Genomic DNA, 72089 nt, shown 5'->3' with positions numbered 1-72089 from the left:
ACAAAAAAGAAATTAGCCTTGGGCAGTGAGTAAGGAACACACGGTCACTGTTAAAATATGGCCACACACATTCCTAAAATTTCTTCGCATCCATAGAGTAGAAATATTCCTTGGAAACATTTCCTCTCTGCATGCAAAGTTCCAATGAATGAACACGTCAGTGAAATTAAATTTCTCCAACTGGAATATCACAAGGTGAGCAATCTAGTAACCACCCATCTGTATACTAGGACTTAAGGAGAATACAATTTTCTTCTCAGAAATAGAGTGTGAAGGAAAGTCTTAAATTTCCTGGAATTGAATTTTCTCCTTGAAACATTGAATCCTGTGTTACTGCTTTATCACGTTAATTTATTTTGACTTAGGTTACATCTTCTCTTACCCAATGCATTAAAATCTTCTCGTATGCTTCGTAGGCATGTCCTTCCTCTTTCAAATATATGCTTAATATAAAATACTATACATGTACAGAATGATGTAATAAATTCTTAATCTCTCCCCTCAATGTCTAGTGTTGATCATCATATACAGTTAAACTATTATATGTACATATTTATAAATAATATACAATTTTTGTATGGTTCAAAAACTTTATAGAAATGGTGTCCACTATGAAACTTTTACTTCTGCAGCCCACTTTTTCTCTTCACATTATGCTTAGAGATGTATTATGTTGATCGATGTAGCACTAGTTAATTCATTTTTGATGGTTGCCTGGTATTTCTACATGTGGATGATGAAAATTTAATTTAGTCATTCTTTTGTCGATGAACATTATTTCTCACTTCTCTATTATAAACAATCTATTACAAACAATTCTGCAGTGAACGTCTTGTGCACATGTGTACGAGTTTCCTTAGGGTACCTACTTACAAGTAAAACAACTAGGCTGAACAATTTTCACATCTTCAAATTGACTGGATACTGCTATATTGCTCATAAAAGTGAGTATACCAGTCTACAACCCCACTACTAAAGAATGAGAGTCTTCATTTTTTAAAATCTTTTTAAAATCTCCTATCATCAGGCTTTTAAGTAACATCTAATCTAATTTTAATTTTAATTTCCCTACTGGCTAGAGAAGAGTCAGCCTTAGAAATAAAACTGCCAGTTATTTTAGCAGCAGAAACAGGTTTATTCAAGAATAGTAGAGAATTTCAGTCTGGGACGAGCAAACTATGGCTCAAGTTCACAGAACAAAGGAGACCAACTCTCCTTTATGGAAGAAGGGGAAAAGTTGGGAGGGCTGTTATAAACAAAAAGTCGATTAGAATAGGTCCTGGGAAAATTAGACATCCACATGCAAAAGAATTAAACTAGACCATTCTCTTGCACCATACACAAAGATAAACTCAAAATGGATGAAAGATCTAAATGTGAGACAAGATTCCATCAAAGTCCTAGAGGAGAACACAGGCAACACCCTTTTTGAACTTGGCCACAGCAACTTCTTGCAAGATACATCCATGAAGGCAAGAGAAACAAAAGCAAAAATGAACTATTGGGACTTCATCAAGATAAGAAGCTTTTGCACAGCAAAGGATACAGCCAACAAAACTAAAAGGCAACCTACAGAATGGGAGAAGATATTTGCAAATGACCTATCAGATAAAGGGCTAGTTTCCAAGATCTATAAAGAACTTATTAAACTCAACACCAAAGAAACAAACAATCCAATCATGAAATGGGCAAAAGACATGAACAGAAATCTCACAGAGGAAGACATAGACATGGCCAACATGCACATGAGAAAATGCTCTGCATCACTTGCCATCAGGGAAATACAAATCAAAACCACAATGAGATACCACCTCACACCAGTGAGAATGGGGAAAATTAACAAGGCAGAAAACCACAAATGTTGGAGACGATGCGGAGAAAAGGGAACCCTCTTGCACTGTTGGTGGGAATGTGAACTGGTGCAGCCACTCTGGAAAACTATGTGGAGGTTCCTCAAAGAGTTAAAAATAGACCTGCTCTATGACCCAGCAATTGCACTGCTGGGGATTTACCCCAAAGATACAGATGCAGTGAAACGCCGGGACACCTGCACCCCGATGTTTCTAGCAGCAATGGCCACAATAGCCAAACTGTGGAAGGAGCCTCGGTGTCTATCGAAAGATGAATGGATAAAGAAGCTGTGGTCTATGTATACAATGGAATATTCCTCAGCCATTAGAAACGACAAATACCCACCATTTGCTTCAACGTGGATGGAACTGGAGGGTATGATGCTGAGTGAAATGAGTCAATCGGATAAGGACAAACATTATATGGTCTCATTCATTTGGGGAATATAAAAATTAGTGAAGGGAATAAAGGGGAAAAGAGAAAAAATGAGTGGGAAATATCAGAAAGGGAGACAGAACATGAGAGACTCCTAACTCTGGGAAAAGAACTAGGTAGTAGAAAGGGAGGTGGGTGGGGAGTGGGGGTGACTGGGTGATGGGCACTGAGGGGGGCACTTGATGGGATGAGCACTGGGTGTTATTCTATATGTTGGCAAATTGAACACCAATAAAAAATAAATTTATATATATAAAAAAGTCCATTAGAATAAACTGGGAGTTCAAAGTCTGGTGGCTTCTCACTGGCCGAGTTGTGACAATTTCTCAGTGGCTGGGTGGGAAGAAAGTCTTTCTTCCTCCTGCCGGGGTATTATTATTATTATTATTATTATTAAGATTTTAGTTATTTATTCATGAGAGACACACAGAGAGAGGCAGAGACACAGGCAGAGGGCGAAGCAGGCTCCCTGCGGGGAGCCCTGCTGGGATATATAAGTAGTGTCCTGGGGTATGGTCTATCTCCTCCTGTTGGGTCTGCAATGGACAAGGAGCCGTGGGGTGTGAGAGTCACCCCCCCCCCCCCCCCCGTTGCTGGCTTCCAGGTTCTAAAGAAGGTTTCCTTTCATTAATTTTCACAGAAGAAGGAGCACTTTTTTCATGCATTTCTGGGCCAGTAAGCTTTCCCTCTTCTGCAAAGAACCAGGCAACACAAGACACGTAAGAAGAGTTGTTGGTCTTCAATGACTGTCCTTTTGGCTGCTGGAGGACTTCCTTGTGGTCACGGTTTGTTTTCCATCTCAGCGCTCTCCTGAGATCCAGGGCCTGACCCCTTGAGCCTAGCATGCTTTGCCACCTAGGTCTGTTCTCTTCATTTAGTACCATCATCTACACCCAACATTTCCCAAAGTAGTTCATGGCTACACTGGAGATATGTTGTGAAAAACTGTTCTGTGCTAAGTGAGTTTGGAAACGTGTTTCACTGCCCTTGGGAAGTGTACATGGCACAGTGGAAGTGTTCTTGTCCTGCAGCGATGTGGAGGACGTTCGCTCAGCAGGCTAGCCTCAGTCCTTAGCTTGCTTGGTCCGTTGGACACACCTGATCTCCCTCCTCTTTGGAGCATTTTCTTCACCTGCCTTCTGGGATTTCACACTTTCCTGTTTTCCTCTTACCTCCCTGGTCATTCTTAGTCCTGTTATCTGATTCTCCCTCCCCCGACGGGTTGCATAATATTGGAGTGGCCCCACCCTCAGTACCTCGGTACTGTAGCCCTGGTCTTTCCTATCAACTCACTTCTTTAGGGATCTCCTCCAGTCTCACGGCTTTCAAAACCATACAAACATTCCCAAGTTTATATCATTGGTCTGGGCTTTTCTCCCCAAATTCCATCTCCTATTGCTATGGTCTCAGTGTTTGTGTCTCCCAAAATTCGTATGTTAAGATCCTAGCCCCCCAAAGGTGATAGTTATAGTAGGTGGACCCTCTGGGAGGCAATTAGATCATGAGGATGAAGCCCTCACAAAAAAATGAGATTAGTGCCCTTATAAAAGGGACTCCAGAGAGACCCCTCAGCCCTTCCACCACATGAGGATACAATGAAAACTCTGCAACCTGGAGGGGGGCCCTCCTCTGACCAAGAAGGCACCCTGATTTCCGACCTTTGGCTTCCAGAACTGTCAGAAATACATTTCTGTTGTTTATAAGCCATCTAGTCCATGGTACTGTGTTCCAGCCACCCAAGTGGACTAAGACACAAGCAACTGTCTGCTTGGTATTTCCACCTGGACATCTGATAAACTATTTTAGGTTCAACATGTCCAAAAGTAAGCTTGTGAATATTTCTCTCCTGATTCGCCTACAGCTTTCTCTATCTCCCCTGATAACAATACTGTCCCTTCTTGACACATCTCTCTCATACTCCATGTCTAACCCGCATCCAGGATCCGGGTGTTTCTCACTACCTCCTCAGCTACTTCCCTGGCCTTCAGTCCCCACCTTGCTGGAATTATTGCAGCAGTGCCCTCACTAGTCTTCTTGCTTCTTCCCTTGCCCTGTTGCATTCAATTCACAGCAACCAGGGATTGTTTTATTTTTATTTTTAAGATTTTATTTATTTATTCATGAAAGACACAGGGAGAAGCAGAGACACAGGCAGAGGGAAAAGCAGGCTCCCTGTGGGGAGCTGGATGCGGAACTCGGGGACACGACCTGAGCCAGAGGCAGATGCTCAACCACTGAGCCACCCAGGTGCCCCACAACCAGTGATTCTTTAAAAAAAGAAAAAATCAAGTCAAGTCACTCTTCTCTTCAAAACCCTGCAATGGGGGATCCCTGGGTGGCGCAGCGGTTTGGCGCCTGCCTTTGGCCCAGGGAGCGATCCTGGAGACCCGGGATTGAATCCCACGTCGGGCTCCCGGTGCATGGAGCCTGCTTCTCCCTCTGCCTGTGTCTCTGCCTCTCTCTCTCTCTGTGTGACTATCATAAATAAATAAAAAAATTTTAAAAAAAGATTCAAAACCCTGCAATGGCTTGCTCCTTTTTCTCAGTTTCCAAAGTCTTTAAGCCCTACACCGTCTGCAGCTCCCTTCTCCTCTTTGCCTCTCCGACTTCTACTACTCTTTCCTCCACTCCCACCAGCTGTTCCACAAACACTGGACTCTGTTGTTTCTTGAACATACTGTGCATGTTCCCATCTTGGGAAACTGAGATGGAAACTGCTGTAACCCTTGCCTGACACACTCTTTATCCAGGTATCTATGAGTAATTCCTTGAACCAGCTTAAATCTTTGCTCAAATGTCATTCACCACAAAAAAAAAAAAAAAAAAAAAAAAAAAAAAAAAAAAGGCAGTAAGCTCCCTTTCCTCCTACAGCTTGTGCTAGTCTACCTTAGATGGCACTTAGCATGTTTTATACAATTTACTTACTATGTTTATTGCTCATTTTCTGTCTAATGCTGCTAGAATGTAAGCTGTACAAGAGAGCAATCTTTGTTTGTCTTGTTCTTTGGAGTAGCCCAAACACACAACCATTTTTGGCAGATAGTCCGTGTTTAATAAATATTTGTTGAATGATCATTAACACATCAAAAGCCTTGGTAAAAAAGACCTGTTCAGTTCTGCTGAATTCTACACTTTCCAAACTTAATTGACCTCAGATCTCCTTAAAAAAAAAAAAAACAACAAAAAACTGCACTACTCACTAATATTCCTCTGAAAAAGTCCTCTTCTAGAACACCCACTGGGCAATTGTGATTTGTAGGTAAATCTGTGCTTTTCACATCCTCCTTATCAAAATACTATGTCCTGTCATCTTGAGACTATTTTGATGACATGCTGAACTTTTAAATTCACAATGTAATATTGGTAGCTGATTAAAGAAAACAAACAAACAAGAAATTAAAAGGGGATTTTGAAGCAATATTTTGACCTGAAGGAATGAAGCACTGAAGCAGAAGTTGTCCTCTTTTTAGGCGGCAGGGGAGCTGTTTTGGAATACATGTTTTTTATTTTTATTTTTTTTTTACATTTAAAAAATTTAAATTCAATTTGCCAACATATAGTATAACACCCAGTGCTCATCCCATCAAGTGCCCTCTTCGGTGCCCGTCACCCAGTTTGGAACACGTTTCTTAGACATACCTAGAAGATCATACGCCTTCGACTACCACTTAAATCACGTCAGGGTGCCCCTCTCCACACTGTAGGGATGAATCAATGGTGCAAATCCTTTTGACTGCCTCACTGAATAATCTTTGCTAGCATACCTGTCTGTATCAATATTGACATTAAAGGAGGAATAAAGTAGTTTTTGTTTTGTCAGTTATGAATTTTAAGTGGGAAATGGTTTGCATAAAAATAAAAGCAAGGCACTGGCCTAGGCTACGCAGAACCGGCTCACAGAAGGTCTCAGGGTTTCAGTTCAATTACAATCAAGGCATCTGTCTCTGTTGATGCTGAATCGGCTCCTCAACCTTATCCCTGAAGTACTTTCTGTGCAAGCCCAGTAAGCTTCTTAAGAGAAAAGCAGAAAACCACATCTGTCAAAATTAGAAAGTGGCAACCATAAGGAAACAAAATGAATCACGGGGTCACTGGAGAATTGTGTACTGGTTTAAGTCCCCCTGGAACAAATTGCCTCTTGTTCACTCGTCTTCCAACCCTGATGATGTCAGCCAGTTTCTATCCCGCTGCCAGGGAGCCAAAAAGAAAACTCAGATGGGCTGGCTGTGTCCTCAGTATATTCATCATGGGTCTGATTGCTTGCTCTTCCCTTACAAAGAGAGAAGAAGAAAGTGAACGTCTTCTTTAGACTGGGCCACGAACATCTGACAAAAGCAACAATAAAGTCCAAGCCTCCAGAAATTTCCTGATGTATCTGCGTGATGTCACACAGGCAAAACATCTTGAGATGAAAATCGCAGAGTTGTGGAATGCTGATATGGAAAAAACCTTGGCCATGGTTTAGATCACCGCCCTCCTCTTTTTCATTTGTGAAGAAACTAAGATTGGGGAGATTATACACAATTCATTTGCATTTTTCTTATTCATTTGCTTTGGTCCATTGGGAATATAATACAACCGGCCATGACAAGAGCAGCAGGCTCGCCCTCCAAATCTTTGTTCTCACTCAGAAATGTTTTCTCTCTTCCGTTTCCCACAATTGCCAGAGCTCCAGGAAAGCTTCTTTTCTTTTCCCCACACTTGTATTCTCTTTCCACTTCATTCCCGAGATACAGAATGAGCTGAGATGGGAATGGGCAGTAGAGAACCTTGCTCTGTTTAGAGGAAGTGGGTGCAAAGCAGAGCCAGCTTCATCACCATGCAATAGCACGACATGACCACGAGATGGAAGCAAGACTACACAAACCCGTCCAGACCCCACTATTTTTAAGTGTCCCTCTTCTTCCTGAAAGGAAAATCTCAATGCTTTATTTGCATTTACCAGCACAGGCAAAATCAAAGGAAAAAGATTAATGATATAATGCCATGTGACTCAGGCAAAAACTAAACTAAACTAGACAAATAAAATAAAATAAAATAAAATAAAATAAAATAAAATAAAATAAAATAAGTCCCTGTGATGGAGGAAAATGCAGTTATTAACCTGGAAGGTAGACTGATTAATGATGTGGTGGTTTCTCTGAATATTGAGCATATGTTTAAGGTTTTACTTCTTACCTACAGGTAAGAACAACAGCACGTTGCTTGACCTCTGGGAACGCTGACAGGAGGACAGGAACACTATGGAAACAGAAGCTTTCTATAAAAGTGTGTTTAGCACAACATCTGGTACATTGAAAACACAACAGTCACCACGATTGCATCTTTGCATTTCCAACATCATGATTCAGGTCATGTTACCACCGTTCTCTCAGTCTCCCAAGCCTCAGAAATTTGAAAAAAATCTTCGATTCCTCCCTTTTCAAGAGTTGATTTTTTTTTTTTTAAGCAGCTTTTTGTGTCCAAACTTCTATTGCAGCTCCCTTGTATTCCCATTGCCACCAGATCTCTTTGCCTTTAGCATAAATAGCTAAATCAGCCTCCTTGCCCCAAGTCTTTCTGGTTTACTCTCTCTATGCAGCTGCCAGTACATATTAATGATATTTCTTTCTCTAACACCGTTCTCTCCCAAAAATGCCTTCCCATTACCTATAGGAGAAATTCTATTCTGCTATGTTGGTCTTGTGTTATGATCCCTTTGCTAACACCACACTGTCTTAATCATTGCAGCTTCATAGTAAACAACTCTTAAAATCCTCCAATTGTATTCTTCTTTTTCAAAGCTGTTTTAGTTATTCTAGTTCTTTTGTCCTTGTGTACAAGTTGTAGAGTCAACTTTTCTACCTCTATAAAAAAAATCTGCTCGGAGTGTGATTGGCATTGCATTCAATCTCTAGATCAGGGTGGTGAGAATTGACATCTCACTGTGTTGAATCATCCGATCAGTGAGCATGGTATGCCTCTACTTAGGTCTTTTATGATTTCATTTATCAGTGTTTTACAGTTCCAGCATCTAGATCCAGTACCTACTTTGTTATATTTATACCTAAGTATTTTATGTTGTTGGAATTATTACAAATGGCACTGATGCAAAAGCTTTGGCTTCTGGGGCCCCTGGGTGCCTCAGTGTTGTTAAGCGGCTGCCTTCAGTTCAGGTCATGATCCCGTGTCTGGGATAGACCCCACCTGGGGCTCCCTGCTCAGGGGGAGTCTGCTCCTCCATCTCCAGAATCTGCCACTCCTCCACTCTCACTCTTGCTCACTCTCTCTCAAATAAATAAAATCTTTAAAAACAAAAGGGGGGAAAAGTTTTGGCTTTCAATTATACATTGCTAGTAGATAGAAATATGATTTTTCCTTCAATTTTTAAAATTGTGAAAAACACATAACATAAAGTTTACCATCTTAACCATGTTTGGCATACAGTTCAGAATTATTAAGTACATTGGAATTATTGTGCAACCATCACCACGATTCATCTCCAGATCATTTTTTTAAATTAAGACTTTTTTTTTACATAATTTACAGCACTATTGAGAGGGAGGTACAGAGAATTCCTACATAGCCACTTCCCCTACACATGTATAACCCCCCTATTTTCAGCCAGAAGACAGACATTTGCCATAATGGATACACCTGTGTAGATACAGCATAGTCACCCAAAGTCCATAGTTTACATTATGCTTCACTCTTGATGTTGTGCATTCTCCGGGCTTGGACACACGGATAATGACATGTAGCCATTGTTATCATATCATATGCAGTATGTTCAGTGACCTAAAAATCCTTTGTGCCCCACCATTTACCCCTTCTCCCTCAAACCCTGGTGACCACTGATCTTTCTACTGTCTCAGTAGCTCTGTTTTTTCCCACAATGTTATATATTAGAACCATACAGTATGTAGCATTTTCAGTTGACTTTTTTCACTTTGTAATATGCATTTAAGTTTCCTCCATGTCTTCTCATGACTAGATACCTCATTTATGTTTAGCACTGAATGATAGTTTATTGTCTATAGGTACCACGGTGTCTTTATGCATTCACCAACAATGTAGGACATCTTGGTTGTTCTCTAGTCTTTGCAATATGAGTAAAGCTTTTATGAACATCTGGGTGCATGTTTTTGTGCATGGATATAAGTTTTCAACTTCTTTGGGTAAATGCCAACACCTGCAACTGGTGGATCATATAGTAAGAGTATGTTTAGTTTGGTAAGAGACCACCATACTGTTTTCAAGAATGGCCAGACCATTTTGTGTGCCCACCAGCAATGAATGAAAGTTCATGTTGCTCCACATCCTTGCCAGCATATGGTCTCACTGTTCCAGATTTCGGCCATTCTAATTGATTTGTGGTGGTATCTCATAGTTTTTTAAATTTGTATTTCTCTGGTGATATATGATGTGGAGCACCTTTTTTATTCTTATTTGCCATTTGTATATCTTCTTTGGTGAGGTGTCTGTTAAGGTGTTTGGCCTATTTTTAACTGGCTTGCTTATCTATTTATTTTTTGTTGTTGTTGAGGTTTAAGAGCTCTTTGTACACTTTGGATAACGGTCCCTTTATCAGACATGTCTTTTGTAAATATTTTTTCCAGTCTGTGGCTTGTCTTCTTGTTCTTTTGAACCTACCTTTTGTAGGGCAGAAGTTTTCAATTTTAGTAAAGTATAGCTTATCAATTTTTTTTCATGGATCATGCCTTTGGTGTTGTATCTGAAAACACCATACCTAAGGTCATCTAGGTTTTATCTTATTTTATCTTCTCGGAGATTTATAGTTTTGCATTTTCATTTATGTCTGTAATCCATTTTGAGTTAATTTTGTGAAGGTTGTAAGGCATGTGGATTGATGAATTTTTTTGCATGTGGGTGTCCAATTTGTCTAGTACCATTTGTTGAAGAGACTATCTGTGTTGCTCTGTATTTTGCCTTTGCTCCTTTGTCAGAGACATATTTATGTGAGTATGTTTCTGGCTGTCTGTTCTGTTCATTGATTTATTCATCTACTCTATTTCCAATATCATACCACCTTGATTACTGTCCCTTTTATAGTAAGCAATAGGTACAATAAGTAGCTTACTACGTAGCATCAGTTCTCCAACTTTGTTCTTCTTTAATATTGTATTGATTATGCTGGGTTTTTGCTTTTCCGTATATAAAATTTAGAATCAGTTTGTAGATATCCACAAAATAACTTTCTGGGATATTGATTGGCATTGCATTAAATCTAACGATCAAATTGGGAAAACCTGACATCTTGATAATTTTGAGTTTTTCTGTCCATTAACATGGAATATAATTCCCTTTATTTATTATTCCCTTTATTTGGTTGTTTTTTGATTTCATTCATTAGAGTTTTGTAGATTTTCTCATATATATCTTGTACATATTCTGTTAGATTTATATCTGAGTATTTCATTTTTGTGTGATAATGTAAACAGTATTTTGTTTTCATTTTAAAATTCTACTTATTCTTTGCTGATATATAGAAAAAGAATTAATTCTTGCATATTGACCTCATATTCTGAAATCTTATTATAATCATTTAGTAGTTCCGGGAGGTTTTTTTTTTTTTTTCCAATTCTTTATAATTTTCTACATAAACTATCATGTCTTCTGTGAATAAAGAAATTTTATTTTTTCTTCCCAGTCTGTATTTTTTTTATTTCCTTTCCTTATCTTATTGCATTATCTAGGGCTTCCAATATGATATTAAAAAATAGTGCAGATAGGGAATGCACTTGACTTGTACCTGGTCTTAGTGGGTCTTCAACTTTCTCACCATTGAGTATAATGATAGCTATAGGTATTTTGTTGATATTCTTTGTAAAGTTGACAGAGTTCCCCTCTATTCCTAGTTTCCCAAATTTATATCATCAGTGGGTACTGGTTTTGTTGAGTGTGTTTTCTACATTTATTGATATATTTGTGTTTTTTTTCTTTTTGCCTATTCATGTGATGAATTACATTAGTTGATTTATAAATGTTGAGCCAGGCTTGCACATTGGGATATATCTCACTTGGTCATGGTGTGTAATTCTTCTTATACATTATTGGATTTGATTTGCTAATGATTTTATTTTTGCATCTTTGTTCATGAGAAATATTGGTTTGTAGTTTTCTTTCATTGTAATGTCTTTACCTGGTTTTAGTAATCGGGTAATGCTGGCCTCACAGAATGAATTGGGAAATATTGCCACTGCTCCTATTGTCTGAAGGAAATTGTAGAGAATTTATAAGATTTCTTCCTTAAATGTTTGTTAGAACTCACCAGTGAATCCTTATGGTACTTTCTGTTTTGGAAAGTTATTAATTATTGATTCAATTTCTTTAATAGATAAAGGCCTGTAAAATTGTCTATTTCTTCTTGTGCAGTTTTAGCAAATTGTGTCTTTCAAAGAATTAAATCATTTCACCTAGCTTATTAAATTTATGGGCATGGAGTTGTTCATACTATTCCTTTATTTACCCTTCAGTGTCCAGAGGATCTGGAGTAATGTCCTGTCTTATTCTGATATTAGTAATCTGTGTTGTCTCTCTTTTTCTCTGGATTAGGTGGGCTACAGGATCATCAATTTTATTGATCTTTTTATAGAGCCAGTTTTTGGTTTCATTGTTTTTTTGTTGTTGTTTTGTTTTTTTCAATTTCATTGATTTCTGGTCTAATCTTACTTCTTTTCTTCCACCTACTTTTATTAATTTTCCCTTATTTTTTTAGTTTTCTAAATTGGAAACTTAAGATTATTTCTTAAAAAAATTATTTATTTATTTATTTGAGAGAGAGAAAACATGAGCAGAGGAGAGAGGCAGAAAGAGAGGGACAAGCAGACACCCTACTGAGCAGGGAGCCTGGCATGAGGCTCAATCTCAGGATCCTGAGATTGTGACCTGAGCTGAAGGCAGATGCTTAACTGACTGAGCCACACCAAGATACCACTTAAGGTTATTTCTCATATATGTATTCAGTGCTGTAAGTTTCTCTCTAAGTACTGCTTTTGTCGCACCCCATAGATTTTGACAAATTGTGTTTTCATTTTCTTTTAGTTCAAACTAGTTTTTAAAATTTCTCTTGAGATTTCTTCTTTCATCCACGTGTTATTTTCTAGTGTCTTATTTAATCTCTGTGTATTTTCGGATTTTCCAGTTATCTTTCTGTTATTGATTTCTATTTTAATTCTTTTATGATCTGAGAGCAGAGTTTGTATTCCATCTTAGTAACTATTCTTTTTTTTTTTTTTAGGTTTTATTTATTTATTCATGAGAGACACACAGAGAGAGGCAGAGACACAGGCAGAGGGAGAAGCAGGCTCCTCACAGGGAGCCTGACGTGGGACTTGATCTCATGACCTGGGATCACGCCCTGAGCCAAAGGCAGACACTTAACCACTGAGCCACCCAGGAGCCCCAATATAGCTGCTTTCTTTGAATCAGTGTTAGCATGATTATTTTACTCCATTCATTCACTTTTAATCTAAGTGTTTCTTTATGCTTAAGGTGGTTTTCTTGTAGAGAACATATAGTTGGCTCCTGCTTTTTGATCCATTCTGACAATCTCTGTCTTTTAATTGGTGCACTTACAACACTGGTATTGAAAGTGATTATTGATGTAGTTGGATTAATATCTACTCTGTCAAAGATGCACAAGGCCAAATGTAAATGAAAACACAATAGGGCAGCCAAGGTGGCTCAGCGGTTTAGCGCCACCTTCAGCCCAGAGCGTGATCCTGGATACCCGGGTTTGAGTCCCATGTCAGGCTCCCTGCTTCTGCCTCTGCCTCTGTCTCTCTGTCTCTCTGTCTCTCTCTGTCTCTGTCTCTCTGTGTCTCTCATGAATAAATAAATAACATTTTTTAAAAAAAGAAAACACAATGGTCCAAAAAACTTTGAAATGCAGTAAAAGCTGTTCTAAGAATGAAATTTATAGCAATATAGTTTTACTTCAAGAAGAAAGAAAAAATCTTAAATAACAACCTAACCGTACACCTAAAGGAGCTGGAAAAAGAAAAGCAAATACACCTCAAAACCAGTAGGAGGAAATAAAGAAGATTAGAGCAGAAATAAACCAAATCAAAACTAAAAAAGTAATAAAACAGATCAATGAAACCAGGAGGTAGGTCTTTGAAAAAATCAACAAAATTGATAAAACTTTAGCCAGATTCATCAAAAAAGAGAGACAGAGAGGACTCAAATACAGAACATCAGATATGGGGATCCCTGGGTGGTGTAGCGGTTTGGCGCCTGCCTTTGGCCCAGGGCGCGATCCTGGAGACCCGGGATCGAATCCCACATCGGGCTCCCGGTGCATGGAGCCTGCTTCTCCCTCTGCCTGTGTCTCTGCCTCTCTCTCTCTCTCTCTCTGTCTCTCTCTCTCTCTCTCTGTGACTATCATAAATAAATAAATTGAAAAAAAATTTTAAAAAAAGAACATCAGATATGAGAGAGGAGCAATAACAACCAACACCACAGAAACACAAAAGATTATAAGACAATATTATGAAAAACTACATGCTAACAAAACTGGACAACCTAGAAGAAATGGATAAATTCCTAGAAACATATAACCTCCCCAAGCTGAATCAGGAAGAAATAGAAAATTTGAACAGACCAATTACCAACAATTAAATGGAATCAGTAATAAAAAAAACTCCCAACATTCAAAAGTCCAGGATCAGATGGATCAGATGGCTTTATAGGTGAATTCCACCACACATGTAAAGAAGAGTTAAAACATATTTTTTTCAAAGTATTCAAAAAAATAGAAAAGGAAGGAAAGCATCCAAATTTATTCTACGAAGCTAGCATTACCCCGATACCAAAATCAGAAAAGACAGTATTAAAAAAGAGAACTACAAGTCAATACCTCTGATGAACATAGATGCAAATATTCTCAACAAAATATTAGCAAATGAATCAACAATACATTACAAAATTCATTCACCACGATCAAGTGGGATTTCTTCCCAGGACGTAAGGGTGGTTCAATATTTGCAAATCAATCAATGTGGTACATCAACAAGAAAAAAATAAAGAATTGTATAAACAATTCAACAGATGAAGAAAAAGCATTTGATAAGTACAACATCCATTCATGATAAAAACTCCCCACAAAGTAGGTTTAAAGGGAACACATCTCAACATAACAAAGGCTATATATGAAAAACCTACAGCTAACATCGTATTCAATGGTGAAAAACTAAGAGCTTTTCCCTAAGATCAAGAATTAGACAAGGATGTCCACTCTCACTACTTTCATTCAACATTGTACTAGAAGTCCTAGTCACAGCAATCAGACAAGAAGGAGAAATAAAAGCATCCAAATTCGTAAGGAAGAAGTGAAACTTTCACTATTTGCAGATGACATACCATATATAGAAAACCCTAGAAGCTTCACCAAAAAACTACTAGAATTGGTAAGTGAATTCAGTAAGTTCACAGAATACAAAATCAATATACAGAAATCTGTTCTATTTCTATACACAAATAATGAAGCAGCAAAAAGAGAAATTAAGAAAACAATCCCATTTATAATTGCATCACAAATAATAAAATACCTAGGATAAACTTAACCAAAGAGGTGAAAGACCTACACTCAGAAAACTATAAAACATTGATGAAAGAAATTTAAGATGACATAAACAAATGGAAAGATATTCCATGCTCATAGATAGGAAGAACAAATATTGTTAAAATGTCCATACTACCCAATCCAATCAGCAGCATTTTTTCATAGAACTAGAACAAATAATCCTAAAATTTGTATGGAACCTCAAAAGATCCCAAATAGCTATCTTGACAAAAGAAGTCTTGAAGACCAAAAAGCAGTCTCAGAAAAGAACAAAACTGGAATTATCACAATCCCAGATTCCAAGATGTACCACAAAACTATAGTAGTCAAAACAGCCTGGTATGGGCACAAAAACAGACACAGATCAGGAGAACAGGATAGAGAGCCCAGAAATAAACCCCTGATTATTATGGCCAATTGATCTTCAAGGAAGGAGCCAAGAATATCCAGTGGGAAAAAGACAGTCTCTTCAACAAATCATGTTGAAAAAACTGGACAGCTACTTGCAAAAAAAATGAAACTAGACCACTTTCTTACACCATGCACAAAAAGAAACTTTAAAATGGATTAAAGACTTAAATGTAGGACCTAAAACCATAAAAATCCTAGAAGAGAGCACAGGCAGTAATTTCTCTGACATCAGCTATAGCAACATTTTTCTAGATATCTCCTCAGGCAAGGGAAACAAAAGCAAAAATAAACTATTGGGACTGCAACAAAATAAAAAGCTTCTGCAGAACAAAAGAAAAAACTAAAATACAACCTACTGAATAGGAAGAAGCTACTTGCAAATGACATATCCAATAAAGGGTTAGTATCCAAAATATATAAAGAACCTATACGACTCAACACCAAAAAAAACAAATAATTCAATTAAAAATAGGTGGAAGACATGAACAGCTATTTCTCCAAAGAAGACATACAGATGGCCAATAAACACATAAAAAGATGCTCAACATCGCTTATTGGATAAATTCAAATCAAAACCACAGTGAGATATCACATCATACCTGTCAGAATGACTAAAATAAAAAAGACAAGAAACAACAAGGGCTAGTGAGGATGTGGAGAAAAAGGAACCCTTGTGCACTGTTGGTAGAAATACAAACTGGTATAGCTACTGTGGAAAGCATTATGGAGTTTATTTAAAAAATTTAAAAAAGTATACCATAAGATCCAGTAATTACACTACTGGGAATTTACCCAAAGAACATGAAAACACTAATTTAAAAGGGTACACACACTCTTATGTTTATTGCAGCATTATGTACTATAGCCAAATCATGGGAATCACCCAAGTGTCCATCGATAGATGAATGGATAAAGAAGATGGTATGTGTATATCTTTATCTATATACGGAGAGTGGAATGTTACTCTACCATAAAAAGAGTGAAATCTTGTTATTTGCAGCAACATGGATGAGTCTAGAGGGTATAATGCTAAGTGAAAGTAGTAAATTAGAGAAAGACAAAGACCACATGGTTTCACTTATATGTAGAATTTAGGAAACAAAACAAATGAACAAAGACAAAAACAGACAAACCAAAAAACAGACTCTTAACTATAGAGAGCAAACTAACGGTTACCAGAGGGAAGATGGGTAGGGGGGTGGATGAGTAGATGAAGGGGATTCAGAGTATATTTGTCATGATGAGCACTGAGAAATGTACAGAACCACTGAACCACTATATTGTGCTCCTGGAAGTAATGTAACACTGTATGTTAACTCTCCTGGAATTAAAATTTTAAAAATCTACCATAACATTAACTGTTTTCTATCTGTTACCACTGTTCTTCTCACTTTTGTCATCCATTATTTTTCTGGCTTTTCTGTTTTTTTTTTTAATTTATTTTTTATTGGTGTTCAATTTACCAACATACAGAATAACACCCAGTGCTCATCCCATCAAGTGCCCCCCTCAGTGCCCGTCACCCATTCACCCCCCCCCCCGCCCTCCTCCCCTTCCATCACCCCTAGTTCGTTTCCCAGAGTTAGGAATCTTTATGTTCTGTCTCCATTTCTGATATTTCCCCCACATTTCTTCTCTCTTCCCTTATATTCCCTTTCACTATTATTTATATTCCCCCAATGAATGAGAACATACAATGTTTGTCCTTCTCCGATTGACTTACTTCACTCAGCATAATACCCTCCAGTTCCATCCACGTTGAAGCAAATGGTGGGTATTTGTCATTTCTAATGGCTGAGGAATATTCCATTGTATACATAGACCACAGCTTCTTTATCCATTCATCTTTCGATGGACACCGAGGCTCCTTCCACAGTTTGGCTATTGTGGACATTGCTGCTAGAAACATCGGGGTGCAGGTGTCCCGGCGTTTCATTGCATCTGAATCTTTGGGGTAAATCCCCAGCAGTGCAATTGCTGGGTGGTAGGGCAGGTCTATTTTTAACTCTTTGAGGAACCTCCACACAGTTTTCCAGAGTGGCTGCACCAGTTCACATTCCCACCAACAGTGTAAGAGGGTTCCCTTTTCTCCGCATCCTCTCCAACATTTTGGTTTCCTGCCTTGTTAATGTTCCCCATTCTCACTGGTGTGAGGTGGTATCTCATTGTGGTTTTGATTTGTATTTCCCTGATGGCAAGTGATGCAGAGCATTTTCTCATGTGCGTGTTGGCCATGTCTATGTCTTCGTCTGTGAGATTTCTGTTCATGTCTTTTGCCCATTTCATGATTGGATTGTTTGTTTCTTTGGTGTTGAGTTTAATAAGTTCTTTATAGATCTTGGAAACTAGCCCTTTATCTGATATGTCATTTGCAAATATCTTCTCCCATTCTGTAGGTTGTCTTTGAGTTTTGTTGATTGTATCCTTTGCTCTGCAAAAGCTTCTTATCTTGACGAAGTCCCAATAGTTCAGTTTTGCTTTTGTTTCTTTTGCCTTCGTGGATGTATCTTGCAAGAAGTTACTGTGGCCGAGTTCAAAAAGGGTGTTGCCTGTGTTCTCCTCTAGGATTTTGATGGAATCTTGTCTCACATTTAGATCTTTCATCCATTTTGAGTTTATCTTTGTGTCTGGTGCAAGAGAGTGGTCTAGTTTCATTCTTCTGCATGTGGATGTCCAATTTTCCCAGCACCATTTATTGAAGAGACTGTCTTTCTTCCAATGGATAGTCTTTCCTCCTTTATCGAATATTAGTTGACCATAAAGTTCAGGTCCACTTCTGGGTTCTCTATTCTGTTCCATTGATCTATGTGTCTGTTTTTGTGCCAGGACCACACAGTCTTGATGACCACAGCTTTGTAGTACAACCTGAAATCTGGCATTGTGATGCCCCCAGCTATGGTTTTCTTTTTTAAAATTCCCCTGGCTATTTGGGGTCTTTTCTGATTCCACACAAATCTTAAAATAATTTGTTCTAACTCTCTGAAGAAAGTCCATGGTATTTTGATAGGGATTGCATTAAACGTGTAAATTGCTCTGGGTAACATTGACATTTTCACAATATTAATTCTGCCAATCCATGAGCATGGAATATTTTTCCATCTCTTTGTGTCTTCCTCAATTTCTTTCAGAAGTGTTCTATAGTTTTTAGGGTATAGGTCCTTTACCTCTTTGGTTAGGTTTATTCCTAGGTATCTTATGCTTTTGGGTGCAATTGTAAATGGGATTGACTCCTTAATTTCTCTTTCTTCAGTCTCATTGTTAGTGTATAGAAATGCCACTGACTTCTGGGCATTGATTTTGTATCCTGCCACGCTGCCAAATTGCTGTATGAGTTCTAGCAATCTTGGGGTGGAGGCTTTTGGGTTTTCTATGTAGAGTATCATGTCATTGGCGAAGAGGGAGAGTTTGACTTCTTCTTTGCCAATTTGAATGCCTTTAATGTCTTTTTGTTGTCTGATTGCTGAGGCTAGGACTTCCAGTACTATGTTGAATAGCAGTGGTGAGAGTGGACATCCCTGTCTTGTTCCTGATCTTAGGGGAAAGGCTCCCAGTGCTTCCCCATTGAGAATGATATTTGCTGTGGGCTTTTCGTAGATGGCTTTTAAGATGTCGAGGAATGTTCCGTCTATCCCTACACTCTGAAGAGTTTTGATCAGGAATGGATGCTGTATTTTGTCAAATGCTTTCTCTGCATCTAATGAGAGGATCATATGGTTCTTGGTTTTTCTCTTGCTGATATGATGAATCACATTGATTGTTTTACGAGTGTTGAACCAGCCTTGGGTCCCAGGGATAAATCCTACTTGGTCATGGTGAATAATTTTCTTAATGTACTGTTGGATCCGATTGGCTAGTATCTTGTTGAGAATTTTTGCATCCATGTTCATCAGGGATATTGGTCTGTAATTCTCCTTTTTGGTGGGGTCTTTGTCTGGTTTTGGAATTAAGGTGATGCTGGCCTCATAGAACGAATTTGGAAGTACTCCATCTCCTATCTTTCCAAACCGCTTTAGGAGAATAGGTATGGTTTCTTCTTTAAACGTTTGATAGAGTTCCCCTGGGAACTCTGGACTTTTGTTTCTTGGGAGGTTTTTGATGACTGCTTCAATTTCCTCCCTGGTTATTGGCCTGTTCAGGTTTTCTATTTCTTCCTGTTCCAGTTTTGGTAGTTTGTGGCTTTCCAGGAATGCGTCCATTTCTTCTAGATTGCCTAACTTATTGGCGTATAGCTGTTCATAATATGTTTTTAAAATCGTTTGTATTTCCTTGGTGTTGGTAGTGATCTCTCCTTTCTCATTCATGATTTTATTAATTTGAGTCTTCTCTCTCTTCTTTTTAATAAGGCTGGCTAATGGTTTATCTATCTTATTAATTCTTTCAAAGAACCAACTCCTGGTTTTGTTGATCTGTTCCACAGTTCTTCTAGTGTTGATTTTGTTGAGTTCTGCTCGAATCTTAATTAACTCTCTTCTTCTGCTGGGTGTAGGATTTTTGCTGTTTTTTCTCTAGCTCCTTTCGGTGTAAGGTTAGCTTTTGTATTTGAGTTCTTTCCAGTTTTTGAATGGATGCTTGTATTGTGATGTATTTCCCCCTTAGGACTGCTTTTGCTGCATCCCAAAGATTTTGAACGGTTGTATCTTCATTCTCATTAGTTTCCATGAATCTTTTTAATTCTTCCTTAATTTCCTGGTTGACCCTTTCACCTTTTAGCAGGGTGGTCCTTAACCTCCACGTGTTTGAGGTCCTTCCAAACTTCTTGTTGTGATTTAGTTCTAATTTCAAGGCATTATGGTCTGAGAATATGCAGGGGACGATCCCAATCTTTTGGTATCAGTTCAGACCCGATTTGTGACACAGTATATGGTCTATTCTGGAGAAAGTTCCATGTGCGCTTGAGAAGAATGTGTATTCAGTTGAGTTTGGATGTAAAGTTCTGTAGATATCTGTGAAATCCATCTGGTCCTGTGTATCATTTAAAGCTCTCGTTTCTTTGGAGATGTTGTGCTTAGAAGACCTATCGAGTATAGAAAGAGCTAGATTGAAGTCACCAAGTATAAGTGTATTATTATCTAAGTACTTCTTCACTTTGGTTATTAATTGATTGATATACTTGGCAGCTCCCACATTCGGGGCATATATATTGAGGATTGTTAAGTTCTCTTGTTGGATAGATCCTTTAAGTATGATATAGTGTCCCTCTTCATCTCTCACTACAGTCTTCGGGGTAAATTTTAGTTTATCTAATATAAGGAAGGCTACCCCTGCTTTCTTTTGAGGACCATTCGAATGGCAAATGGTTCTCCAACCTTTTATTTTCAGGCTGTAGGTGTCCTTCTGTCTAAAATGAGTCTCTTGTAGACAGCAAATAGATGGGTCCTGCTTTTTTATCCAGTCTGAAACCCTGCGCCTTTTGATGGGGTCATTAAGCCTGTTCACGTTCAGAGTTACTATTGAAAGATATGAGTTTAGGGTCATCATGATATGTATTCAGTCCTTGTTTTTGTGGATTGTTCCACTGAACTTCTTCTTAAAGGGGAGTTTTAAGGGTCCCCCTTAAAATTTCTTGCAGAGCTGGTTTGGAGGTTACATATTCTTTCAGTTCCTGCCTGTCTTGGAAGCTCTTTATCTCTCCTTCCATTTTGAATGAGAGCCTTGCTGGATAAAGTATTCTTGGTTGCATGTTCTTCTCATTTAGGACCCTGAATATATCCTGCCAGCCCTTTCTGGCCTGCCGGGTCTCTGTGGAGAGGTCTGCTGTTACCCTAATACTCCTCCCCATAAAGGTCAGGGATTTCTTGTCTCTTGCTGCTTTAAGGATCTTCTCTTTATCTTTGGAATTTGCAAGCTTAACTATTAGATGTTGAGGTGTTGAACAGTTTTTATTGATTTTAGGGGGGGATCTCTCTATTTCCTGGATCTGAATGCCTGTTTCCCTTCCCAGATTAGGAAAGTTTTCCGCTAGGATTTGTTCAAATACATATTCTGGCCCTCTGTTTCTTTTGGCGCCCTCGGGAACCCCAATTAAATGTAGGTTTTTCTTCCCCAGGCTGTCGTTTATTTCCTTTAATCTATCCTCATGGTCTTTTAATTGTTTGTCTCTTTTTTCGTAAGTTTCCCTCTTTGCCATCAACTTGTCTTCTATGTCACTCACTCGTTCTTCCACCTCGTTAACCCTCGTGGTTAGGACTTCTAGTTTGGATTGCATCTCATTCAATGGATTTTTAATTTCTGCCTGATTGGATCCAAATTCTGCAGTCATGAAGTCTCTTGAATCCTTTACACTTTTTTCTAGAGCCACCAGTATCCTTATAATAGTGCTTCTGAATTGGCTTTCTGAGATTGAATTGTAATCCAGATTTTGTAACTCTGTGGGAGAGAGGACTGTTTCTGATTCTTTCTTTTGAGGTGAGGTTTTCCTTCTAGTCATTTTGCTCAGTGCAGAGTGGACAAAAGCAAGTTGTATTGGGAAAAGGAGAAAAAGAGAGGAGAGAAAGAAGGAAAGAAAAGAGAAAAAGAAAAAAGAAAAAAGGAAGAAAAAAAGGAAAAAAGAGAAGAAAAAGAGAAAGAAAAAGAAAGAAAGGAAAAAAAGGGTGGGGGAAGCAAACAAATCAAAAAGCAAAAAAAAAAAAGGGGGGGGGATCCCTGGGTGGCACAGCGGTTTAGTGCCTGCCTTTGGCCCAGGGCGGGGTCCTGGAGTCCTGGGATCGAATCCCACATCAGGCTCCCGGCATGGAGCCTGCTTCTCCCTCCTCCTGTGTCTCTGCCTCTCTCTCTCTCTCTCTATCATAAATAAATAAATAACTCTTAAAAAAAACACACAGGGATGTGTCTTCTGATTCTGTGTACTGTAAGTCCCTTGACTTCCCCTGGAACTTGTCCGTCCAGCTGGTCTTCTGGGGGAGGGGCCTGTTGTGCTGATTCTCAGGTGTTAGCACTTGGGGGAGCTGCTCTGCCCCCTGCCTGGTGCAGGGCTCAGTGGGGGTTGTTTACCCCGTGAGGCCCCAGGAGGAACAACCCCAGTGGTGGGGCCAGCTCTGGAGCCCTGGATTCAGCTCCCAGAGTAGCTCCGGAGCTCTCCGTCTGCAGGGCCTGGAGGCTCCAGTGCGGTGCCGCTGATCTCAGCTCGGGGCAGGAGCGTCCTTGCTGTCCTGGGCCCTCCCGGCCTCTGCCTGTCCCGGGTGGAGGCCGGATCCTGGGCTGTGTCCCGGCGCCCTGTGCCCCGGGGCCTGCGCTGGTGGATTCGCGCTCCCGCCCCGCAGCCCCCTCCGCGGAGCCGCCCCCGAGCCCCCCGAGCTGCTCCCGCCCCCAGCCCCCTCCGCGGAGCCTCCCCCGAGCCCCCCGAGCTGCTCTCACCCCGCAGCCCCCTCCACGGAGCCTCCCCCGAGCCCCCCGAGCTGCTCCCGCCCCCGCAGCCCCCTCCGCGGAGCCGCCCCCTCCCCCCCCCATCTGCTCCGGGTCCCCCGTGCGCACTGCAGCCCTTAGGGAGCTCGGCGCACTCCCCGCCCTCCGGGTCCTGCTCCACCTCCCTGGAGCCCCTTTCCCCCGGGAAGGTCGGTGCAGCTCCTGCGTCTCCGGGACGGGGCTCTCCTGTCCTGGGGACCCTCGCCCCGGCCTCAGCCCGGCTCCTCGCGGCCCCTCCCCCTTGGAGGCCTTTTGTGTCTTCATTTCTTTGTCCCCGTCCTCCCACCTGATAGAAGCGCGACCTCTTCTCCCTGTAGCGTTCCAGCTGGTCTCTCTTTAAATCTCAGGCGGAATTCGTATATTTTCAGGATGATTTGAAGGTTATCTAGGCAATCTGGTGGGGACAGGTGACTTGGGGACCCTCCTCTTCCGCCATCTTGCCCCTCCCTCCTCCTTTTGTGGTTTTAATTGAGCATTTTATATGATTTTAACTATTCTTCTTAGTTTATAAGTTATACTTTCTTTTTAAAAATAAAACAACTTTTTTTTGGTGGTTGCTCTAGAGTTTACAATGTACATTTACAACTAATCCAAGTACACATTCGAATAACATTATACCACTTCATGGATGGTGTGAGTACCTTACAATAACAGAATAATCTTTATTCCTGCCTGTCATCCCAGTATAACTGTTGTCATCCACTTCATTTACATATGAAATACATATATGATATATACATAAGCATACCTAATCAAATGCATTGTTGGTAATATTACTTTGAATACACTATTATCTGTTAGATCAATTAAGTATAAGAAAAACATGTTTTCATCTTACCTCCACTTATTCCTTCTTTGATCCTTTTCTTTACTTTATGTAGATGTGAGTTTCTGACCTATATTATTTTCCTTCTCTCTAAAGAACTTCTTTAACATTTCCTATAAGGCAGGTCTACTGGGAACAAATTCTTTCAATTATTGTTTGTCTAGAAATGTCTTTATTTCTCTTTCACACTTGAAGGATAGTTTGCAGAGTACAGATTGGTGGTTTTTCTCTCAACACTTAAAATGTTTCACTCTATACTCATTCCTTGAGTATGGTTTCTGAAGAGAAATTGGATTGTTGTAATTTTGTTAAAGCAACATTTGTAAAGAAGAACCTTGTGTGGAGTGTTGGGTGGTGAGTGTGGCCAAAAAAGACCACAAGAGAAAGTGAGATAGAGATGTTTGTTATTCACAGGTCCTGGAGGAAGTGCACAGCATGTTTTGAGGGGCCTCACAAGGATATCAGGGCAGGGTACAGGCAGAGTGCAAGCAAAGGGACCTGGGGCATATGCCTTTATTAAGGTCTGCTGGTGAAGTGTTCTGGGGTCCCCAACCTAAGGCTGGATTGATCAATTCAAACCAAAAAGATTGGGATTTTGGCAAGCTCTGAGGGAATCTTATCTAAGGAGTACGCAAGGAGAAGTAGCTGTGAAGCAGCAGAGACTGTTTATCACCAGGAGCATTGGGGGAAATCATGTCAGGAACTTACATTTGTGACTGTGTGGGCTATTACCTAGGGCATGCACTCAGGGAAGGGGCTAGAATCAGTTCAAAGCCCCTGAGGCCATTTAGCCACAGAAAACAAATGCCAAAGCATCAATACTATGGAATAGTTTAAACTACACAGATGTGATTCTTCTCGTTGTTCTCTTTTAGTTGAGGTGCTTTTTCCTCTGGCTTCTTTCAGAATTTTATCTTTGATTTTATATGGTTTGAAAATGATACACTTAGGTATAGTTTGATGGCATTAATTTTGCTCGGTGTTTTCTAAGCATCATTGATCTGTGGGTTGGTGTCTGACATTAATTTGGGGAAAACTCTCAGTCAATATCATTTCAATTCCTGAATCTCTTTATGGCCATTTAGCAAGCCTATTACTATTTTTTAGTAACCACTTGCAATTATGAGTTGAATATGCGTGAAGCAAAGCATAGGCTCTGATGTATGGTAAGTGCTGAAATAAATAAATGCCTGATAAAGGAAAGATATGGCCTTAGTTGTCTTAAGTACATTGCTGTAATATTTATATTTCAGCCCATGTAAATATTCTTTTATTGTTTTTGGAGATCTGACACAACTGCCTCTACAGTAGTGAATTGGACCTGGACTTTGCTGTCCAAAAATAAGTGCATTCATGAAAAAATTACAGATGACACAAATTTCTTTCAGTATGCCATCAGATAGTGAGTTTGGGGTGAAAGGCTATGCAAATCCAGAGAGTTCACAAAACCTAACTGGAATTCTTTCCTAAGAAATATTTCTCTTGCCTTCTAAGAGTCTCATATTTCAGTGGGTATCTTATTTATGAGGGACAGTTCTACTTTTTTGTCTTCATTATAGGGTAGTTTAATAGATAAATCCATTGAATATCAGTTGAGCTCTAAAAGCATACGCTAGTTACCTAATTTATACTGTTGGAGTGAAGAGCCTCTATTTTACTGGCCAGTGAAGCAGAAGAGAAGCCAATGATACAGAAATTTTCATTTGAGATTTTCATTCTTAAGTTTCAGTGTGCATGAACCCACAGGTATTAGATTCAGTAGATCATTGCTGGCCTTGAGTTCTGCATTAGTCAAAAGCATTCCAGGTGATTCTGATGCAGTTGGGGTTTTGGTCACATTTTGAGAGACAAAGCACTAAAATTGCTCATTCAGGATGATCACTTTAGATTTTGAATTCTTTTTTTTTCTTAATAAGAAACCCTACCTCATAAATCAAACAAGAAAAAGAAATAAAAAGCATTTAAATTGGGAAAGAAGTAAAACTCTTACTATTTGAAAATAAAAGGATATTATATATAGAAAACCCTACAGATCCCACCAAAAACATTCAGAACTACTAAGTCAATTAAGGTTGCAGGATACAAAATTAATATACAGAAATCTGTTGCATTTCTTCACACTAATAATGAACTATCAGAAAAAGAAATTAAGAAAACAATTCCATTTACAATTGAGTCAAAAAGAATAATTACCTAGGAATAAATTTAACTAAGGAGTTGAAAAACCTGCACTCTGATAACTAGAAGACATTGATAAAAGAAATTGAAAATGACACAAATAAATGAAAAGATAAACCACACTCATGGATTGAAAGGATTAATATTGTTAAAAAGTCCGTAACTACTGAAAGCAATGTGTGGATTCAATGCAATCCGTATCAAAATACTAATGGCATTTTTCACAGAAGTAGAGCAAATAATCTTAACATTTGTATGGAATAAAAAAAGACCCCAAATAGAGCAAGCTTGAGAAAGAATAAAGTTGGAGATATCACACTTGCAAATTTCAAAATATATTATATTTTAATTTTATTTAATTTTATCTTTGAGAGAGAGAATGCATGCACAAGGGGGGAGGTGTTGCAGAGGGAGAGCAAGGAATAGAATCCTAAGCAGGCTCCACACCCAGCCCAGTCTGGAGCCTGACTTGAAGCTTGATCCCACTAATGTGAAATCACGATCTGAGCCGAAATCAAGAATAGGACTTGACTGATCCACCTCGGTGCTCCTCAAAATATATTATAAAGCTACAGTAATCCAAACAGTATGGCACTGGCACAAAACAGACATATAGACCAAAGGAACACAATGGAGATCCCAGAAATATATCCATATTTCTATAGTCAATTAACCTACAAAAAGGAACCAAGAACATACAGTGGGAAAAAGACAATCTTTTCAATAAATGGTGTTGGGGAAGCTGGATAGTTACATGCAAAAGAATGGAATTACATCACTTTCTTATACTAGATACAAAATAGATTAAAAAATTAAATATAAGACCTGAAACCATAAATCTTCTAAAAGAAAAAATGGGCAGTAAAGAGTTGGACATTCATCTTAGTAATAATCTTTTGGGTCTGTCTCCTCAGGCAAGAGCAACTAAAGCAAAAATAAGCATTTGAATCTATGTAAACCTAAAAAGCTTTTACACAACAAAAGAAACCATCAATGAACCAAAAGGCAACCTACCTAATGGGAGAAGATATTTCCTTTTTTCTTTTAGAAGGTATTTTCAAATGATATATTGGATAGGAGGTTAATAGCCAATATATAGAAAGAATTCATACAACTCAGCACCAAAAAACCCTGAACAAATTGATTAAAAAATGGGCAGAGGACCTGAATAGACATTTTCCCAAAGAAGATGGAGAGATGGCCAACAGATACATGAAAAGAGACTCAACAATCCTAAACCTTAGAGAAATGCAAATCAAAATCACAATGAGATATTATCTCACACCTGCCAGAATGGCTAAAATCAACAATACAAGAAATAATAAGGATTGGTGAAGAGGTGGGGAAAAAGGAACCCTCATGCACTGTTGGTAGGAATGCAACAGATGCAGCCACTGTGGAAAACAGTATAGAGGTTCTACAAAAAATTAAAAATAGTAGTACCATATAATCCAGTAATTCCACTTCTGAGTATTTACTTAAAGAACACGAAAACACTAATTCAAAAAGATATATATACCCTTATGTTCAGCATTATTTATAATAGCCAAGATACAAAAGCAATTTAAGTGTCCATCAACAGATGAATGGGTGAAGATGTGATATATATGTGTGGCATACACACACACACACATACACACACACATGCATACACACATACCATAAACTAAATAAGAACAGACTCATAAATACAATGAACAAACATTTGCTAGAGGAAAAGGGTTTGAGGGATTGACAAAATAGGTAGAGATTAGGAGATACAAATCTCTGGTTATAAAATAAATGAATCTTGGAGATGTAAAGTACAGAATAAGGAATATAGTCAATAATATTTTAAGAACTATCTATGATTATACATGTTAATTAGACTTCTATGCTGATCTTTTCTAACTTATATAAATGTCAAATCACTATGCTGTACACCTGAAACTAATATAATATTGTATATCAACTATACTTAAATAAAAAACTAGTTTATGAATAATTAGGTACAGCAGTGCAAAATGTCTGTATGAAATGTTTATATATTATGTAAATATAAACATGCATATTAATTACATATAATAAAGTGTACATAAATATAGTTACATGTATGGGTAAATGATAGGAGAAATATATGCTAAAAAGTCAACTATATTTATCAATGATTAGTGAAATTATAGCAATTTGTTTTCTTTTTGCTTTTTTACATTTTTAGGTTTTTTTCTACCATTAACCTATAATTCTTTTGTTTGCAGAAGAAAGAAATAAGCTATAAAAATAATGGTTACAAAGAATATGGCATAAGTGAGTTGTTGATTAGTATATAATTCCCAGTAGATTGACTTCATTTTACAGGGAATTTTTTTGGTGGCATTAAGGGAGTTTCAATATTCTCTTCACAAACAGATTTGAAGAGGGGAAGAAATAAATATCTTTCCTCCCAAACTGCATTTTTTAAAGAAAAATAACATGAGACAGATATTTATCTTTGACATTTTTGTTCTTGTATCCTAAGAGTTCTTCATGAAAATTTCTATTTTATGGCATCTCTGCATCATTTTATAAGAATTGGGTGAGAATGCAGTGGTTTGTTTTATTGCAATTATTCTTTCCATGAAAAGTGATAGAAAATATCATTTTAGTGCCAAGAGTTTTTCATGAGCTAACAAAATTAGTGAAAAAATATTTCAGATGATTTATCTTTCAAATGGAACATCTTGAATTTTTATTTCCCCTGAAAAATTTTGGATATAAAGCTATATATTTGTAGAATGAAGAATTGAACTCATGCAATTCAGTTATAGCAGTGTGTGCTTCACCACCATGCTGTGCTACCTACTAAACAGCAGAAAGGAGTCATAGTCACACAAGCTGTGAGTGGAAATGTATCTGAGAAAATCCAGTGCTTTAGAGGAGAAGCTCAAAACAAGGGTCATAAAGCTTAATAATCACTTGGCAATTTAGAGGTAGAGTTGATAATCAAAGTCTGAAATTTTGTTAATTTTTATTAGCTTTTTTTTGGCCAGGATAATGGATTATAGAAATAACCTATTTAATATTTTTGTGTCTGAAAATTGAAAATGAAAACTCATTAATTAAACATTTAATTTACATTGGAGCACAAATAGAATAAGAAAGATTTCTGATTGTTAAGAATCATAGAGTTATAGGGCTTTTTAAGGAGGTCTATGACTTCCCTTTCAACCTGGGTCTCCCTTAAGATGCTATTTATCTGGAAATATGAAAAAAAAAGTTACCATAACTACTGAGAGACACAACTCATTGTTTTAAAAGATAATGAGTGACTTGACAGCAGCGTGCTTACTTGATGATTACACCTCTCTGTTGGTGTTTCTTCATGTCCAATATGAATTTCAAACAAATTTCCTCTTTCCCTACTTCTAGTGAAGAATGGAGAACAATTTTACTCAAAATAGTTTCTATTTACAGGGGAAAAAACTCCAGGTGCCTTTTTTATAGAAAATAACCCAATTCTTCTATATATTTTTATTGTTCAAACACTAATCTCATTAGAACTGACTTTTTCACAGAACCGTCTTCCCTCAAATTTCTATATGTTCCCGGTCTCTGAAATACCAAGCAGGCATTTTAGGGAAATGTTTCAAACCAGTACAGACTTGGGGAATGGAGTGTTCACTTCTGTATGGAATTGGTGACTAGGTTATAGAGGGAAACATATGTGCTGGAATGACACCCACTTGGGTGTTCTTGTAAAAGCTGGGAGCTGTGAATCCAAGACCAGTAAATATTCCCCTGAATGGTTATAAATTTAGATCAGCTGTTTGTTAATGGGTAGACCCTGCTTTAGGTACTAAGAGATGGATTTGAAAACACAAAACTTAATGTTCAGACTTGTGCATAATTTGTCATTGATTAAATGCACTGTGATGATGAGATTGGGATTTTTTCTTTTGGGTCTCCACGGGACCTGGCCTTCTCACTTGCTTCCCAGGCGTGTAAAACTCATGGACACATTTTTAGTTTGGGGCTTTCACCTGCCTTGACTGCCTTTATGTTAGTTCATTGCCTATTTCTGTGGCTCATCTTTTCTCATTCGATTTGCCTTTTAAACAGAATTTATAATTTTTACTATTTAAATTGAATCTATCTTCCCAAACACTGGTTATTTTTTCAACTGTGGTTGAAATTTGTAATGTTTCATTCCATCCTGACTTTGCTAGTCCCACTTGCAATCCTGAAAAGAACAGGAAAAGAAAAATCCTTACAATCATTTTAGAATTTGCACCTCTGAACTATTAAAACACGTTTTCAGTTAACTGTATGGCAACTGTGTTATTTGGCCTATAAAATCACAGCCCTTAGATCCTTTCCAAACCTGCAAATAAGATGGTAGTGTCTGTTTCTTTTTTTTTTCATAATAATTAAAAAAATTTTTTTATTGGAGTTCAATTTGCCAACATATAGCATAACACCCAGTGCTCATCCTGCCAAGTGCCCCCCCCAGTGCCCATCACCCAGTCACCCCAACTCCCTGCTCACCTCCCTTTTCACTACTCCTTTTCATTTCCCAGAGTTAGGGGTCTCTCATATTTTGTCACCCTCACTGATATTTTCACTCATTTTCTCTCCTTTCCTCTTTATTGTCTTTCACTAATTTTTATATTCCCCAAATGAATGACCATATAATGTTTGTCCTTCTCAGATTGACTTATTTTACTCAGCGTAATACCCTCCAGGTCCATCCATGTCAAAGCAAATGGTGGATATTTGTCGGTTCTAATGGCTGAGTAATATTCCATTGTATACACAGACCACATCTTCTTTATCCATTCATCTTTCGATGGACACCGAGGTTCCTTCCACAGTGTGGCCATTGTGGACATTGCTGCTAGAAACATCAGGGTGCAGGTGTCTTGGCGTTTCACTGCATCTGTATCTTTGGGGTAAATCCCCAGCAGGGCAATTGCTGGGTCGTAGGGCAGATTTATTTTTAACACTTTGAGGAACCTCCACACAGTTTTCCAGAGTGGCTGCACCAGTTCATATTCAACAGTGCAAGAGGATTCCCTTCTCCACATCCTCTCCAACATTTGTTGTTTCCTGTCTTGTTAATTTTCATCATTCTCATTGGTGTGAGGTGGTATCTTGTGGTTTTGATTTGTATTTCCCTGATGGCCAGTGATGCGAAGAATTTTCTCATATGCTTGTTGGCCATGTCTATGTCTTCCTCTGTGAAATTTCTGTCCATGTCTTTTGTCCATTTCATGATTGGGTTGTTGTTTCTTTGCTGTTGAGTTTAATAGTTTCTTTACTGATCTTGGATACTAGCCCTTAATCTGATAGGTCATTTGCAAATAACTTCTCCCATTCTGTAGGTTGTCTTTTAGTTTTATTGACTGTTTCTTTTTCTGTGCAGAAGCTTTTTATCTCGGTGAAGTCCCAATAATTCATTTTTGCTTTTGTTTCCCTTGCCTTCATAGATGTATCTTGCAAGAGGTTGCTGTGGCCAAGTTCAAAAAGGTTATTGCCTGTGTCCTCTAGGATTTTGATGGAATCTCGTCTCACATTTAGATCTTTCATCCATTTTGAGTTTATCTTTGTGTATGGTGTAAGAGAATGGTCCAGTTTCATTCTTCTGCATGTGGATGTCCAATTTTCCCAGCACCATTTATTTAAGAGACTGTCTTTTTTCCAGTGGATAGTCTTTCCTGTTTTGTCGAATATTAGTTGACCATGAAGTTGAGGGTCCACTTCTGGATTCTCTATTCTGTTCCATTGATCTATGTGTGTTTTTGTGCCAGGACCACAGTCAGAGAGTTAATAAAGATTCAAGCAGAACCCAATGAAATAGAGACCAGAAGAACTATAAAACAGATAAAAAAAAACAGGAGTTGGTTCTTTGAAAGAATTAACAAGATAGATAAACCATTAGCCAGCCTTATTAAAAAGACGAGAGAAAAGACTCAAATTAATAAAGTCATAAATGAAAAAGGAGAGATTACCACAAATACCAAGGAAATACAAATGATTTTAAAAACTTCTTATGAGCAGCTATATGCCAATAAATTAGGCAATCTAAAAGAAATGGATGCATTTCTGGAAAACCACAAATTACCAAAACTGGAACAGGAAGAAATAGGAAACCTGAACAGGCTGATAACTAGGGAGGAAGTTGAAGCAGTCATCAAAAACCTCCAAAAAAAAAAAACAAAAAACAAAAAAAAAACAAAAAACAAAAAACAAACAAACAAACAAACAAAAAACCTCCCAAGACACAACGGTCCAGGGCCAGATGGCTTCCCAGGGGAATTCTATCAAACTTTTATTTTATTTTATTTTTTAATACTTTTTTTTTAATTTATGATAGTCACACAGAGAGAGAGAGGCAGAGACACAGGCAAAGGGAGAAGCAGGCTCCATGCACCCAGAGCCCGACGTGGGATTTGATCCCGGGTCTCCAGGATCGTGCCCTGGGCCAAAGGCAGGCACCAAACCGCTGCGCCACCCAAGGATCCCTCTATCAAACTTTTAAAGAAGAAATAATACCTATTCTACTAAAGCTGTTCTAAAGGATAGAAAGGGATGGAGTACTTCCAAACTCATATTATGAGGCCAGCATCACCTTGATTCCAAAACCAGACAAAGACCCCACCAAAAAGGAGAATTATAGACCGATATCCCTGATGAACACAGATGCAAAAATTCTCAACAAGACACTAGCCAATAGGATCCAACAGTACATTAAGAAGATTATTCACCATGACCAAGTGGGATTTATCCCCAGGATGCAAGGCTGGTTCAACACTCGTAAAGCACTCAATGTGAGTGATCATATCAACACAAGAAAAAACAAGACATATGATCCTCTCAATAGATGCAGAGAAAGCATTTGATAAATACAGGATCCATTCCTGATCAAAACTCTTCAGAGTGTAGGGATAGAGGGAATATTCCTCAGCATCTTAAAAGCCATCTACGAAAATCCCACAGCAAATATCATTCTCAATGGGGAAACACTGGGAGCCTTTCCCCTAAGATCAGGGACACGACAGGGATGTCCACTCTCACCACTGCTATTCAACATAGTACTAGAAGTCCTAGCCTCAGCAATCAGACAACAAAAGGAAATAAAAGGCATTCAAGTTGGCAAAGAAAAGTCAAACTCTCCCTCTTCGCCGATAACATGCTACCATACATAGAAAACCCAAAAGACCCCTCCCCAAGATTGCTAGAACTCATACAGCAATTCAGCAATATGGCAGGATACAAAATCAATGCCCAGAAGTCAGTGGCATTTCTATACACTAACAATGAGACTGAAGAAAGAGAAATTAAGGAGTCAATCCCATTTACAATTGCACCCAAAAGCATAAGATACCTAGGAATAAACCTAACCAAAGAGGTAAAGGATCTATACCCTAAAAACTATAGAACACTTCTGAAAGAAATTGAGGAAGACACAAAGAGATGGAAAAACATTCCATGCTCCTGGATTGGAACAATTAATATTGTGAAAATGTCAATGCTACCCAGGGCAATTTACATGTTCGATGCAATCCCTATCAAAATACCATGGACTTTCTTCAGAGAGTTGGAACAAATCATCTTAAGATTTGGGTTGAATCAGAAAAGACCCCGAATAGCCAGGGAAATATTAAAAAAGAAAACCAGAGCTGGGGACATCACAATGCCAGATTTCAGGTTGTACTACAAAGCTCTGGTAGTGTCTGTTTCTTCATTCCAAGGGTTATGTTATCATCTTGAGTGTAACACCACATAGAGGTTATGTGAGCTGAGAATTACAGTTCTCTAATTTAGGAGGTACTACATAAATATTTGTTGACTGAATGAATGATTATGTTCATATATGAGAGTTTTTTGGGTATACTGAAATATAGTTAATTAGAAATTTGGTCTGGTTTTGAGTGATGTATAATCAAAAGACCTGATTAGGAATTTGGGGTGATTTTGATGAATATATAATCAAATAACAATGATTATGGATAGTAAAATAGTGGTGAGATATTAATTTACTGTCTTATTACTCAACCAATTCATGTCTTAAAAGGACTGAATGATGTATATTGCTGATATCAGAGATAGAGCCCATTTTTCTTTCAATAGAGAAGTTACACTAGATTTTCTGAGAAAGGGTGATAACACTTTTGAAGCTAACCACTGCTACTATTACAGATTTTCATATAAAATGTATTTTTTATTCTTAATTCTAAAAAACATTACACTGATAATATATTCAATTTTAAGTATATATATTCAAAAGCCTTCTCTAAACAATCTTTCTCAAAATTATTTATTACATACTTATACTCTTAAGTGTGTTTCTACAAAAGAGAAATCTGGTACCTTCATATTTGTTGAGAAAGTGCCATCTGAAACAGTGAATAGACGTTGCCATCCAATACCAGTTTTCATGACCTTTTTTTTTTTTTTTTTACCTACCCTCTCACAGCAGTGATCAGCTCAAGTGCATGTAATGAAGGCAAACAAGACGCAGGTGACTGAGTTTGTTCTCACAGGACTTACAGATCGTTCAGGACTGCAGGTCCCCCTGTTCCTGGTGTTCTTGATCATCTACCTCACCACCATGGTGGGCAACCTGGCACTGATTTTTCTCATCTGGAAGGACCCCCATCTTCACACACCCATGTACTTATTCCTTGGCAGTTTGGCCTTTGCAGATGCTTGTTCGTCATCTTCTGTGACTCCCAAGATGCTAAGGAACTTTTTATCTAAGAATCATATGATATCCCACTTTGAGTGCATCACTCAATTTTATTTTTGCTTCCGGTGCCACCATAGAGTGTTTCCTCCTGGTAGTGATGGCCTACAACCACTACCGTAGCCTCATGCAACCCTTTGCGTTTTCCAGTGGTGATGTCCAACAGGCTCTGTGCTTGGTTGATAAGTTTGTCTTATGTAATTGGTTTTCTGCATCCCACAATTCATGTAGGATTATTATTTAGATTAACTTTCTGCAGATCCAATATACTACATCATTTCTACTGTGAAATCTTGCCACTATATACAATTTCTTGCACTAACCCATCTATTAATGCATTGGTGCTTTTTATTTTTGCTGCTTTTATACAGGCTTTTACTTTTATGACCATCATAGTGTCATATACCTGGGTCCTCTTTGCCATCCTGAAAAAGAAGTCTGAAAAGGGCAGGAGCAAAGCCTTCTCCATGTGCAGTGCCCACCTGCTCTCTGTCTCCTTGTTCTATGGCACCCTCTTCTTCATGTATGTGCGTCCTGGGTCTGGCCCAGATCAATATCAGGATAAAATGTATTCACTGTTCTATACGATCATCATCCCCCTGCTAAACCCCTTTATTTATAGCCCAAGAAACAGGGAATTTTTAGGTGCACTGAGAAAAATTACAAAGAAATAAATATTTCTCCGGAAAGCTTTTGTTATTCTTTAGAGTTTACCCTGTTTAAATAAAGCATAATGTGTCCTTGGGTCTTGCACATAGTAGGGCTTTAATATGTACTTGTTAAGTGAATGAATAAAGAATTTAGAGTAGATAGACTTGTCTTCATCTTAAGGTCTGGTGATCATCAAAATAATCAATGAGCATGATAAGGACAGACTCCACTTTGTGTTTTTTTAAATCCATCTTCAAGGATGAAACTGAAGTGAAATCTTTAAATTACTATGACTTTGTAACATGCATGAGCTCTGTGTTTCCAGATACATACACTTTAAAATTCTTATGAACTTACTGTTTTTAAAAGGGAGACTCAATCTGTGTAAACCTTTTGTTTTAAAAAGTTCTCATGGCCTTTTAAATAATTCTCAAGCAAGTAATTTTTCAAATACCTTCTCTTGAGTATTTATAATCATCCAAACAATCTGTACACCAGAGTAATATTGCTAGACTGAATACGACAGTACATAACCTCGTGAGGCATTTAAAAGGAACATTTTTACAAGGTTTAAAAATCATGTTGAAAATTATATTTGCATTGCAATCATTGCAAGGTATAAATATTTAACAGTTATGTATAGAAGAGAAAGTAATTTTCCTGCCATGTAATGAAATGTTCTGAGGTCTTTAAAAACTTCCACTTTTCCTAACAAATGTTTTTCCTTCATTCTTAGAGTCCCATATTTCAAACAGGTATTTTATTTATGTTGGACAGTCTCCATTCTTGTCCATACTGTCATGTAGTATAATCAACTCACTGGATGTCACCTGAGCTATTATGAAGTGCCTACTAGGTACATACTTTATTCAGTTGGAGTGCATAGCCTCTATAGAACATTTACAACTGGTGTAGTTAAGCAGGAGAGGGGCCAATGATGTGGACATTTTTCACTTGAGGTTTTCATTCTTAAAGTTTAATGTGCATGAGCCAATGGATATTGGCTTCAGTAGATCACTGGTAGGTGTGAGATTCTGTACTATTCACAAGTAGCCCAGCTCTAGCAGGCAGGCCTGGACTACATATTGAAAGACAAAGCACTAAAATTGCTCAAACATTCATGATGATCACTTTAGATTCTGAAGTTTGATTTCTTAATAGGAAAGCCTACCCACTCTCATCTGAATATTTCTGTCCCCCCCAAATTCATGTTTTAAAATCCCGATCCCCAAAGATGATGATATGAGAAGGAAGGGCCTGGGAAGTTGTTAAGTCATGTGGTGGAGGCATCATGAATGGGACAATCCCTTATAAAAGAGGCTCCAGAGAGATCCCCAACCTCGTCTTCCATGTGAGGACAAGGGAAAAGACACTGAATACGAATCAGGATGAGGATCTCCACCAGAATGCGACAATGATGATACCTTGACCTTGGACTTACAGCCTCCAGAACTGTGAGAAATAAATTTCTTTTTTCTTTCTTTCTTTCTTTTCTTTTTTTTTTTGTTTTTTTGTTTTTTTTTTTTTTTTTTGAGAAATAAATTTCTATTGTAGAGAAGCCAGCCAGTCTGTGATATGTTATTACAACAGCCTGGATGGACTGAGGCACTACCTCATATTTAAATATTACCTTCAAGACTTTTACAGTGTATTCATCTGATTCATCTGAATCATTTTAGTTGATTCTTTCAGTCACTTTAGAAAAATGGAAGGTAGGTGTCATTTCTTCCCTTTATAAGTGTTGCAGCCATGACTAATGGAAAAAGCACAGTGTGTCAAATCAGAAGATCTGTTCTTTTATTCCTGAGTCTTAGATGAAGCTAAAAGTGATGATAACCTTCAATAAATCTTCTAGGTCATACAGAGAAGAAAACAATGGGTGTTTGATGATATTTAAATGAGCAGTGCCTTAATTTTTTCATTTGGATAAAGCTGATAATGATACACACTTGTGTCCCTGTTCAGCTGATCAGGGGAGACAGTATATGCGAAGGTACATTACAGAGCATGAATCACTATACAATATAGGTCTTGTTTTTATGAGGAAGTTAAGGTCTAACTTTCCTAAAGTTATATTACTAATAAGAGGCTAAGCTTTGACAAGAAACACTGTCACAAACTGCATTGTAACTGGTGGCCAATGGGTCCACACCAGAATTCTTTTCATCATGTAAAGTAATGTGAGAAATGTCAGATGCCCCAATACTATTGAAAAATAGGGATGCCTGGGTGGCTCAGGGGTTGAGCATCTGCCTTTGGCCCAGGTCGTGACCCAGGGGTCCTGGGATTGAATCCCACATGGGGCTGTTTGCAGGGAGCCTGCTTCTCCTTCTGCCTGTGTCTCTGCCCCCCTCTCTCTGTGTCTCTCATGAAAAATAAATAAAATCTTTAAAAAATAAATACTGTTGAGAAATTGAGATAGTTTATATGAATACATTTTTGTTGAAAGTACAAAAATACGTTCTTATGAAGATGATTATTACATTTTTATTAAATATGTACACTAAAAAATTAGTCTTCAGGAGACCTTAAAAAGCAAGTGACTGTAAAATCCCTCTTTGGAAGAAAGGTTTCAAAAAGCAACATTGCCCCTAGTGGATGATTTCTGGCCAAAAATAATTTGATTACTAACGAGAGAGAAAAGTCAATTTCTTACAAAGTGTGAGAAACAGGAATCATTGACTGGACAGAATTTGGAGCAATTTGCGTTTTTATTTGACTCATCTTTGTCTTTTCAAAGAAAACTCCTGACCAATGTCTACTTAAGTATCTGTTTGGCCTGAATTACTAAGCTATTCAAAGTGAGCCTTTTAAAATCACCAATAGAGCATTTTCTCATGTGCGTGTTGGCCATGTCTATGTCTTCTTCTGTGAGATTTCTGTTCATGTCTTTTGCCCATTTCATGATTGGATTGTTTGTTTCTTTGGTGTTGAGTTTAATAAGTGCTTTATAGATCTTGGAAACTAGCCCTTTATCTGATACGTCATTTGCAAATATCTTCTCCCATTCTGTAGGTTGTCTTTGAGTTTTGTTGACTGTATCCTTTGCTGTGCAAAAGCTTCTTATCTTGATGAAGTCCCAATAGTTCATTCTTGCTTTTGTTTCTTTTGCCTTCGTGGATGTATCTTGCAAGAAGTTATTGTGGCCAAGTTCAAAAAGTGTGTTGCCTGTGTTCTTCTCTAGGATTTTGATGGAATCTTGTCTCACATTTAGATCTTTCATCCATTTTGAGGTTATCTTTGTGTCTGCATCACTTGCCATCAGGGAAATACAAATCAAAACCACAATGAGATACCACCTCACACCAGTGAGAATGGGGAACATTAACAAGGCAGGAAACAACAAATGTTGGAGAGGATGCGGAGAAAAGGGGACCCTCTTACACTGTTGGTGGGAATGTGAACTGGTGCAGCCACTCTGGAAGACTGTGTGGAGGTTCCTCAAAGAGTTAAAAATAGACCTGCCCTACGACCCAGCAATTGCACTGCTGGGGATTTACCTCAAAGATGCAGATGCAATGCAACACCGGGACACCTGCACCCCAATGTTTCTAGCAGCAATGTCCACAATAGCCAAACTGTGGAAGGAGCCTCGGTGTCCATCAAAAGATGAATGGATAAAGAAGATGTGGTTTATGTATACAATGGAATATTCCTCAGCCATTGGAAATGGCAAATACCCACCATTTGCTTCAACGTGGATGGAACTGGAGGGTATTATGCTGAGTGAAATGAGTCAATCGGAGAAGGACAAACATATGTTCTCATTCATTTGGGGAATATAAATAATAGTGAAAGGGAATAGAAGGGAAGGGAGAAGAAATGTGTGGGAAATATCAGAAAGGGAGACAGAACATGAGAGACTCCTAACTCTGGGAAACGAACTAGGGGTGGTGGAAAGGGAGGAGGGCGGGGGGTGGGGGTGAATGGGTGAAGGGCATTGAGGGGGGCACTTGACGGGATGAGCACTGGGTGTTATTCTGTATGTTGGCAAATTGAACACCAATAAAAAATAAAATAAAATAACCAACAATTTGCCTCTGAGAAAGAAGGTGGGCTTGTGAAGCTCTGAACAAGGTCAAATAAGACTAAACAAAGGTTGAGATATTTGTTTAAAATATTTTATGATAAATATCAAAGCATTTTGTCCTGTTTTCCTCTTTTTTTTGGGGGGGGGGGGGAAGGGGAGTCGTATTAAAGCATTCCAGCTAAGAAAGAATGGAGAACAAATGACAGATTTAAGAAATTACCACTTAAAAATCCTTAATAATATAATTGGTTTGGGCAAGAATCATCAAGGGATGCTAAAATCCTTAGCTAAAAAATGGACGGAGACCTGGATAGTTGCAAGGGTGCAAAAATATCGTATCAGTAGTTACTTGCCACATGTAAGGGAAAATCCATAATGTTACAACAGAGAGGTCTGATCATTGACACCTTAACCCAAGGATCACACCGAACCCCACCAACAGTGACACAGATAGGCTCCCTGTACTTCCTGATGCTATACAATATGAAATTCGTAGCATCATTTATGAATAATTTTTGCTAAAATGTTTAATCAAGCCTTTAGATATAAATTCTACTGGAAATACAAAAGTACACAGAGTAGGAGAACAAGTCAAACCAGGCAACTAGACAAATCCAGAATGTGGAAGTTCCAAAGGACATGGCCAACTGTCTCCATGTCATACACTAGGGGAAAAAAAAAAACAAGAAAACCATTACAATGAATAACAATGAAAAAGTAAGGAAAGGAGAAAAAAATGACACTGTTTGGGATTAAGAGTCTTGGTAGATAAACAAATGCAATGCTGTAAAAAAAATTCTAGTAACAATTGGAGAAATTTGAGTATAGACTGGTTATTTGATGGTAGTGGAAGAACAGTTTTCATTTCATCTGATATCAATCAAAATGGTATTGTGGTTAGGAAAAAACAGCCCTTTGTTCATGAGGCAGTATGAAATGTTTAGTTACCAAATGTCATAGTATCTGTAATTTTCACTAAAATAAATGTTTCTCTTTAAAACATGTTATGCTTTTAAGTCTTTTCCTTCTAGAAGTTGTATCTCCACATAAATCACACTACTTACTGGCTGGTGTGCCAACCCGCAGATGGCTTGAGCTAATTGTAAAAGTATTTTATGTACAAAGTTAAACTGCCATTGTCACAAATTGGTGCCATGACAACATATGTCAATTTGCTCACCCCAAAACCATTCTCTAACAAAAGAGCCTAAACTGCTTTATCTCTGCATAATTCAAATAACTATCACAAATAGTTAAAATTACCATGTAACAAGCCTTTCCTGTCTGTCAAGGACAGTGTGAAGGGCTGGACATTCACCCTCTCATCTATCTGATTCTTGCAACAATCGTATAAGTGCACATTATTAACTTCATTCTGCAAATGAGGACATCAAAATGTAGAGAGTTTAAGTTATTGATCAAAGTTGTAGAAGCAAAGCCCGATGAACCAAAGTCTCTTTCCAAAGTCTATGCTTTCAATCAACTTTGCTACTCTTCCTCCTCATGTCTAGAAGTAGATATTCAAATATTAGTGAATTTGTATCCATAGTGAACCTTGGTAACATCAAGCATAATTACAATTACTATAGCTAACTTTATGATATATTGCAAACCTGGCATGGGACATCTCTCTATTTTTTTTAGAAAAATTCTTTGGGCATTAAAAAAATCTATTTGCTCTTCCAGTGAATTACAGTTTTCTAGTTCAACTATGTCCCTACAATTTTGTTTAATATTTTGTCAAATTCATAAATTAATTTAGAAAAATTAATACCTCTACTAGATCATCTTTCTACTTAGATAAAATTATGAATTTTCACACATGTCACAAATATTTATACCCCTCTGTAGTTTTTCATTTCTACCAACTACATATAGGTCAAGCATATTTCTTGCCAACTTTAATCATATATACATATATATATATATACATATATATATGTATATATATAGACACATATATGTCTATATCTTTTCAAGAGATATATTGGGAAATTTTTTGTAGATTTGTGACAATCTGAAAAAAACTCTAAGATAAACTTCACAGTCTGTAAATACTGAAAAAATTAAGAAAAAGGTATATCACGAATGCATAAAACATATGTAACTAACTAGTCTCTCTTATCATTTACTACTTTACCATTTACGAAAATCTGTTTTAAAAAGTGGAAGTTTATCCAAACCAACACTTAGAGACTGTACTTGGCACCACTGGCAGTTGAGAGAAAGCAGCATTAGGTCAGAACTGCATGAACTTAACTGTAGTACACACAGCACTGCTGTAATCATTACATAGTCAACTTCTGTTGCTATGGCAGTAAGCTCAAGTGTTGACTACGTTCTGAAAATGACATACTGCTAATCTCTATGTGAGCAATTGGTTTCTCTAGTAAACTGCATATCACAGTACAAACTGATCTCATGGTTTTCATGTATTTTTCATGTTTTGTGCAATTACCATGAACCTTGAATAACACTCTGGGACTCATATGAAGTACCACTAGTGGTACTGTTAGGGCTCCCAGGAGGCAGAGAAAAGTCATGACATTACAAGAAAAAGTTGAATTGCTTACTATGTATGGCAGATCGAGGTCTGCAGCTGTGGTTGCCCACCAATTAGAGCAGTGTAAGGACTATTGTTTTTTTTAGAGAGAGAGAGAGAGAGAGAGAGAGAGAGAAAGAGTGCAAGTGGTGAGGGGTGGAGGGAGAGAGAGAGAATCCTAAGCAGGCTCCATGCCCAGCACGGAGCCAGACATGAGGCTTGATCTCATGGCCCTGAGATAATGACCTGAGCTGAAATCCATTGCTCAGTTGACTGAACCACCCCGGTGCCCTGAAAAAAAAAATTCTTGAAGCCATCACTGCAGCTATGCCAGTAGGCACAAAAACCTTGCATTTTTTTGCAAAATAACTATTTATCTCATATTAAAAATGCAGATTTTATGTGGACACAGAATTGCTGTAAGAAAGACATACCTATAGACTCTAATTTGATTGAAGAAAAAAAGCAGTCATATGACAACTTAAAGCAAAAGGAAGGTGAAGGATCTAAAGTTGGAGAATTTAATGCCAACAAAAGATGGTTTGATAATTTTAGAAAGAGGTTTGGCTTAAAAGATGACAAGATAACTGGAGAAGCAGCTCTGCCAACTAAAAGGCAGCAGATGCATTCCCAGATGCCATTAAAAAAATCATTGAGGAGAAAAGATATCTACCTGACAGGTTTTTAATGCAGATGAAAGTGCTCTATTCTGGAAAGGAAATGCCATAAGGATATCTATTAGTAAGGAAGGGAAGAGAGCACTATGATTTAAGGCAAGAAGAGATGGGCCAAATCTGCTGTTTTGTGGAAACGCAGTTGGGTTTATGATCAGGATTGCCCTTATTGATAAAGCTGCTAACTGCTGACCCTTGAAGGGAAAAGAGAAACACCAGCTTCCAGTCTTTCAGTTGTATAAGAAAGTCTGGACAATGACAAGAGTTTTTCTGAATTTTTTTCATCCTTGCTTCCTGAAGACAGGAAGTACCTTGCCAGTAAGGGATTGCATTTTAAGTTCTTCTGCCATGGATGAGGCCCCCAGCTACACAGAAACCCATGAGTTCTACACCAAAGGCAATGAAGTGTCTGCTTGCCCCCAAACACAATGCTTCTAGTTCAGTCTCTAGATCCGGGGTTCAAAAAGCATTTAAGGCTCATTACACACAGTAATCTATCAAAAGGATCGTCAACATTTTGGAAAAGAACCCCAGTAGAGAAAATATCATGAAAGGCGGGACAATTATACCCCTGAAAATACCATCATTGGGATAGGAAAAAACTATGAAAGCCATCAAGCCCAAAACGATACATTTCTGCTGGAGAAAACTGTGTTCAGATGTTGTGCACAACAAGATTTATGACAGAGCCAGCCTATGAAATCATTAAAAAGATTGTGAATATGGCAAAAAAAAATATGGTGGAGAAGTGCCTCAAGATACAGATCTTGGAGAAATTTAAGAGCTAGAAGACACCCACCAGAGGAATTAATAGCAGACAACTTGAGGGAAGTGAGTGCTTCCAATCCCGTGCCAGATGATGAGGAAGGAGATGTAGAAGAAACAGTGTGAGAAAACAAACTGGCACTAGCCCATCTGGTGGAAGGGTTCGGGTTATTCAAGACTGCTTTTGACTTTAATGACTTGCACTCTTCTGTAATAAGGGCAATGAAAATAAAACAACTGGTGGAAGAAGGATTGGTATCCATTGGAAACATTTTTAGAGCAGTGAAAAAGCAAAAATGTGAGAAAGAAATTACAAAGTGTTATTGTGAAGTTACACTGAGTGGGCCTGCTTTCTGGCCACCTCCTTCCACTCCTGTCCTCTACCTCTCTGCTTCTACTGCCCCTGGGACAGCAAGACCAGCCCCTCTCTTCCTCCTCCTCCTCAGCCTACTCAACGTGAAGACAAGGATGCATACTTGTCTGATGATCGAGCTCTACTTCATGGGTGGTAAATAATCATCATGGTATAGCATTGAAAACATCATTTTTAACGTGTCTTTGTGTGAAAAGTGTAATAACTGCATAGCAAGAGCTGTGAGAGACATTCTTCTGTCATTATCACTATCTTCGCCTAGGTATTCATCTTGGAAGAAGGTCGTGTGCAAGTCCCGTATGGAAGTGGACAACCTATCGTTATGCAGGCATAAGGGGAGTGGTATTTAATATAAAATCAATAACATGTTACTTTTATAACTTTGCTTTCAAAGGATTACATTATTCTATAGTATGTGTCTCTCTCTCATAATTGGAAAGGCTGCTTCTCAGCCTATCATCACAAGTAAATGGTTTTTTAAAAAATGTAGCAATGTTTCCAATACCGTATTATGAATATGGCTATTATACGATATGCCATTAAAATTTAGTAACAAAATGGGATGCCTGGGTGGCTCAGTAATTGAGCGTGTTGCCTTTGGCTTAGGTCGTGATCCTGGGGTCCCAGGATTGAGTCCCACATTGGGCTCCCTACAGGGAGCCTGCTTTTCCCTCTGCCTGTGTCTCTGCCTCTCTCTCTGTCTCTCATGAATACATAAAATCTTTAAAAAAATTAATAACAGTTCATTCATTAGTGTACAGGCTAGGCTACCATGAGGCAGTTGTATTAATATTGTATGCTGCCATAAAGCAATCATATTGCTACTTCTTTGTATCAGTGCATGAATTGTATTCTTGCAAATAAACATGAATTTCTTTTTTCACATCTTTTCATTTTCAATGTCTAGTGTTAGTCACACATATACCATCTAGACACACATACAACACACACATCTAGGGTTTTGTACCAGAAGACAATATTGAGGTAGGTACTGACCGACAATTCATTTTGTAAACACAAAATAATTTTGTGTTGTGCTATTTGTCAATAGCAACAAATATAGTTTAGAACTGTAAACATATTTTCTCCTATAATTTTATTATATTTTCTTTTCTCTAGCTTACATTGTTGTAAGAATATAGTATGTAATACACATGATGTACAAAATATGTGTTAACTAACTGTGTATGTTATTGGTGAGGTTTACAGTCAACAGCAAGCTATTATGGTAGTTATATTTGTGAGGTGTCAAAAGTTATACACAGATTTTCAAATGCCCAGATGGTCAGTGCCCCCAACCCTCATATTGTCCAAGAGTCCATTGTAATGATATAGAAGATTATAAGTTATATATTATTAAGAATAGTTTATGAAAAATTATGTACAGCAGAGCCATTATGTTATTTTAAAATGTTTATATAAAATTATGTACCTATGCAGTATACACATGTAGATATATATAAGTCTTAGATTCATGCATGGGTAAATGATAGGAGAAATATACACCAGAAAGTTAACTGTACTTATCAGTGATTAGTGAGATTACAACAATTTGGTTTCTTTGTGCTTTTCTACATTCTCATTTTTTTCTCCAATTAACCTGCTTTTGTTTGCAGAAGAAACAAGCTATAAAAATAATAGTTAGAAAGGAGTACATAAAAAATGATTTGTTGACTAGTCTATAATGCCCAGTAGACTGACTTCATTCTATAGGGAATCTTTTGGTGGCATGGAGGGAATTTCAATATTCTCTTTGCAAACAGTTTGAAGATGGGAAGAAATAAATATCTTCCCTTCAAAAATGCATTTTTCAAAGAAAACTAACACGAGATGAATGGTTGCCTTTGACATTTTTGTTCTTGTATCTTAAGAGTTCTCCATGAGAATTTTTCTTATGACAAATCTGCATCTTCTTACAAGAATTGGGTGAGAATAGAGTGCTTTATTTTATTGTTATTATTCTTTCCACCAAAAAAGAGAATATATAATTTTAGTAATGAGAATTTCTCATGGGTTGTCAAAATATTGGAAAATTTTTTTGAGATGATTTATCTATAAAATGGAATGGAAAGGAAGGCTAACTGAACAGCTAAATAAAAATTATGTTCAACTTCTTGAACCCATTGTGGATACAAGGCTATATATTTGTAGAATGAAGATTTGAACTCCTGCTATTATACCATCTATGCTTCACTATCGTGCTATGCAATCCACTGAAGAGCAAAGATGACTTATAGTCTCATAGACTGTGGGCAGAAATGCACCTCATAAAATCTAGTGCTTTACAGATGAGAACCTTAAAACGAAGGTCATAATGTGGCTTAGACACATCACGTAGTAATTTAAAGGCAGAATTGAGACCCAAGCTTTTGAAATTTTGTTACATTTCTGTTAACATTTTCTTTGAAGGACAATCAATTATAGAATCAATCTATTTAATAATTTGAGTCTTGGAAAGTAAAATTCATCCTGGCTTTCACTTTATTGTGGAAACCTCACAGAATCAGGAAGATTTTCCAACAGTTAACAATTAAAGAGTTATGGGACTTTCAAAGAGAGTCTGTGCTCTCTCCTTCCATGTGACTCTTGTTTATTTAGTACTTTTCTGGAAATATGTAGAAAAGACTTCATCACATCTGCCAAGAGCCACACCTCACTGTCAGGTTCTCGGGATAAGAAGGATAATCTGGTACTTGCGGTGACTTGACAGCGGCATGCTCACTTGATGATTACTGTCACTGTGACCTGCCTCTGCTGGTGTTTCTTTATGTCTAAAATCAATCCCAAATTTTCCCTTTTTCCATTGGAGGTGAAAAAAGAACTATGTTCTTCAAAATAGCCTCTCTTTTAAAGGGGAAAAACCCCAGGTGCCTTTTTATAGAAAGTATCCAAATTCTTCCATATATTTTTACTGTTCAAAGATTATTTTCATCAGAACTGAATTTGTCACCAATATTGTTATCCTTTCTTTTGAATTACCAAGTTAGAGCTTTGAGATATTTCAGGCCAGCACAGACTTGGGGAGGGAATCTTCAGCTACATCTATATGGGATTGATGTAGAAGTAAAAATAGGTGTTGGAATGACACCCACTTGGGTGATCTTGTTGTAAAAGCCTGGGAGCTGTGAATCCAAGACTGGTAAATATTCCCTTGGTTATATATTAATCAGCTGCTTATAAATGGGTAGATTCTGCTTTAGATTCTAAGAGAGGGATTTGAATACGTAAAACACATTTTATGTTCAGACTTGTGCATAATTTGTCATTGATGAAATGCACTGTGATGATGAGACTGGGGTTTTTTCTTTTGGGTCTCCACAGGACCTGGCCTTCTCACTTGCTTCCCAGGCTTGTAAAACTCATGGATACATTTTTAGTTTGGGGCTTTTACCCGGCTCAACTGTCTTTATGTTATTCATTGCCTATTACTGTGGTTCATCTTTTCTCATTCGATTTGCCTTTTAAATAGAATTTATAATTTTTACTATTTAAATTGAATACACCTTTCCAAACACTGGTTATTTTATCAACTGTGGTGCCATTTGTAATGTTTCATTCCACCCTGACTTTGCTAGTCCCACTTGCAATCTTGAAAAGAGCAGGAAAAGAAAAATCCTTACAATCATTTTAAAATTTGTGCCTGTGAAATATTAAAGACATTCTTGGTTAACTGGATGATAATTGTCTACATTGGCATGTTTAATGAGAGCTCTCGTATCTATTCCAAATGTGCAAAAAAGCTGGTTACTGTTTTTGTTTCTTCTCCAGTCTTGAAACAGTGGTTATTTTAGTGTCTCAAGTGTACCACAGAATTAGAAGATCTATGTGTGATGGAGCTAAGAATGATAGTGCTGTAAGGCAGGAGCCACTAGATAAATACTTGTTAACTGAATGAATGATTGTGTTCACATATGTTAATTTATTGGGAAAATTAAAGATTCTGTTAGAAATTCGGAGTGGCTTTGAAGAATGTATAATCAGAAGCACCTGTTAGGAATTTGAGATATTGATGCATAAATCAAATAACATAACAGTAATGAACAGAAAATAGCGAAAATAGGATTTTAACTTACTGTCTCAATATTCTACACATTAATGTCTTAGGGAGAATGATATATATCATCAATACCAAAGACATAGTCCAGTTTTTTGCTCAACTGAAAAGATATGAAAGAGTTCATGAGAAAAGGTGAAAATATATTTGAACCTGAACCAGTGTCTCTGTCACTCTTAAAGTAATAATATATATTTAAAAATTCCTTTTAACCAAGATGTACTTCTTGAAATTATCTATAATAAATTTAATACTACAAGTGTGTTTTAAAAAAGAGAAGCTCTAAACTTCAGTATTTCTTGAGTAAAGGCCATCTGAAATAGAGGAATATGCCACATAATACCAGTTTTCATGATCCTTGGTTGATTTTTTTCCTTTACCTATCCTCTCACAGCAGTGATCAGCCCGAGTGCATGTGATGGAGGCAAACAAGACGCAGGTGACTGAGTTTGTTCTCACAGGACTTACAGATCGTCCAGGACTGCAGGTCCCCCTGTTCCTGGTGTTCTTGGTCATCTACCTCACCACCATGGTGGGCAACCTGGCACTGATTTTTCTCATCTGGAAGGACCCCCATCTTCACACACCCATGTACTTATTCCTTGGCAGTTTGGCCCTCGCAGATGCTTGTTCCTCATCTTCTGTGACTCCCAAGATGCTAATGAACTTTTTATCTAAGAATCATATGATATCCCACTTTGAGTGCATCACCCAATTTTATATTTTTGCTTCCAGTGCCACCACAGAGTGTTTCCTCCTGGTAGTGATGGCCTACGACCGTTACGTAGCCATATGCAACCCTTTGCATTATCCAGTGGTGATGTCCAACAGGCTCTGTGCTTGGTTGATAAGTTTGTCTTATGTAATTGGTTTTCTGCATCCCACAATTCATGTAGGATTATTATTTAGATTAACTTTCTGCAGGTCCAATATAATACATCACTTCTACTGTGAAATCTTGCCACTATATACAATTTCTTGCACTGACCCATCTATTAATGCATTGGTGCTTTTTATTTTTGCTGCTTTTATACAGGCTTTTACTTTTATGACCATCATAGTGTCATATACCCGGGTCCTCTTTGCCATCCTGAAAAAGAAGTCCGAAAAGGGCAGGAGCAAAGCCTTCTCCACGTGCAGCGCCCACCTGCTCTCTGTCTCCTTGTTCTATGGCACCCTCTTCTTCATGTATGTGCGTCCTGGGTCTGGCCCAGATCAATATCAGGATAAAATGTATTCACTGTTCTATACGATCATCATCCCCCTGCTAAACCCCTTTATTTATAGCCTAAGAAACAAGGAAGTTTTAGGTGCACTGAGAAAAATTACAAAGAAATAAATATTTCTCCAAAAGCTTTTGTTATTCTTTAGAGTTTACCCTGTTTAAATAAAGCATAATGTGTCCCTGGGTCTTGCACATAGTAGGGCTTTAATATGTACTTGTTAAACAAATGAATAAAGAATTTAGAGTAGATAGACTTGTCTTCATCTTAAGGTCTGGTGATCATCAAAATAATGAGCATGGTAAGGATGGATTTCACTTACATTGTGCTATTGTGGTTTTTATTCCATCCTCAAGGATAAAAGTGAAACAAAAATCTCCAACTTGTAACTTGAATAACCTTTTATGATTCCAGATACACATATTTTAAAACTTTTTGAACTTGTATTCTCTTTTTTTATGAGAGAGAGAGAGAGAGAGAGAGAGAGAGAGAATATGAGTGGGGGACGGTCTGAGGGATAGGGAGAGAGAGATTTTCAAGTAGACTCCCTGCTGAGCATGGAGCCCAGCTCAGGGCTGGATCCCATGAGATTATGACCTAAGGCCAGATCAAGAGTCAGATGCTCAAACAACTGAGTCATTCACACACCCCTGAACTTATATTCTTTTATGGGAAGAATTAGCCTGTGTAAATCCTCTGCTTAAAAACTACTCATGCCCTCCTAGTTTTTGAGCAAGTAAATTTCAAAATTTTGTAGATACAAATATCTTTGATAGATGTTTATAATGATTCAAATGCTATATACACCAAAGTAATACTGTTAGACTAAATATGACAACATAGAGTCCTCATGAGGCATTCAATATGAATATATCTTAAGTTTACAAGTAATTTTGGAAATTAATTTATTATTTACATTGTGTTCATTGAAATATACAAATATTTAGCAATTAAATACTTAAATTAATTACTTTTCCTGCAATATAATGAACATTTCTGAGTTCTTTAAAAATTTCTACTTTTTAATTTATTGAGTAATTTCACTAGCACCTGTTTACAGCAAAAATACACCAGTTGAATACACTCCTCACCCCCACCCCGGAATTGACAATGAGCTGAAATAGTAGGTGTGCTCCATCACCTCATAATTATGTAACTTAAATAGATTTTTTTTGTCCTTACAAAAGTTATCCATATTTTCCATCTGGCTTCCTGACTTTATTACCTATGGATTTGTGAATATTTTAGTGAAAAATAAGAAAAGATATCCCCACATACATGACACATCCCTCTAACCCCTGGCCTAGTATTTTGATTTCAAGATAGAAGTAATTTGTTGCCAAAGCCAGAGGAGGGGCTGACTGGCTTCAGTGCTGTGTGTTTGGGGCTCAGTTTCCGGGTGTAATTCACTAGTAGATTGTTACATTCTCTATGTTTTTGTCAGCATGGGTTGATGTATAGCAGGACTGCCATCTTCCCAGACCCCCTAGAGAAACAGCTACAGGAAGTTCCGTAATCCATGAGGATATTTTTTTTTTTTGCAAATATTAAACCATGAAATTTAAACATCCAATTTTAATATGTTTGTTTTCATGGTATTTAAAGTTGGACAAAGCTAGTACTTGATTTTTAAGAGATTCTTTAAGAGGAGACTTTCTAAATTTATTTATTTCCTTCTTTTCATCAGAGATATACCAGGTTTGGTACTCATCTCTTTTTGAGTTTTTTTTCCTATTATTAGAGGGTCCTACACTTGCTATTCTGTTTCAAGGAGGACATGTGATAAAAGGGGACAAATTCACTTCTTCTGGCCCTGGGAGATTATGAGGGAGACAGAGGATGCCAACAGCAGGGGAAGAATCAGACATGTAGGTTTTAATTTCCCCTTCCAGAGAGGACTGGGGTTTGCGAGGAGGGAGGCAAATTGCTAGTATGAGGTAGTGTGTGCTATATCTATATATCTATATCTATTTATATATTTATATATTTTTAAATTGAAGTTGGATTTGCCAACATATAGTATAACACAGAGTGCTCATCCCATCAAGTGCCCTCCTCAGTGCTCAGCACCCAGTTACCCAATCCTCCTGCCCACCTCCCTTTCCACTACCCTTTGTTCATTTCCCAGAGATAGTGGTCGCTCATGGTTTGTCTCCCTCTCTAATTTTTCCCACTCAATTTCCCTCCTTTACCTTATAATGCCTTTCACTATTTCTTATATCCCGTATGAGTGAAGTTATATAATGATTGTCCTTCTCTGATTGGCTAGTATCTTGTTGAGAATTTTTGCATCCATGTTCATCAGGGATATTGGTCTATAATTCTCCTTTTTGGTGGAGTCTTTGTCTGGTTTTGGAATCAAGATGATGCTGGCCTCATAACATGAGTTTGGAAGTACTCCATCTCTTTCTATCTTTCCGAACAGCTTTAGTAGAATACGTATTATTTCTTCTTTAAACGTTTGATAGAATTCCTCTGGGAAGCCATCTGGCCCTGGACTGTTGTGTCCTGGGAGGTTTTTGATGACTGCTTCAATTTTGTCCCTGGTTATCGGCCTGTTCAGGTTTTCTATTCTTCCTATTCCAGTTTTGGTAATTTATGGTTTCCCGAAATGCATCTGTTTCTTCTAGATTACCTAATTTGATAGCATATAGCTGCTCATAATACATTTTAAAAATCATTTGTATTTCCTTGGTATTGGTTGTTATCTCTCCTCTTTTATTCATGATTTTATTAATTTGAGTCTTTTCTTTTTTTCTTTTTAATAAGCCTGGCTAATGGTTTATCTATCCTGTTAATTATTTCAAAGAACCAACTCCTGGTTTTGTTGATCTGTTCTACAGTTCTTCTGGTCTCTATTTCATGGAGTTCTGCTTAAATCTTTATTATCTCTCTTCTTCTGCTTGGTGTAGGTTTTACTTGCTTTTTTTTCCCCCAATTTTTGAGGGAGGCTTTTATTGTGATGTATTTCCCTCTTAGAACTCCTTTTGCTGTATCCCAAAGATTTTGAATGGTTGTATCTTCATTCTCATTAGTTTCCATGAATGTTTTTAATTCTTTTCTAATTTCCTGGTTGACCCATGCATCTTTTAGTAGGATGTTCTTTAACCTCCATGTGTTTGAGTCTTCCAAGTTTCTTCTTGTGTTTGAGTACTGGTTTCAAAGCATTGTGGTCTGAAAATATGCAGGGGACAATTCTGATCTTTTGGTATCAGTTGAGACCTGATTTGTGACCCAGTATGTGGTCTCTTCTGTAGAAAGTTCCGTGTGCACTTGAGAAGAATGTATTCGATTGCGTTTGGATGTAAAGATCTGTAAATATCTGTGAAATCCATCTGGTCCAGTGTATCATTTAAAGCTCTTGTTTCTTTGGAGGTGTTGTGCTTAGAAAATCTGTCATTTGCAGAAAGCGCCGTGTTGAAGTCTCCCAGTATTAGTGTATTATTATCTAATCTATTATCTATCTATTATCTGTCTTTGCTTTGGTTATTAACTGATTAATATACTTGGCAGCTCTCACATTAGGGGCATAAATCTTCATGATTGTTAGGTCTTCTTATTGGATAGACCCTTTAAGTATGATATAGTGTTCCTCTTCATCTCTTACTACGTACAGTCTTTGGGATAGGCTTTAATTTATCTGATATGAGGATTGTTACTCCAGCTTTCTTTTGAGGACCATTTGAATGGTAAATCGTTCTCCAACCTTTCATTTTCAGGCTGTAGGTGTCCTTAGGTCTAAAATGAGTCTCTTGTAGACAGCAAATAGTTGGGTCTTGCTTTTTTTTTTTAAGATTTTATTCATTTATTTATGAGAGACACACACAGAGAGAGGTAGAGACACAGGCAGAGGGAGAAACAGGCTCCACTGCAGGGACTCCAATGCGGGACTCGATCTTGGGATTCCAGGATCATGCCCTGAGCCTCAGGCAGATGCTCAACCGCTGAGCCACCCAGGCATCTCTTGCTTTTTATCCAGTCAAAAACCCTGAATCTTTTGATGGGATCATTTAGCCCGTTCACATTCAGAGTAACTATTGAAAGATATGAATTTAGTGTCATTGTATTGACTATTCAGTCCCTGTTTCTGTTGTTTATTTCTTTTTTTTTTAATTTTTATTTATTTATGATAGTCACACACACAGAGAGAGAGAGGCAGAGACACAGGCAGAGGGAGAAGCAGGCTCCATGAACCGGGAGCCCAATGTGGGATTCGATCCCAGGTCTCCAGGATCGCGCCCTGGGTCAAAGGCAGGCGCCAAACCGCTGTGCCACCCAGGGATCCCTCTGTTGTTTATTTCTTTGGACTTCCTCTTTCTTTTACAGGATCCCCCTTAATATTTCTTGCAGAGCTGGTTTGGTGGTCATATATTCTTTCAGTTTCTTCCTATTCTGGAAGCTCTTTATCTCTCCTTCTATTCTGAATGAGAGCCTTGCTGGATAAAGTATTCTTGGCTGCATGTACTTCTCATTTAGGACCCTGAATATATCCTGCCAGTACTTTCTGGCCTTCCAGGTCTACGGGGAGGTCTGCTGTTAATCTAATATTTCTCCCCATATAAGTGAGGAATCTCTTGTCTCTCGCTGCTTTAAGGATTTTCTCTTTATCTTTGAAATTTGCAAGTTTCACTATTAAATGTCAAAGTGTTGAATGGTTTTTATTGATTTTTTTTGGTGGGGGGAACCTCTCTATCTCTTGGATCTGAATGCCTGTTTCCCTCACCAAACTAGGAAAGTTCTCATCACAAACCACGATTTGTTCAAATGTACTTTCTGGCCCTCTCTCCCTCTCAATCTCTTCTGGAATCCCAATTATACGTAGATTCTTCTTTCTAATGCTATCATTTATTTCCCTTAGCCTTTCCTCATGGTATCTTAATTGTTTATCTCTTTTTTCCTCAGCTTCCTTCCTTCCCATCAAGTTGTCTTCTATATCACTCACTCTTTCCTCCACCTCATTAACCCTAGCAGTTAGGACATCCAGTTTGGATTGTATCTCATTTAATTTATTTTCAATTTCGGTGTGATTAGATCTAAATTCTGCAGTAACAAAAGCTCTAGAGTCCTTTATGTTTTTTTCCAAAGCCACCAGTAGCTTTATAATTGTGCTTCTGAATTGGCTTTCTGACATTTGAAATTCCATATTCTGTAACTGTGGCAGTGAGTACTGTTTCTGATTCTTCTGTGGTGAATTCTTCCTTTTAGTCATTTTGTTCAGTGCAGAGTGGGTTTATGAGTGGGCTGAGTAAAAAATATCAACCACAACCTAAGTAAATTCCACCCTTGGTGATTCTGATGAGGTCAGAGACCAGAAAAAGAAAAAGAAGATCAAAACAAAATAAAACAAAGGACCACTAGAGTGAAAAACAAATTTTAAAATAAAGTAGTAAAAATAGAAGGCTAAAAACCCCAAGGAAGAAGGAAAAAAGAAAAAGAAAAAAAGTAAAGAGGAAAGAGAAAAAAGAAAAAAAAAAGGAGGGGAACTGGGGGATGGTGGTGAAGAAGTAGTAGTAGAGAGAGAATGTAATCTATCTGAGGAGTCCAAGAGGATGATCCTCTTGGTTGAGTGTATTTTGTTCTGTATGTTAGAAGATGCTCAGTCCCAAATTTATATAAACCAGCAATACTTGTAGAGGGCCCCAGCATTGACCAAAACATAAACAAGGTAAAAGAGAGGGGCAGAATGAGAATGAAGAGAGAATATAGTCTCACAGAATGAACCAGCACAGTATACCACTGGTTCTGGGTGCATGCTGGTCACGTTTTAGAAGGTATTAACTTCCGCCGTTGTAGAACAAAACGAGGCAGAGAAAACAAAAAACACACACAAAAAAGCTATATCTCTTATATCTTCCAAAATTAAATTGAATATGTTGAAGGGAATCTAGAAGTGAAAAATATATCTAAGACGTAATTGTAGAAATATGAAAGTCAAAAAGGAAGAAACTTAAAAATGAAGTGCTGGTAAAATATTGTAGTTAAGATGGGAAAAGAGATAAAATATTGGAAATTTTTAGTCTGATATAAAAACGTGTTGTAATGGAAAAAACGAAAAAAATTTAGAAAAGGGGGGAGACCCTCTAGTTCTATATACTATATTCCCTCGACTTTCCCTTGGTCCTGTAGCTTTCCAGTGCTTCTGGGTCAAGGACTCGCTCTTCCCCTGACCTTCCAGCTGGTCTCTGGGGGAGGGGATGCCGTGCTGACTCTCAGGTGTGTGCACCTAGCGGAGCTGCCCCGCCCCCACCGGTGCCGGGCACAGTGGGAGCTGTTGACCCCGTGAGACCCCTGTTCCCACGCGCCTGGCCCCTCAGATGCTGCCTGAGCCACTGGCGTCTCCCGAGGCCCGGGCCGCGGTGCTCCAACCCTCCTCCCCCGAGGTCTGCGGTTGGCCGTGCGGGGGCCGCTCCTCTTGTAGCGACGCCGGGGCCTGGAGGCTTCCCTGCGATCCCGGCTCTGCCGACTTCCCCGCGGAGCCCTCTTCCCTCCGGGAAGCTCCGGCAGACTGTGAAGGTCCCGGCGGGTGGGGGCTGCGCTTCCAGCCTGGGGCTCTCGCTGCTCCCTTTACCCTGCGCCTTGCGAGCCTCCCCCACTTTAGTCTTTTACTTTTTCTTTCTTTCTTTCTTTTCTTTTCTTTCATTCTTTCTTTCTTTCTCTTTCTTTCTTTCTTTCTTTCTTTCTTTCTTTCTTTCTTTCTTTCCTTCTTCTTTCTTTCTTTCTTTCTTTCTTTCTTTCTTTCTTTCTTTCTCTCTCTCTCTCTCTTCCTTCCTTCCTTCTTCTTCTTCTTCTTCTTCTTCTTCTTCTTCTTCTTCTTCTTCTTTTTCTTTCTTTCTTTCTTTCTTTCTTTCTTTCTTTCTTTCTTTCTTTCTTTCTTCTTTTTCTTTCTTTCTTTCTTTCTTTCTTTCTTTCTTTCTTTCTTCCTTCCTTCCTTCCTTCCTTCCTTCCTTCCTTCCTTCCTTCCTTCCGTTCTTCCTTCCTTTCTTTCTTCTCTTCCTTCCTTTCTTCTCTTCCTTCCTTCCTTCTTTCTTTCCTTTCTTTCATTTCTTTTATTTCTTTATTTCTGCCTTCCTACCTTGTTAGAAATGAAAACTTTTCTCTCTGTAACGTCCAACTATTCCCTGTTTACATCTCAGGTCCAATTCCTAGGTGTTCAGGATGGTTTGAGAGTCATGTGGGTAAGTGGATGGGGGGGTGGGGTTAGGGCCCCGCTGCTCTTCCATCTTGCCCTACCTCCCATAGTGCGTTTTCTGCCTCTGTTTTAACAAATAACCATGAACAGTGGCTTAACACAATACATATTTATGTACACACTACTTCTGTAGTGCAAAAGTCCGACATAAATCTCATTGGATCAAAATCAAGGTGTTATCCGGGTGAATTCTTTTCTGGAAGCTTTGGGTGAGACTTTGTTTCTTCCCTTTTCCTGTTTCTAGAAGCTGCCTTTATCATTGGGCTCATGGGCCCTTCTTGGACCTTTAAAGCCATCAGGGTTGCATCTCTTGTGCTTGTCCTTTATAGTCAGTTTCCCTAGCCCCTGACTCTTGTGCCTCCTCTTCCACTTTAAGGACCGTTGTGATTGCCTCAGATCTTTCCAGGTAATCCAGGATAATCTCCCTATTTTAAGCTCAGCTGATGAACAACTGTAATTCTATCTATGTTATTAATTCCCCTTTTCCATGCAACCTACCATATTCACAGGTTTATTATATTTGTTGGCAATTATTTTACCTATCATAGGTGGCCTTAGAAGAGATGAATTTTTTGCCTAAATTCCCATTTAGGACACTGGAAATAAAAGTTTATTTCTCACTCTGCTCCTTCCACATCTGGCTACATCGAAATGAACTTGGCCCTGCAGAGTGTTCAGGCAGGAGAGCCTTCATGTTTAGCTTTGGAGTCTGCTCCCCATCACTGCATTGCATGGCCAGCACCTGGAAGTTCCTGCAGTGTCTGAGAGTGGCCAGGAGACTCACTCCTGAAAAGACTGGAGAGGATGGGCTGGGGCATGTAGACAGATGGCATAATAGAGACCTGAAGGGGTTACCACACCAAAGAGAGCTGAGAGAGGCAGAAAGCCTTTCAGGATGGCCAAGCCCTGTTCCATTCAAGAGAGACCAGATCATAAGTTCCAACAGGCCTCAACTTTGGCTGCAAAAGCTGAAAAAATGAACAATCCTTAAGAGTGTGAGGATATTAGTAGGACAGAAGGTCTTAGGGACCTTCTTTCTGCTTCCAACAGCTCACACGCTACCTCCTCACTCCCATATTTTCATATAACATGTCAGAAACAAAGATGAAAAATATTTAAATTAATTTCTTTTCTGACATGTAGGGTTTAGTGGATAGTGCCATACCTATTCCATGGATTGCTGAACAAATCATTGACTAGGATTATAGACCCAGGTCACCTCCAGACTAAGTACATGACTTCCTGACAGAAAATGGAAGGTAGCAAGACATGGGACAAGCAATTAAATTCCATTCTTGGACTCTGAATGTTTTAGAGTCACTTTTTCATGAGAATAGCCCAATTCCAACAGTGATACCTCAGTTCATATTTGTGAAGCCTGGGGCATATTTGTGAAGACCATTGTGAGAGAACATGGCCAGAGTCTCTAGCCAAAGGGAATCTGAAGCTTGTCAGGCAGAAGCCCATGACAGTGTGGGAAATCCTGTGAAGTTAGCAAGTGAAGTCATACTGATCTTCCAACAATCAGCTCATCCAGCACCTGTTTTCACTCAAAGCAGACAGATGAGGCATAGATGCGTGTGGGAATGAGCATGTAGGAGAGGAGAACGTACAGAGAAATTGGGGTTGGGATAAAATTCTATACTTTCTGACATCTTATCAGAGACAACTGCCAAACCTCCAGATATTTCTGACCCACTCTATATTTACGCCTACACAATGATAGGCTTGCTGGCCACATAGCTGAGATTTCCTGGAATAGAGACAGGCTAAATACTGGGGATGGGGGCAGCTTCCAAACAAGAGAAAAGACTTTCATCCAATATCCAGTTTTTCTTAGCCAAACTTTGACAATCTGGACATAGTCAGAAAATCAGATTAAGGATAGAGGTCTTCTTATAAGTGGTTAGGTCCCTCAAAAAGAGTAAGTCTTTTGACTGGACTAAAATTTACTAAGAAGAGAATGTAATGGATTAAAAGGATGTAAGGAATATTTATTTGGGTGACACTTTTGTAGAATAGCAGGCATGTTTGTTTATATTGACAATATTATGTTGATAAAGACTCTGGATACCTTTGCAAAGTTCATGTTCTCCACAGGATGACAGACAAATTCTACAAAAATTGTATATTGGCGTGCGTAATTGTAACATGTGGCAAAATACTAAACAAAATTCTTGGTTTCCAGACAAAGAACAGCTACAGCTGGAGACTATAGAGTATCAACTGAGATTCTGGCTTTTTCTTGGAATACGGGCTAGATGGGAATTGGGTTTGCTTCCCTTGGGAAGATGCTGAAAACACTGTCTACATGGGAAGGAGGGTAAAACAGGTAAATAAGAATCAGACACTGTAGTAAAATCAGTAGAAGAAATGAACTAAATCTGTTTCCTTTTCATTCTGCATACACAGCCTCCCTTTTCAGTTGACTATAGTGATATGATTGAGTTTAGCATTGAAAGTGATGTATATCATTTACATTTCTGGCTCATAAGCACCTCACATTTGGAATCCCCTGTGAACTTTCTCCTTCTCTCTTGATCCAAAAGAAAACATAAACCTGGAAGGAAGTCATGTGTGGAAAATGCTTGAGTGACAAGTTGGAAAGAGCTTGGACTCTGAATCATCAAAAGGAATAAATATTTGTTCAGTTAAGCACATGTGCCTATATTTATAGAGAACTAAATTTCTGTTGTGTTGATCCACTGAAATACTGGCTGTTATTTGTAAGTTCAATTGGGGTTACTGTAAATAATATATACATGTAATGCAATAAACCTCTTCAATTATATACAGTTATTTATTGGGTCTTTTTTCTCAGTGTTGGGACATAGATGTTTAGGCTTACCAATTTTGGTTATTACTCTATGTGGAATGAGAAGTTATTTATACACGTCAAGTGGGAAGAGTGTGTGTGTATGGGATGATGGTGAAATGGTGTACATTTTATAAAAAAATCAGTCTGATGTTAGTGTGGAAAATGGACTGGATGACTGTGTTAGCAGATGCAGATAGGGTAGTTAGGAAGTTATTTAATAAGTCCAGGTATTATGATGAAGGCATTATGGGTTTTAGGATTAACTGCACAAATAGAAAGAGATAGTTGGATTTAGGGCATCTTCAGTACATTAAATCTAGAGGCAATGGCCAAGAAAATGGAATTGAGGGAGAAGTCAGTTTTACAAATACGTCCCTGACTTATGGTGTGTACAAATATTTGTTTGGTGACCCTGTTCCCTGAGACAGGGAATATTGGAAGAATAGCAGGTTTGGGGATGGAATAGAGAAAGATTTTAATTTCAGATTTGGACATGTTAATTCTAATGTACCTTTGGGATTACCAAGTGGGCAAGTAAATATTTGCATAGTGGGACCATTAAAAGAGGAAGGAAAACAAGCTTATTCTAAACGCCATTCAGTGACACTTTAGACACATGCCCCTATCATGAACCCTGTTGACACAACGTGTAGTTTTAATTGTTATAAGTAGCTGCATGTAGATGATTTGATGATTAGCTCACAAAGCCCGGTAGAACAACTTTGACTTCATCCCACTGGGAATCCTTTGGACGTATTAAGGGAATTTCAGAATTTTTTAAATAATAGATTTGCAGATAGAGGGAAGAAATGCTATCTCCCTCCAGTTTGGAGTTTCCAAGGAAAATCAATGCAAAAATGATTCTGCTTCATTTCTGTACCTTTCGTGTTACTTCGAGAAAACATTTCTAATGATTTACAAGAAGTAAGTGAGAGTGCAGAGACTTTTGTAATTTTTGTTAATATAGTGTTGTAATTTGTCTGTCTGATAACAAACAGCTAAGTAAGAAATGAACATCCTAGACAGACTTTTTTTCTTTTTAACTCTAGACAGACAGAAGTAAATGTCTGTCTGGACATGTATATTTCAGTTAGAATTTTTACTCTGTAGATGACAGATTTGGGGGAAAGTTTTTAAATAATAAACTTTGATTAACAGAAGAATGAAAAATAGAAAAATTCAATAATGATGAGAAGAAAAATTCAGAGTTCATTTCATAATGTGAAGTTTGTTTAAATGAAACATAAGCTATGCAGCTCAAATTTAGCTTATTTGCAATTTTTTTCAGACTGGGAAATTCTGGCTTAAGCTTGTGTCTGCATAAAACAATAAAAATTCCTTAATTTTATGAAATCATGAGAATATGGGCTGAAGTCACTGATGCTAACTTCAAAATGCTCCTTGTCTCATTTATCATATAACTCTTGAGACAAAATTCATAGAGATTACTAATTTTTGGTCAAGTCAAAAACTGTAGGAACTAAAACTAGGAAAAACAAATATTTGATTATTTGAGGTTATAAAGAAAGTTGGGCCAGTTTATGCAGAGGAAAAATGTCTTAAATTCTTAATTTTCCATTAATATTTTCATCAGTGCTGTACATTTTAGGACTCCCTGTGGGTATACATTCAAAAGTAAAAATTACAAAGCTCATAGATTCTTCCTTTATTTTCAGTGAAGATAGAAAAATATCTCATGATCTTCTCTTATGCTGATCACTGATTCTTTGAAAAAAAGCCTTTGTTTCTATTCTACATTAGACACATTAGACAAAACTCAGCTTTTCTAATATACTCTCATGGCAAGAAAAATTTGTGTTCCATCAATATTGAAAAATGTGACTGTAAAATTATGAAAATTTTTTTCATGCAAGAAAATACCATAACAATTTATATACCTGAATATATATTTTTTCTTTTGATGATAATCCGAAACGATCTATATCCCCTGGAAAATTCCTTTTTAGAGTTCTTTCAGAGACTACCCATAAATCATGAAAAAAAAAATCAATGTCATTTCTTCATGCAAACACCAAAGGGTAAATTTGTGACTAAAGAATAAGTATGCAGAAATAAATTTAATAAAAAATTACTAAAATTGCAAAAAAAAAAGCACCCCACAACCTTCTAAAAAACTCTTGTTCTATTTGAATCCCTATCTTATACAGTTACAGATAACTTTGGGATATTAAAAAAAATTGTATCTACTCTCAATGGTTAAAAGTTGGTTCCCACTGACAATTTCCGAAAGAAAATTCTAATTTCCTGAAGCCTATTTCTGCCTTTAACTGATATTTTGTGCAAAATTAAGAGATGATTGCATCCTAATTTTACAGTGGGTTTTTCAGTGATGAAACATCTTGTAAAAGAAAACAATAGGATTTCATCATTCTTATTCTTTTCTCCAGTATTAACATGTTGGAGACTATTCTTCTGCACATTTCTTTATGGACATGGTCTATAGAAATATACATACAAATTAATTACATAATTTTATGTGAAAGAGATCATAGTACATATGGTGCTGTTCTCATAGAACTTTCATTTTGACTTTTCTCTTTTCCTCTTCTCTGTTTCACTCATTTTTACCTCTACCTCCTATTCCAGAAAAGCCAGGGCTATGAATTTAATTTCTATTATCCACACTTCTCCCCATGTAAAAGATTTAGAAATACTTGCTTATTTTATAGTAATGAAATCTTATTTACACTTCTCTGCATCATATTATTCTCAGGTAAATAAATGTGAAAATTCCCAAATCAAGTGAAATAACTCTTTTTTTCATAGCTGAATTATATTACAAAATATGAATGTACATAACCATGATTTATTTAACCATCTTACTGTAGATGCATCTGGTCTTTGCCACCTTGAAAAATAATGCATTGGATTTCTTTGTATATTTATCTTCATGTACTTGTGCTTTTATTTCTGGGATATATGTAAGGCAAAATGGTAAATCAAAGGGTATGTGCATTTTTTAAAGATTTAAATGGGATCATATAAAATTGCTTTGTGAAAAGGGCTGTTCCAATTCCTATTTCCACAAGTAACAAGGAAGGAGCACTTTTCATGTCAGCCAGCAATTTCTTTATTCATTTTAATTTCTGCTAATCTGATATGTGAGAAAGGAAGTATCTGTGTATGTGTGTGTGTGTGTGTGTGTGTGTGAGTACACCAGCACTTGCACATGTGTGTATATTTGCACCACATAGAAAACTAGGCATCTTTTCATTTTATTTATTGGTCATTTTGATTCATTCATTTGTAAAATTGCTTGTTCATATCCTTTATGCATTCTTCTCTTAGTTTGTCTTTTTCTTATCTATTTTTGCTATTTTTATATTACATATTATATTATATGATATATGTCTATATCTTTCATTTATATGGTAAAATATATTTCCCAACCTGTGATATGCCCCCTGGCTCCGTTCAGTACTCTTACTATTCATTAAAATTATAGAGTAGCTCTGCTTAGTACTGGCCTTCTTCTCTTGGATAAGAATTTCTCTAATTTCTATGTTATATTGTTGTCTCCTAAATTTCTTAGAAAATAGCTATGCTGTAAGGTAGGAGCCTAAACTTATTTATATCCAGACAGATAGCCAGCAGTGGCAGCACAATCCATTAAATCCATCGCCTTCTTCCTACCAAACTGAAACATCATATTTGTCTTATGCCACATTCCTGTATACAGTGGAATCTATTTCTGAGCTGGCTGCCCGTTATTGCACTGTTCTTCTTTTCTATTCTTCTGCCACTATTTGAATATTTTGATTGTTATGTCTTTATGTTATAGTTCAAAAGAAATTATTGTGCTCTTGACTGTTCTTACTATTTATATGTTTCTTGAGTAAAATGGGAAATTTCTTCTTTCATATAAAATTTTTAAAGATTTTATTTATTTGAGAGAGAGAGAGAGAGAGAGAGTGCATGAACAGGATGGTGGTATGGGGAGAGGGAGAAGCAGACTCCCCACTGAGCAGGGAGCCCACATGGGGCTCCATTACGGGACCCTGGGGTCAGGAGCCGAGGTGAAGGCAGGCACTTAACCGACTGAGCCACCCAGGCACCCCTCTTTCATACAAATTTTAAGACCATATATACTTTCTAAAACCTCTGCTGGATTGAAAAGGGTTTGTACTAAATTTTCTTGTTACTTTAGGTAAACTTCATTCTAAAACTTTTTATCCTGGGAAAATTTTGAATGGATATTAAAGTAGACATATAAAGGTAAAAATCTGAAGATTGCTGATTACATGAAAAGCACCTTTTAGGGCAGCCCCGGTGGCTCAGTGGTTTAGCTCCACCTTCAGCATGGAGTGTGATCCTGGAGACCCAGGATCGAGTCCCACGTCGGGCTCCCTGCATGGAGCCTGCTTCTCCCCCCGCCTGTGTCTCTGCCTCTCTCTCTCTCTCTCCGTGTCTCTTATGAATAAATAAATAAAATATTTTTTAAAAATATCTTAAAAAAAAGAAAAGCATCTTTTAGAAATACATCGGTTACACAAAAATACACTGTTTTTATGATTTTTGGTAACTGTTTCCACACTTTTTTCTCTTATTTACTGTCTGGCCAGATCAATTATGGCAGAAGAAAACAAGACACAGATGATTGAGTTCGTTCTCACAGGACTTACAGGTCATCCAGGGCCGCAGGTCCCCCTCTTCCTGGTGTTCTTGGTCATCTACCTCATCACCATGGTGGGCAACCTTGGTCTGGTTGCTCTCATCAGGAAAGACCCCCACCTGCACACCCCCATGTACTTATTCCTTGGCAGTTTGGCCTTTGCAGATGCTTGTACTTCATCCTCTGTGACTCCCAGGATGCTTATAAATTTTTTATCGAAGAATCATGTGATATCACTTTTTGACTGTATGGCTCAATTTTACATTTTTGGTTCCAGTGCCACCACAGAGTGTTTCCTCCTGGTAGTGATGGCCTATGACCGCTATGTAGCCATATGCAACCCTTTGCTTTATCCAGTCATGATGTCCAATAACCTTTGTACTCAGTTGATCGGAGTCTCATATTTTGTTGGTTTTCTACACTCAGCAATTCACGTGGGTTTGTTATTTAGGTTAACTTTCTGCAGGTCCAATGAAATACATTCTTTCTACTGTGAAATTTTACAACTCTTCAAAATTTCTTGTACCGATCCTACAGTTAACACACTTCTGGTTTTAATTTTTTCGGCCTTCATACAAATCTTTACGTTTATGACCATCATGGTTTCTTATACCTGTGTCCTCTTTGCCATCCTGAAAAAGAAGTCTGAAAAGGGCAGGAGTAAAGCCTTCTCCACGTGCAGCGCCCACTTGCTCTCTGTCTCCTTGTTCTATGGCACCCTCTTCTTCATGTATGTGCGTCCTGGGTCTGGCCACACTGAAGATGATGACAAAATGTATTCTTTATTTTACACAATAATAATTCCTCTGCTAAATCCTTTTATTTACAGCCTGAGGAACAAAGAGGTTATAGATGCTTTGAGAAGAATAATTAAGAAATAAATTGATGCCAATTTTCAAGATGTGTTTCTTTTGTCTTCTGCTAAAAAAAGCCCTGAGTCCTATAGGTAAGCCACAAGTGCCATTCCACCAGAAAGCTAATGGTCAGGGGAGTCCATAAGCTCTGTGTGAAGCATCCCAGCTTCCCATTATGCCTTCTTGGATATGAATCCAGTGAAAGCTTGGGAAGATTACCTATACAACTAGCTTATTTAGAAACACTGTGCCTTATTTTTATCTGAGCATTTAGCATTTAGCTTTTGCACATTAGTTTTTTTCTAGGGCCTTCCAAAATTCCAGATAGAAACAGACATCAGGGTGAGAAATAGCTGTAAAAGAGGTGGCCTATATGGGGAGTCATTTAGTTCATGGATGAGCCCAGCCCATTGCTCTGGACCTGCAAGCTAATAAGGCTCTACTGTTTCCTTCCATACACAGTAACCCTAAGTGACTGATAAAATAAAATCCTGCTTCTTGGCAGAATATTTTCTGAGAAGAAACATACTGTTTCATGATAAATTTAGGGAAAAAATGAAAAATTCTAAAGAAATTCATGGATGTTAAGAAAATGAAAGCTGGCATGAATTAAAGAATGAAGCATCAAAATTAACTACAGCTCATAACTGTAACTCCACACGCTGTTGTTATCAGGGATACTGCATGCAGCATGATATTCAATAATTTATAAGTTAAGTAATATTTGAGTACAATAAAAAGCAATTTTGGTGATCAGCCTTGTGGTTGCATTACTATTCCCATAAGTTTTAGGAGGAGCCAACTAGGGAAAGGCAGGAGCCTGGATCAGAGACAAGAACCTGACTTTGCATTTAGAGTATGGGTGAAAACTGTCAGTGACTTCTCTCCCACTAATTAACTAATTATCAACCAGTCGAAAGATAGATATATTCTAATTTATTTTAGAATTATATAGACATTTCTGATATTTCCCACTCATTTTTTCTCCCTTCCCATTTATTCCCTTTCACTATTTTTTATATTCCCCAAATGAATGAGATCATATAGAGACTCCTAACTCTGGGAAAAGAACAAGGGGTAGTGGAAGGGGAGGTGGGTGGGGGGTGGGGGTGACTGGGTGATGGGCACTGAGGGGGGAACTTGATGAGATGAGCACTGGGTGTTATTCTATATGTTGGCAAACTGAACACCAATAAAAAATAAATTTATAAAAAAAGAATTATATAGACATAGGTGATTCAATTCCTCTTTTGGCAAAACAATTATATTCCTTGAACAATTTGGTTTTGTTTTCTTTTCTTTTTTTTGAGCATATTCACTTAGGAAAAACAAAATGAGAATTAAGTTTAAGTTGTAGAAGAATGAAAATATGCCTGTTGTTCTAATATTTTTAAAACACTTTGTTATTTTATTTACTTGAGAGAGAGAGAGAGAGAGAGAGAACAAGCTGGGGGAGGGGCAGAGGGAGAGAGACAAGCAGGCTCCCCGGTGAGCAGGGAGCCAGACCTGGGGCTGGATCCCAGGACCCTGAGATCATGACCTGAGCTGAAGGCAGACACTTTAACCAACGGAGCCACCCTAAAATGCTTTAGATCTTGTCAATAGTTCCAACAAATATACTAAACATATTATCTAAAAATGTAGGCATGTAATAAATATCTCTTATCATTTAAATTTATTTATCTCTCACATAAACATTATTGGAAAAAGTTAACTTGTTTGTACGGTCATAACTTCAATTGGTCCTCAATAACAAAATTACTTTAAAAATCCCACATGATTAAGATTATTCTCCTTAAAAACCCTCTGTACTTGTAGGGATTTTCAGAAATTTTACAGTATTTCTGACTCATTTTACAATCACCGTAAACTAAGTCTGTTTCTTTTTTTTTTAAATAAATTTATTTTTTATTGGTGTTCAATTTACCAACATACAGAATAACACCCAGTGCTCCTCCCATCAAGTGCCCCCCTCAGTGCCCGTCACCCATTCACCCCCACCCCCCGCCCTCCTCCCTTTCCACCACCCCTAGTTCATTTCCCAGAGTTAGGAGTCTTTATGTTCTGTCTCCCTTTCTGATATTTCCCACACATTTCTTCTCCCTTCCCTTATATTCCCTTTCACTATTATTTATATTCCCCAAATGAATGAGAACATATAATGTTTGTCCTTCTCCGATTGACTTACTTCACTCAGCATAATACCCTCCAGTTCCATCCACGTTGAAGCAAATGGTGGGTCATATTAATTTTCTCTTTGAGTAAAACTTTTCTTGTATAATTTACTACTGGTCTTTCAAAAGCAAACCCTAAATACTTTTTTTTATTATTTATGTAAGTGTAAATATACTCATTTTTTGAGGTACATGAAACATGTTTTATTTGAGGTATCTTTTTAAAAAAGATTTTATTTATTTATTCATAAGAGACACAGAGAGAGGCAGAGATACAGGCAAAGGGAGAAGCAGGCTCCATTCAGGAACTCCAGGATCATGCCCTAAGCCGAAGGCCGATGCTTAACCACTGAGCCACCCAGATGTCCCTGAAATATATTCAAAAAGAACTATATGCTATGGTATTTACACTCCTTTATTGTCTTTATAATTGCACAGGTAATATATGATTTTATCAGAATTATTTTCAATAATTTCCGAGGTATTATATTACTTTGGAAATAAAGGATTAAGAGTTGAACTGTAATGTTTTATTCCGGTTTGAGGGCCCTCTAAGAATTTGACATTTATAGTGGAAGGCAAATTTTGGTATAAATCTTATCGATGGACTTGTGGTTATATAGTGTCAAACATCTAGGATTTAGCAAAATGGATTGGTTAGTAAGCAAAGGCAAACAGGGAAAATGGCTAGAAACATTGCTTACTGGTTATTAGTAGCATTAACAAAATGGAAATTCTATCAGAAGGACACAAAGGAGTAGACTGACTCAGGAGACATGAGACAAATATATAAAATAGAAGATGAGTCATGAGGGTTTTTTGCTTAGCAGATATTATTTTTATCTAGAAGCCAACATATTCACTATCCATGAGAATGGAGGGCAAGACCAGGTAACCATGGAAATGGGAGGGTACTGTTAAATAATTTGGACATCTTTCCAACAAATAAACACTAGAAACTTGATGAGTTTTTGTTAGTCCAGATACTCAGATCACATGATCAAGGGAGTGGTATTTCTTTTTCTTTTTTTCTTTTTTCTCTTTCTTTCTTTTTTCTTTCTTTCTTTCTTTCTTTTCTTTCTTTCTTTCTTTCTTTCTTTCTTTCTTTCTTTCTTTCTTTCTTTCTTTCTTTCTTTCTTTCTTTCTTTCTTTTTGGTATTTCAATGATAGAGAATCCACTGAGTCTGAATGGAGAGAATTAAATGGCCTTACGAGTATGGACTGTAGTACATATTTTCATTCCAAATAATGATACTACCATTGTTAAGGTAGAAATTTAACAAGCTTACACCAAAAAGGGTGCCTGCCCAATTTTTTTCACCTAATATAAGATACATACACCTATATAAAAGATCCCTGTAGAAATAAATGGTAGTAGAAAAGTTCTAAATGCAGGTGCCTTAGATTATATATAGAAAACAGTAATATCAGTCCTAATGAAAAATGTCTGTATGCAAACTCTGATAAATTCAATGGTAAGGACCTGGGCACCTGGGGCACCTGGGTGGCTCAGTGACTAAGCGTCTGCCTTTGGCTCAGGTCATGATCCTGGGGTCCTGGAATCGAGTCCCGCATCAGGCTCCCTGTAGGGAGCCTGCTTCTCCTTCTGCCTATGTCTCTGGTTCTCTCTGTGTGTCTTTCATGAATAAATAGATAAAATCTTTTTAAAAAGGACAATTCATTACGCCTGGTACCATTAAACAATCTTGTAAGAGAATAAAATGGTTTGCAGACAGCTAACCAAATTTGTTAGCAAGCTCCTTCTGTTGGGTCTCAGTGAGAAAAAAAAATTATCTTTTTTTGAAAAGAAAGAAATAACCAATGATGGCACAGTTGCATGGAACTATTTTGGTACCTCATGAAAATTGGATGAAAAAGAAATAAATTGGCAAAGGTGCTATATAAAATTTGATGGTGATTACTAGCTGGGAGGTGGAAAACACCTGGTAGTTTGGGCAACTGCACTTGCCTTGCTGAAAAGAACCAGATAGATTTGTTGTATTTCTTCTTGTGTGGGATACGTCAAGGGGTACTGGTAAAATAAAGTGAATGAGCAAGGTGCCAGGATACTCCATTTGTTAAGGCAGTAGAATGAGCAAAATATCAGCAGGGAAATCCAAAGATGAATAACCGGTCAAAGTTGAATGGCTTTGCGGTAGTGAACAGAATTTTCTGGGATTACCAGAAACTGAATCATGGTATGTGATGACATCAGCAAGAGACAGGAGGACAACATTGGGGGGCCACAGATAAAACTTTGAGGATAATGTGATGCTATAGTAGTAGGTACCAGAGTTTTATTAAATTACAAATTTGTGATTATTTTTTTAAAGAACCTCCAAACTGTTTTCTATAGCAGCTGTAGTGCCAATTCACATTCACATCAACCATGCACAAAGGGTTCTTTTTTCTTCACATGCTGATCAACACTTGCTTATTGGATAACAGCCATTCCAACAGATCTGAGGTGATATTACATTGTGGCTTTGATTTGCATTTTTCTGATGATTAGTGATATTGAGCATCTTTTCATGTAGATATTGGTCATTTGGAGTATTCTTTGAAAAAAATTTCTTTAAGGTTCTCTGTCTATTTCTAAATTGGATTGCTTGAGTATTTTTGCTAAGTTATATGAGCTTTTTATATATTTTGGATACTAACTCCTTCTCAAATATATGGTTTTCCAATACCTTTGCTTTTGTTTGTTGCCTTTGCTACTGTAGTCAACTCCAAAAAATTATTGCCAAGACTAATGTCAAGGAGCTCACCCTCTATGTTTTCTTCTAGGATTTTTATGGATTCAGGTCTTACATCCAAGTCCTTATTCTTGCTTTGAGCTAATTTTGTGTATGGCATAAATACATAAATATAGTGGTCCTCTTTCATTCTTTTGCACATGGCTATCCAGTTTTCTCAACACTATTTATTAAAGAGATTTCTTTTCCCTATTGCATATTCTTGCTCCTTTGTAGTAAATTAATTGACCATATATGCATAGTTTTTATACTTTTTAACTTTTTTTTTAAAGTAGGCTTCATGCCCAGCATAGAGGCCCCACATGGGGCTTGAACTCAAAACCCTGAGATCAAGACCTGAGCTGAAATCAAGAGTCAGACTTAACTGACTGAGCCACCGAGGTGTCATGGTTTTTACATTTTTTTAACACATCAATTTCTACAATATTTGATGGACAAAAATAGACAAACTAAAACTGCAACAAACACCAGGAATTATATCATTCTTTCCCCTCATTATTCATTATTGCTTAAAATTCTTGTAGATGTTGAATAGAAGCTTTCAACTATATATGTAATTTTCACTAAGTTAAATTGAACTTTTTGTCCATTCAGTCCATTTCTAGTTGTATTATACAAACTAGAGAGTTTATTTAATTTTTTAAAAGATTTTTATTTATTTATTCACGAGAAAGGCAGAGACACAGGCAGAGAGAGAAGCAGTCTCCTTGCAGAGAGTCGGATGCAGGACTGGATCCCTGGACCCTGTGATCATGCCCTGAGCTGAAGGTAGATGCGCAACCACCGAGCCACCCAGGCTTCCCACAAACTAGAGAGTTTAAAGACAATTTCCCAAAGTATATTTTCATGCAGAGGATTAATGTCCCGATAATTTACATTTTAATTTAGGTTTATATGTGAACCAACAAATCCTATATTTCAGTATCAGTGTGGAAATGAGATTGAAATCATGTTTAGGGGCACTTGGGGACTCAGGCATGGCGTCTGCTTCTCTCCCTCTCTGTTTGCCCCTTTCCCCGCTGTACTCTTTCTAAAATAAATAAATATTTAGCAAGTAAAATAGTATTTAATAAATAGTATTATATCAGTTAATATTATGATGCCATAATTAATAATTCTATTTCATATTAATGCTACAAAAGTTTCCATTTTATTAGAGTCCAATATATCAATTTTTTAATTGGTCACTTCATATTGTATCATCTGAGAAACCTAAACCTTACAGTGAGGTCAAGAAGATTTTCTCCTGTGTATTTTTTCTACAATTTTTAGAGTTTTAGTTTGAACATTTAGCTTTAAGAATTATTCCAATTTACTTTTTGTTTATGGGATGAGTTAAGTGTTGAGGTTCATTTTTTACACAGATAATCAGTTTTTAAAAATCCTAGTTTTTGAAAAACTTCTCTCTTCTCTCATTGAATTACACTGGTACTCTTGAAAAAAATCAACTGACCATATATATCAGTCAGAATTCTCCAGAGAAGCAGAACCAATAAAGATATTTATTTTAAGGATTGTGGGGACTGGCATGTCTGAAACTCACAGGGCAGGTTGGAAACCAGGGAGTATTTCTATAGTGCCGTCTTGAGGAAGACTTTCTTCATCTCCAGGAAACATCAAGGCCTTCTAGGGACTGAATGAGGCACACTAACATTATTGACAATAATCTCCTTTGACTATAAATGTTATTACATCTACAAAATACTTTCACAGAAACATCTAGACTAGCATTTACCTAAACATCACAGGGCTCACCTCATATGTTCTTAGGTATCACAGCAGTTCTCTGCTCCCTTTTGTCTGTCTGACACAATTTTTTGTATATTTGTTCAGCTTTCTAGCTATGTGTAGTGGAAGCTCAAGGCCCACAGCAACCAGTTTTTCACTGAGGAAAAACTGAAATAGAAGACACTGTTTTCTATCATTTCTTATCTCTGGATAAAATCTCCTAGTACTTTCTTTTCTGGATACAAGATGGAATCTACATTTCTTTTTTTTTTTTAATAATAAATTTATTTTTTATTGGTGTTCAATTTGCCAACATACAGAATAACACCCAGTGCTCATCCCGTCAAGTGCCCCCCTAAGTGCCCGCTACCCAGTCACCCCCACCCCCCGCCCTCCTCCCCTTCCACCACCCCTAGTTCGTTTCCCAGAGTTAGGAGTCTCTCATGTTCTGTCTCCCTTTCTGATATTTCCTACCCATTTCTTCTCCCTTCTCCTCTATTCTCTTTCACTATTATTTATATTCCCCAAATGAATGAGACCATATAATGTTTGTCCTTCTCCAATTGACTTATTTCACTCAGCATAATACCCTCCAGTTCCATCCACGTCGAAGCAAATGGTGGGTATTTGTCGTTTCTAATGGCTGAGGAATATTCCATTGTATACATAAACCACATCTTCTTTATCCATTCATCTTTCGATGGACACCGAGGCTCCTTCCACAGTTTGGCTACATTTCTTAGCATAGTGTGAAGATCCATAAAGGAACTAAGCAATATTCTGCATTCTTGCATTAAATAATTTACTTTTTCCTGTGACTATTGCTCCCTTCTTCCTCAAATGGAAGGTCTTTCTTCATCTTTCATTTCTAAAGTATTTCCTTTATAATTCTAAAAAGCTTGATCATCCCAAAAGTGTGCAGTTGCTTCTGCACATATGTGAATAATAATAATAATTCTATTTCATATTAATATGAAATAATATAGTTCAATAAATTAGTTCAATCATTCATGTATTTGTTCAAGAAAACTTATGAAACATCTAATTGATAAGTTTAACCACTTGCTATTATTTTCAAAGAACTGACAGTCTAGAGAAAGAAATGCACTGTCAAGATGGTGACTGTAAAAGAGAATGAAAGTGGCATAAAAGAAGGATGAGGAGGGGTGCCTGGCTGGCTCAGTCGGTGGAGCATGTGACTCTTGATCTCAGGGTTGTGAATTCAATCCCCATGTTGGGCATAGAGATTACTTA

General features: G+C 37.6%; 2 protein-coding genes, 1 long non-coding RNA gene and 1 pseudogene across 3 annotated transcripts; all 4 read left to right on the top strand.

The window, feature by feature from the left end:
• Window positions 1-34105: 34105 nt before the first annotated feature.
• On the top strand, window positions 34106-35045 carry LOC144305267 (olfactory receptor 5AC1-like; annotated as a pseudogene).
• A 12830-nt stretch (window positions 35046-47875) lies between these two features.
• Window positions 47876-48799, top strand: LOC144305269 (olfactory receptor 5AC1-like). Its single transcript, XM_077883966.1, has one exon. The coding sequence runs from the start codon at window positions 47879-47881 to the stop codon at window positions 48797-48799; it is 921 nt and encodes a 306-aa protein (XP_077740092.1). The 5' UTR covers window positions 47876-47878.
• Window positions 48800-55058: 6259 nt separating this feature from the next.
• Window positions 55059-58637, top strand: LOC144305248 (uncharacterized). The gene is made up of 4 exons (XR_013372301.1): window positions 55059-55196; window positions 55817-55858; window positions 58061-58204; window positions 58368-58637. It is a non-coding gene; the product is annotated as an uncharacterized LOC144305248 (long non-coding RNA).
• Window positions 58638-63280: 4643 nt separating this feature from the next.
• On the top strand, window positions 63281-64204 carry LOC144305233 (olfactory receptor 5AC1-like). The gene has a single exon (XM_077883922.1). It carries the CDS (start codon window positions 63281-63283, stop codon window positions 64202-64204), a length of 924 nt encoding a protein of 307 aa, XP_077740048.1.
• The last annotated feature ends 7885 nt before the right edge of the window (window positions 64205-72089 follow it).

The sequence above is a fragment of the Canis aureus genome, chromosome 35 (assembly GCF_053574225.1).
Source record: "Canis aureus isolate CA01 chromosome 35, VMU_Caureus_v.1.0, whole genome shotgun sequence".
NCBI lineage: Eukaryota > Metazoa > Chordata > Mammalia > Carnivora > Canidae > Canis > Canis aureus.
Note: the sequence above shows the minus strand (reverse complement) of the source record. Positions and strands in the feature narration are given on the sequence as shown.

Bases quoted from the DNA above. Each gene is read 5' to 3' on its own strand.
- LOC144305269 (XM_077883966.1), top strand. From the start codon at position 47,879: ATGGAGGCAAACAAGACGCAGGTGACTGAGTTTGTTCTCACAGGACTT.
- LOC144305233 (XM_077883922.1), top strand. From the start codon at position 63,281: ATGGCAGAAGAAAACAAGACACAGATGATTGAGTTCGTTCTCACAGGA.